The 70,396-nt window shown below is 47.1% G+C and overlaps 5 protein-coding genes and 1 long non-coding RNA gene across 10 annotated transcripts in view; 2 read left to right on the forward strand and 4 right to left on the reverse strand.

Moving 5' to 3' along the window:
• The first annotated feature begins 11,054 nt into the window (after positions 1 to 11,054).
• On the forward strand, positions 11,055 to 14,780 carry LOC123090614 (TLC domain-containing protein 4). 2 transcript variants are annotated; one of them, XM_044511932.1, is made up of 9 exons: positions 11,055 to 11,341; positions 11,908 to 12,039; positions 12,827 to 12,915; positions 13,020 to 13,155; positions 13,273 to 13,347; positions 13,546 to 13,667; positions 13,752 to 13,827; positions 14,091 to 14,150; positions 14,258 to 14,780. In XM_044511932.1, exons 2-9 carry the CDS (start codon positions 11,926 to 11,928, stop codon positions 14,384 to 14,386), a joined length of 801 nt encoding a protein of 266 aa, XP_044367867.1. In that variant the 5' UTR covers positions 11,055 to 11,341; positions 11,908 to 11,925; the 3' UTR covers positions 14,387 to 14,780. The 2 variants fall into 2 exon arrangements, with proteins under 2 accessions (XP_044367867.1, XP_044367868.1); XM_044511933.1 differs by having other exon boundaries at positions 11,060 to 11,457.
• A 304-nt stretch (positions 14,781 to 15,084) lies between these two features.
• Positions 15,085 to 21,590, reverse strand: LOC123090613 (ras-related protein Rab5A). 2 transcript variants are annotated; one of them, XM_044511930.1, is made up of 7 exons: positions 21,087 to 21,590; positions 18,990 to 19,067; positions 18,732 to 18,899; positions 17,656 to 17,704; positions 17,287 to 17,360; positions 15,611 to 15,704; positions 15,085 to 15,415 (listed from the first exon to the last, which is right to left on the reverse strand). In XM_044511930.1, the coding sequence occupies exons 1-7, from the start codon at positions 21,450 to 21,452 to the stop codon at positions 15,303 to 15,305; spliced, it is 942 nt and encodes a 313-aa protein (XP_044367865.1). In that variant the 5' UTR covers positions 21,453 to 21,590; the 3' UTR covers positions 15,085 to 15,302. The 2 variants fall into 2 exon arrangements, with proteins under 2 accessions (XP_044367865.1, XP_044367866.1); XM_044511931.1 differs by lacking the exon at positions 21,087 to 21,590 and adding an exon at positions 19,674 to 19,921.
• Positions 21,591 to 31,595: 10,005 nt separating this feature from the next.
• Positions 31,596 to 33,453, reverse strand: LOC123094219 (trihelix transcription factor ASR3). The gene is made up of 2 exons (XM_044516276.1): positions 32,662 to 33,453; positions 31,596 to 32,521 (listed from the first exon to the last, which is right to left on the reverse strand). The coding sequence occupies exons 1-2, from the start codon at positions 33,224 to 33,226 to the stop codon at positions 32,091 to 32,093; spliced, it is 996 nt and encodes a 331-aa protein (XP_044372211.1). The 5' UTR covers positions 33,227 to 33,453; the 3' UTR covers positions 31,596 to 32,090.
• Positions 33,454 to 35,941: 2,488 nt separating this feature from the next.
• Positions 35,942 to 39,014, reverse strand: LOC123094220 (fe(2+) transport protein 1). The gene is made up of 2 exons (XM_044516277.1): positions 38,261 to 39,014; positions 35,942 to 36,750 (listed from the first exon to the last, which is right to left on the reverse strand). The coding sequence occupies exons 1-2, from the start codon at positions 38,897 to 38,899 to the stop codon at positions 36,295 to 36,297; spliced, it is 1,095 nt and encodes a 364-aa protein (XP_044372212.1). The 5' UTR covers positions 38,900 to 39,014; the 3' UTR covers positions 35,942 to 36,294.
• Positions 39,015 to 50,072: 11,058 nt separating this feature from the next.
• LOC123090615 (protein WHAT'S THIS FACTOR 1 homolog, chloroplastic) lies at positions 50,073 to 52,541 on the forward strand. Its single transcript, XM_044511934.1, has 2 exons — positions 50,073 to 50,344; positions 50,932 to 52,541. The coding sequence occupies exon 2, from the start codon at positions 50,952 to 50,954 to the stop codon at positions 52,149 to 52,151; it is 1,200 nt and encodes a 399-aa protein (XP_044367869.1). The 5' UTR covers positions 50,073 to 50,344; positions 50,932 to 50,951; the 3' UTR covers positions 52,152 to 52,541.
• A 16,831-nt stretch (positions 52,542 to 69,372) lies between these two features.
• The window catches only part of LOC123090616 (uncharacterized), a 3,938-nt gene continuing 2,914 nt past the window's right edge, over positions 69,373 to 70,396 (reverse strand). The window contains exons 4-5 of one of the 3 annotated variants that reach the window (XR_006442498.1): positions 69,670 to 69,892; positions 69,373 to 69,531 (exon numbers count right to left, since the gene is read on the reverse strand). This is a non-coding gene — a long non-coding RNA (uncharacterized lncRNA). Of the gene's footprint in view, positions 69,562 to 69,629; positions 69,893 to 70,396 lie in introns of those variants that run through there. The other 2 variants (XR_006442497.1, XR_006442499.1) reach the window with 2 other exon arrangements.

Raw genomic sequence — 70,396 nt, forward strand, 5'->3', positions numbered from 1 at the left:
AAACAAACAACAAAAGTTTTCAAAACAATAAAACAAAAATGTTCGGGTTGTGGCAAATATTCCATACTAAATATTGCTGAAGGAACCACACTTCTGTAAAGTATTTAAGTGCACTATATTAATTAAAACAGTAGCAAAAACGAATATTTAAATACCTTTTATAGTTAATAAAATTTCAAACTAAGCTATTTGGGGACTAGACTTTTGTGACTATGGACTTAAGTTGAGATACTAATTTAGATGCTAAGTGTATATTTTACTAAAACTAAAATAAAATGTAACTAAGATAAAACAGGAACGAATAAATAAAAACAGAAATGGAATGAAACAAAAAAAAGGGCGAGGAGAGAAAAGGAGACCCCAGCTCCGCATGGGCCTCGGCCCATCCCACCTCAGCCGGCCAGCCCACCCCGACTGGCCCAGCCACGCCTGCTTAACCTCCCCCCCGTGGAACCCTAGGGCCCAACCGCACCTAACCCCCCACTCCTCCCGATCCCCTCGCTCCACTCCTCCCGCGATCCCGATCTGGATCTGGACCCTGCCTCCCCGACGCTGCAACGACGCTGCCCCATCGCCGACCCCCTCTCCCCCGCCTCTCGTCTGCTCGATCCTGTGTGGATCGGGAGGGGAGCGGCTCCGCCCCACCCGACGCCGGCGCCCCAACACCACCCGTCGCCGGCGCTGCCCTGACCTGGCGACGCCGTCACCCGTCGCCCCGTCGCCGGAAACGCTTCTTCGGCCCCTCCCCGAGCATACCTTTGCACATCTACAGGGCCGGTGAGCCCCTCCCGTCCGTCTCCCCTCGAACCCTCCTATGCTCGCCGCCGTGCTCGCGTGACCATGACCGGGCGCAGCGCCCTGGCCTGCCGCGACCGCGCCGTAGCCGCCCCGCCCCCGTCTCCGTTCGGCCGATGCTGCTGCTGCCCTTGCCGATACCGCTTCTTCCGGCCACCGCCGCGCCTGGCCCCGACCGGCCTCGCAGGCGCCGCTGTCGCCGTGCCACCGCCGCCTACCTCGCCGCCCTGTCCGGCCTGCCATAACCGCCACTGGCCGCGCCCGAGGCCAGCACTCGGGTTCGCCCTGGCGGGCGTTCGTGGTCGCGCCCGCGAGCCCGCCCGCCCGATAGGCCCCCATGGCCCAATGACGTGTGGGGCCCCAGCGCCCCAGAACGATTAAAAAAAAGATAATAATAAATATAATTAAATACTAAATAATCAATTAAGTAACTAAAAAATTAACTTAATTAATTCTGTTTAAATTAATTAATTAAATTAGTTAACCTAATTAATTGTAGTTAATAAACCTAATCATTTTAGTTAGACTAACTAAACCTGATTAGTTAGTCTTAGACAATGACAACCGGGACCCACGCGTCAGTTTGACCAAGTCAACTGGCTGTTGACTGCTGACATCCCCCTGATGTCATGCTGACGTCATAATTGCATTTTCTAAATAAATTAATTCTGTTAATTCTAAAAATATATTAAATCTTTAAAAATTAATATAAAATAATCCGTAGCTCGGATGAAAATACTTTGTACATGAAAGTTGCTCAGAACGACGAGATGAATCCGGATACGCAGTCCGTTCGTCCGCCACACACCCTAACCTATCAAACTCACAACTTTCCCCCTCCGGTTCATCTGTCCGAAAACGCGAAACACCGGGAATACTTTCCCGGATGTTGCCCCCCTTCGCCAGTATGACCTACCACTACGTTAGGTCACCCCTAGCATCGCATATTGCCGCGTCTTGCTTTGTGTTACATTTGATTGCTCTGTTATTTATTGTGTTCCCCCTCCGTTACTTCTTTCCGGTAGACTTTGAGACCGGTGCCGATGTTCGTGTGTTTGACTACGGAGTTGACGACCCCTCTCTCTTGCCAGAGCAACCAGGCAAGCCCCCTCCTTGATCACCAGATATCGCCTATTCTCCTCTATACTGCTTGCATTAGAGTAGTGTAGCATGTTACTGCTTTCGTTAATCCTATTCTGATGCATAGCCTGACATTGTCGCTACATCTGTTGATACCTTACCTGCAATCCTAAATGCTTAGTATAGGATGCTAGTTTATCATCATTGGCCCTACATTCTTGTCAGTCTGCCTTGCTATACTATCGGGCCGTGATCACTTGGGAGGTGATCACGGGTATATACTATACATACATACATACTATACAGATGGTGACTAAAGTCGGGTCAGCTCATTGAGTACCCGCAAGTGATTCTGACGAGGGGGCTGAAAGGACAGGTGGCTCCATCCCGGTAGAGGTGGGCCTGGGTTCCCGACGGCCCTCGACTGTTACTTTGTGGCAGAGCGACAGGGCAGGTTGAGACCACCTAGGAGACAGGTGGGCCTGGCCTTGTTCGGCATTCGCGGATACTTAACACGCTTAACGAGATCTTGGTATTTGATCTGAGTCTGGCTACGGCCTATACGCACTAACCATCTACGCGGGAGTAGTTATGGGTATCCCGACGTCGTGGTATCAGCCGAAGCACTTCAGACGTCAGCGACGGAGCGGCGCGCGCCGGATTGGAACGTAAGCCTGCTCTTGTATTAAGGGGGCTAGTTCTGCTTCCGGCCGCCCTCGCAACGTGCAGGTGTGCTATGGGCGATGGGCCCAGACCCCTGTGCGCTTAGGTTTAGACCGGCGTGCTGGCCTCTCTGATGTGCCTAGGTGGGGCTGCGACGTGTTAATCTTCCGCGGCCGGGCATGACCCAGGAAAGTGTGTCCGACCAAATGGGATCGAGCGTGTTGGGCTATGTGGTGCACCCCTGCAGGGAAGTTAATCTATTCGAATAGCCGTGATCTTCGGTAACAGGACGACTTGGAGTTGTACCTTGACCTTATGACAACTAGAACCGGATACTTAATAAAACACACCCTTCCAAGTTCCACAGACAACCCGGTGATCGCTTTTCTACAGGGCGACGAGGAGAGGATCGCCGGGTAGGTTTATGCTATGCGATGCTACTTGGAGATGCTACTTGGAGATGCTACTTGGAGGACGTCAATCTACTCTCTTCTACATGCTGCAAGACGGAGGCTGCCAGAAGCGTAGTCTTCGACAGGATTAGCTATCCCCCTTTTATTCTGGCATTCTGCAGTTCAGTCCACCGATATGGCCCTTTACACATATACCCATGCATATGTAGTGTAGCTCCTTGCTTGCGAGTACTTTGGATGAGTACTCACGGTTGCTTTTCTCCCTCTTTTCCCCTTTCCCTTCTACCTGGTTGTCGCAACCAGATGCTGGAGCCCTGGAGTCAGACGCACCGTCGACGATGACCCTACTACACTGGAGGTGCCTACTACTACGTGCAGCCCGCTGACGACGACCAGGAGTAGTTAGGAGGATCCCAGGCAGGAGGCCTGCGCCTCTTTCGATCTGTATCCCAGTTTGTGCTAGCCTTCTTAAGGCAAACTTGTTTAACTTATGTCTGTACTCAGATATTGTTGCTTCCGCTGACTCGTCTATGATCGAGCACTTGTATTCGAGCCCTCGAGGCCCCTGGCTTGTATTATGATGCTTGTATGACTTATTTTATTTGTAGAGTTGTGTTGTGATATCTTCCCGTGAGTCCCTGATCTTGATCGTACACATTTGCGTGCATGATTAGTGTACGATTGAATCAGGAGCGTCACACACCCGCACGTGACGCCATGGCCTATGGGCTACAGTACCAAGCAGCCGTCGGGTCCCATGGTCGACGGGGCCCGACAGCCGATGGACCCCACGGCTAACAGGACCCATAGTCGGCGGGCCCCACTGGAGGCCGGAGACGTTGGCAGTAGGGGCCAACCCCTCTTTCTCAGACATTTTGTAATCTGAGTGGCCCAAGTATAAGGCCTCCCAGGAGTACTCCTAGAGGATGGCCGATCATTCATTTCACCCACAAACACACACTCAAGGGAGAGAGCAGAGCCTAGAGCCCTCTTCTTCCTCCTGTGATATAGCTCCAGGAGAAACCTTCTACACGATGCGTTCATCATTGAGATCCTTGCATGAGTAGGGGTGTTACCTCGACATGAGGGCCCTGAACCTTGGTACATCGTTGTGTCCATCAGTGCTTGTGCCTAATCCCGCATCCGGACACCGTCGACGCTCATCGGTCCCTAACCATACGAGACAAGCCACCCCATGGCATATGTCATGCAAATACCACGACAAAGGTGGACACGGGGGCCAGTTCCGGATCTGCCGTCTCGCCTCCACCCTAGCACAGCAAGGACGTCGGTGTTGGCCCCTCCCGGCATGTGCGCAACTCCGCGACTCCTACGAAAGAACGCCAAGGTGCTCTAGCTTGCCATGGAGCAGTTCGAATGCGAGGCCAAGGAGAAAGCGATGGAAGTGGCTCGGCTGGCTCAAGTGGCAGCAGGATCAGGCCGTCCGGTGGCTCAAAGGGATCACCATCCTCTCCTCCTTCGACGATGATGACGACGACGATGACCATGACGCTTCGTGACGACTCAGATGGTCCTCCACTAGTCGCCGAAGCCTACAACTGCGTCGACGACCGGAAGGGAAAGTGCCGGCAAGGAAGTGGTGAAGATCCGCTTTCTTCACTTTAATTTCAAGTTTCTAGATCTAGTTTAAATATGTCCGTCGTTTATGTGCATTATGTGAACTTTGGCGGTCATTTGAAGATTCGTTGGTGATCTGTTGGTGAACGGATTATGCATTCGTATGTCCATTTGATGGTCTATGCAATTTTGTTGACGTTGCATAGTTTAGTATGGATATAGGGGATCGGATATGAGATACACAGATATGGACAACGCGATTTTGAGGAGTGACCGGTCAGTGTCCGCGGGCGTTTGAGGGGCCAGATTTTTCAAGTCGGGTGAATGCATTTTTTTACGTCTAGGTTGATGACTCAAGGATGACAACTTTTCTTTTTGGATGACGAGCTTCCGTTTTTTTGGGGTTTTTTCTCTTTTTTTTTGAAAAATTGTTCATTCAAATCACGAATCAGTACATTGTAGGTGACCCTTACAAGCACACTGAAACGCAAAAACAAAGGACCATGAACACCTAGAGTACCCTAAGACAACCATAACACAAGAAGATCTCCGGAGCCCTGTGTCATCATCCCTGAATCTTGAGAGAAGACCCCTGCAGCAGAAGAATCTGCAACCAGTCGCAAACAGGTCATCATCTTCGACCACGGTACAATTGCCGCCACGCTGCTTCCTCCTTTCTTGACACCAGCGCTGAGAGGGCATGGACATCAATCCAACACACCTGCAATAGTCGTCACCATCTTTGGCTTTGAGTACCGCGAAAAGTGTCCCTTCCGGAAGGAAGAGAACTCGAGTCATCCGACCGGTCCAGCACCGCGGCCGGGCCATCCGCCCGGGCAAAGCAGGATCTCCCTCCAGCATCAGCGCAGAGGAAGGAGAAAAACAGTAGCAACAAATCGTACCAACAAGGAAGAAGAAAGGTCTTCGTCTCCCTACCTCCATCGCCCATCTGAGGATCCAGACGGCCAGTGCCGATGGACCTCCAATCACCATAGCCCGCGACCTCGACGAGATCCGGGGATCCCCAACACCGCTGGCTCCTAGACGAAGGCAAAAGCCTCGCCTGACCGCGAACGGAGCCCAGAGAAACCTATTCCGACGCGACACCACCGCAACGGCCTCGGCAGCGTCTCCCTCAACCCTAACCCTACCACACACCCACCTAGTGAACAAACCTGAGGTTCCCTAGTCGCCTGACCGCGAACGGAGAGAGAAGGAACCGGCGGCGCGCAAGGGACCCCTAGTCGCCTCCTTGATCGCGTCGAGCGATCCAACTTTTCCGGGCGTGCGGTTGGCTTTTTTTTCTTCCGGATGGTAGTTTTAGTTGTAAAAGAGTCAGGGCCGGATTGGTGCGCGCCACACGTACACGTGTAACACTTGGCAGTTGGAAAAATATACGCGCATAAAAAAAATGAGCAGGAAGAACAAGTGAGGCGGAGGCACCGGCACCGACACCGACACCGACATTCACGCGAACACGACGGGTAGCAGGTGCGCCGGCACGCGCGAGGCGAGGCATACTATCATTTATTTCTTTGTCACTCAGGCGAGTTGAGCCGCGCACGTCTCGGCTCTGCTCAGGAGGGGCCCCGCGCCCCGGGGGTTTGCGGTGCAAGCGACGAGGGCCCGTGGTCGAGTCGAATCCAATCCACCGCCACCGGAGCGACCGGCTTTGCGTGGCTCGCGCGCCCAAGCCAAGCTAGCCACCCCATGTGATCCCGAGTCCTGATAGGAACGGGCCCCGCCCCTCATCCCCACGGGCGACCGGCGCCCACACGAGCAGAGCGGGAGGAGGGAGGGACGGGTTGGTTCGCATCACAGGCTCACAGCAGCGGTGGCGGTGCCCTCTCCTTTCCAACCAACGGCGGATGCGGGTCCAAACATGGGGCGCACGTTCGTTCGCTCCTTCCTCCGGCGCCCGGCACGGCGGCAGCGGCGGCATCAACGTGGGCGCGCGTCAGTTGATGAATAGATCAGAAGTTTTCGCGCAAAAATATACGGTGAATATAGATTTTTGAAAAAGTCAAACCTCACAGGCATTGATCAAATTTGCATGAAAAAACATTTACGTCAATGCCAAACATATATCATTAGATTCATCATAACATGTAGTATCATGTTGTTACGTACTACCTCCGTCTCATAATGTAAGACGTTTTTTCGTACTAGTGTAGTGTCAAAAAGCGTCTTACATTATGAGACGGAGGGAGTATTTGATATTGCATATATAAATAGTTTTGTAAGCTCGGTCAAAATTTGTAAAGTTCGATTTCTCTAAAACAGTTTTGTTAAGAGACTTCATTATGTCCCGGTTGATACTATCTTACTTCAATTTTGCATGGGGATTCATGCAATTTTTTTCTTTCAGTTTTTCTTTTTCTTCTCGTATACTGTATCATTCGACTGAGACTTGTCAAGTCTCGGTCCTAGCCACACCCTTTGTAAATATCTATACGCAATACGTTAGAGCAAAGCGAGACCGTGATGTGCGGCGCGTACGTCCGTTCCATCACGGCGGAGCGGACGGTTGGACGCGAGCGGGCGAGTCCGGCGAGGCGGGCTCGCCGAGTACTATATTCATCAAGTGCCATGTACTCTCTGTTCCCTTGAAGCGCGGTGCGCCGCACGTCCGCACCGGAGGACATGACCTGACCCTGCACACGGCTTCTCCAGTCTCCATCATGCCGGCATCACCCAGCCCCTAATGATACGGTAACAAGGCTATATATGAATGGCAAAATCAAACATGACCAACAAGGTGGTTATTAGTAGTACACAAAACCATCATAACTAAGCCAAAGGTTTTCTTAAAAACCGAAGACTTTTTCTCCCCAACCCCCGCCCCGAGGAGCTACGACGGCGGTGGCGATCCGCCTCCTCCTCCGAGAGATCACGTGTCCCCTCTTCCTCCATCGGTGACGCCCCCCCCCCCCCCCCGGTGTTTTTGGACGGCTGTTGGTAGGGTGAGGTTTTTAGTCTAGGTTTCGGTCCCATTTTGTCGGTGGTGAGCCGTCGACGGCGTCATCGACGTAGAACGAGTCCTTCCTCCCTCATCCTTTATCCGATGGTGTTTCACGGCATCTGGCCTTTCCGAGAGAGAAATAGAAGTTTCTTGAAAACCGTTGGTTTGACCATTTCCCCCAAAAGGAATTACCGGTGGTTCTTAAGCAATGCGTCATGGATGATAGCCCCATGAGCATGTGTTTCTTAAGGAAAAGTTAGTTTACACCCGATCGGGTCAGGGCGTAAGTGCCGACCCGACATTATATTCCCATGTCACCTGACTAAACCATGAAGGTCGTTAAAAGGCCCACGTGTCGGCGGTCTTCAGTCATCTCTCTCGAAATCGTGCCTGGTGACACAGATTACCGGTCAATGGATGAACAGGCGTGCGTTCGTGCGCGCGTGGGCCCTAAGTCCACCTCAACGGTGCAGTCGAACGACACGGGGGATTTGGCGCGAGGGCGACACCGACACTGATCCGCACCGATCGGCACGGGCCGCCTCAACTTGTATTCACCGGACAATCAACCAGCGGTTCATTGTGGTGCCCTCAATGCGAACATGAGAAAAACCCTGGTGGTCCTATGAAAATCTAGCTCCGGACGCGGGTGTTGAGCTGTCACGTTACGTTTGTACACTTGTAATGTATATCTGATCAGTGTTGTAACTAGCAGTCCTAGTCTCCACGAGGTTTCCTAGTCTAGCGCCTCCTCCTGTGATTGTGCCCTACATGTAGGGCTGCTTCCATGTATATGTAACCATCAGCCGATTGGCTTGCCAAGTCATTATTTCTCGCCATGTCACGTTCGACGAAACGGTTTTTCCCTTCTCAGCTCCCACCATATCTGCAGCCGCAGACAATCCCACTCCTGACATCGCTGCTGCCCCGTTCCGCCGCGTCCTGCACCTCCCACCCTTCCGGAACCCCACTCCCCCATCGCCAGCTGGCCACCCTGCCCCACTCCTCCGTCGCACCCGCTCCACGCCGCTCCAAACCCCAGCCATGCAAACCACCCACGCCCTGCGGGCTGTTCCGCTCCGGGGCCCGCCAGCCATGCAGCCACTCCCGAGCGTCCTAGCCATGTAGCCACTCCCGCGCGACCCCGCCATGCAGCCACTCCCGTCGCGCGCACTCCCGCTCCGGATCCCGCGCCCAGTCCGCCCAGCCTCGTCCCCCACGCCATATCTCCCTCTGGATCGCTCCTAGGTGGGTCACGTTCCCCACGAACGCCACCCCTTCCCAGTCCCGTCACGCCACGCCACCCGCTGTCCCCCCACAGCCCACCGTTGCCGAAACGCGCCGTTCCCATCCCGCCCGTCGCCAACCCTCATCCCATGCAGACTTGTGGCAAAACCGGCTACGCCATGCCTAAGGACATCTTTGATCTGCATGTCGACAACGCTCCTTCCCCCATTCCCTCCTCGTACCGTTCCGCTCTTCAGGACCCACACTGGCGTGCCGCGATGGTCGACGAGTATAACGCGCTAATTCGGAATGACACTTGGTCTTTGGTTTCTTGTCCTGCAGGTGTCAACGTGGTGACCGGCAAGTGGATTTTTCGCCACAAACTCCATCCCGACGGCTCTCTGGCGCCGTACAAGGCACGATGGGTGGTTCGCGGTTTCACGCAGCAGCCGGGCGTGGACGATGGGGAGACATTCAGCCCCGTGGTCAAGCCGGCCACTATTCGGGTGGTTCTTAGCATTGCGACAACACATTCTTGGCCCGTCCTCCAGATGGACGTCAAGAATGCTTTCCTCCACGGTGATCTTGCTGAGGTGGTCTACTGCCAGCAACCCTCCGGGTTCGCCGATCCCACGCATCCCACTCACGTCTGTCGCCTCAACAAATCCTTGTATGGGCTCAAGCAGGCGCCTCGCACTTGGTTCCTTCGGTTCACCAGCTTTCTTCACTCCCTCGGCTTTGTCTCTTCCAAGTGCGACACCTCGCTTTTCATCTTACGCCGTGGAGATTCTATCGCGTATCTACTCTTGTACGTCGATGATATCATCCTCACTGCTAGCACCACCACCCTGCTTCAGTCGCTCGTACACGCCCTCACCAGTGAGTTTTCCATGAGTGACCTCGGTGACCTTCACCACTTCCTCGGGATCAACATTCATTGCTCCACCACCGGCCTCTTCCTCTCTCAGGAGCAATATGCTCTTGAGATCCTTGATCGTGCCAATATGCTCAACTGTAAGCCCATCTCTACTCCCGTCGATACCTGCAGCAAGCTTTCTGGTGCCGATGGTGTCCCCTACAGTGATCCGACTCACTACCGTCGCCTCGCTGGTGCGCTACAGTATCTTACGCTCACCCGCCCTGACCTCTCCTATGCCGTACAACAGCTCTGTCTCGTCATGCACGCTCCGATGGAGGGCCACTTTCAGCTGCTCAAGCGTGTGCTGCGCTATCTCCGCAGCACCACTCATTACGGGCTCCAGCTCTACCGCTCCTCTTCGCATGATCTTCTTGCTTACAGTGATGCAGATTGGGCCGGCTGCCCCGACACCCGTCGCTCCACCTCGGGGTTTTGTGTGTTCCTTGGCTCTAACCTTGTCTCTTGGTCCTCCAAGCGGCAACACACCGTGTCTCGGTCCAGCGCCGAGGCCGAGTACCGCGCAGTTGCTAGCTGTGTGGCCGAGTCATGTTGGCTCCGCCAACTTCTTACGGAGCTTCATCGCCCTCCTCGCCGGGCCACTCTTGTGTACAGTGATAATGTGAGTGCAGTGTACCTCTCGTCCAATCCTGTTCAACATCAGCGCACCAAGCATGTGGAGATCGATTTGCACTTTGTCCGCGACCGTGTGGCTCTCGGTGAGGTCAAGGTGCTGCATGTTCCGACAGGGTCCCAGTTCGCTGATGTCTTCACCAAGGGCTTGCCGTCGGCTCTCTTTCGTGATTTTCGCTCCAGTCTGAACGTCTTCCCTGGCGCCGTTCGGACTGCCGGGGGGTGTTGAGCTGTCACGTTACGTTTGTACACTTGTAATGTATATCTGATCAGTGTTGTAACTAGAAGTCCTAGTCTCCAGGAGGTTTCCTAGTCTAGCGCCTCCTCCTGTGATCGTGCCCTGCATGTAGGGCTGCTTCCATGTATATGTAACCATCAGCCGATTGGCTTGGCAACAGGAGATCCACATTCCAGTTGCGGGGATTCTGTGTTATGCGGACGTGTAACCATTTTACGGGGGAAATGTGGCCACGGCGATTTTTACGAAAACCTAGCCCCAAGTGCGGCGGTGATTCCGTTGCGCGTAAAGTGACCCTTTTTGCCCTCCCCCCTCGGAGCCGGATCCCCTGACGTACGGCCACCTCCCACCGCCAAAGCTTTTCGGCAAGTGCGAGGGCACACGCAATGATTAGCACGAGCCCTCGGCAATCAGTCTCCTCCCTCCCTCCCCACACAACCACAGGAAGCCAGCTTGATCTCACTTGCTAAACTGCGGAAATCCTACTCGCCGTCACGATGGTTTATCGCACCAAATCAGTATTCAATGCGGTGGTTACAAATGTGGCAAAAGGGGCCGCTGGATGGGTGGTGGCGCCGAGCTTTTCCTTCTTCAAGCAACAGACATATTTTTCCTCCCCTTCCCTGTCCGCTTCGCTCGCCAGCCAGCCGCTCTGCTCCCCCCCTCTCCCTCTCCCCCACCTTCGTCGTGCTCGCCGCCAGCCCGGGACAGCGCCGCCCCAGCTCGCCGGGAGGACAGCAAGCAATGGAGCCGGGCCTCCTCCCCGTCCCCGTCCCCGCGGCGCGCGTGTAGGGTTCGCGGCTCCTCCTTGCTCCTCCGGCCCTCCCCTGCAAGAGGTGCGGATCGTTTCTTGGCTTGTTGACCGGCCCTTCCCGCCCGGATCTCGCGCTTCCGAGGCCCCTCCTGCGGCTCGGCTGGCTCCCGCCGCCCGCTGCTGCCGCTGCTTTCGGGGGTGGGTGGGGTTTCTTGCTCTTGCTCTTGCTCTTGTTCTTGTGGCCGGGTCTCCTCGGTGGAGCTTCTGTTTGCTTTTTCCCCCTTTGATTGATGGTGCGGCGCGCCTTCTTTTGGCCGTTTGGTGGCGCGCGGCTGCATTACCTCCGCGCGTGGCGCCCCCGCGAATGGAGATCCGCCCGCCCCGCCGATTCATCCCGGCGAGCACCGAGCTCGTCAATGCGTTCGCTCACAGAGTCACAGCCACGGAGGCCCTGCGCCATGCTTCGATCACCGTCGATTTGCCAGGAGCACGTCTGACTCTGATCATCACAGCAGGCCGTGTAGTAGTAGTAGTAGTAGTGCGTGCGAGATCCGCCCGAGGTGTTCCGTGGGATGTTGTTCTCTGAACGAACGAAAGAGGAATGCAGGCTCATCTTCTCAGCGTACGCTCTGTGCAATGATGATGCAGGTGTCTTGATCCGCGAGGATGGCGATGACGGCCTACAGCAACCAGGCGCAGGCGATGATGAGGGACTACCTGCTGGCCGACCCGCTCGTCCCCTACACCTCCGTGCTCATCGGCGTCTTCCTCTGCAAGATGGTACTAATTTCATCCATCCCTGTGGTTTCCAAGTTAGAGTTGATGATGATTGTAACCCCTGTGCTACTTATTTCTGCCTTGTTGATTTTTTTCATGAGATGATGAGAACATCTGTTGGTTATATCGAAGAGCTTGGTTACACCATGTGCATTTTACACCACACCCCTAGGAAAATAACACTAGGGCGCCCAGTATTTATGGCAGGCTAGTTGCCACAAATAGGACTAGGTAGATATTTGGTCTGTTATAACAGGACTAATGGTCTTAACTGTGCACACAAAAATTAATTCTTAGTACTGTACTTCCTTTTTACAGAGGTCCAGTTAAAGTGCTGTTGAACATAGTACAGGAGTACTAATTTTCCACTTCACTACACATATTCTGGACATCGTTGCAATTTTAACTTTGTGCAAGTTTTAACAAGTGGCTCTTTAAATAAGTTTGCCAAAGTTTTAACACCATTAAAACCAAAGAATAGTATCTCTCTCAAGTTGAGTCAATTTGTGTCCCTTCTGTTCATTTAAGGACATAGAACAAGACAAAAAACTTGGGGTTGTGAGTTGTGACTCAACCTCCAACCATATTTCTCCATCTTCGTCAACGACAAAACAATTTTCTCAGAACTTCTAAATGCGACACAATTTACTTTCATCAGCATCCGCTGGCTGCTGTCTATATCAATTTACACCAGCGTCAACCGCTTTTGACGCCACAAAACCAGTTGCTAACCATCCATTTGCATATTACTAGTTTCTTCCTGTGACAAAGGTTATGTTTTATCCTGTAGGCTTACGATCTCACACGGATACTGAGCTCATTCTACTTCAAGGGCTATTCTTCTTTGACAAAAATACAGCGTGTTGAATGGAACAACAGGTCGGTCTTACAGCTAGCTAGTACATATATGTTGCTCCAGTCATGATATTTTCTTTTCACAGATTTCATAGCGGCAAACTGACAACCGATTATACCTGTTTCAGGGGTATGTCCAGTGCACATGCGATCTTCATCGCAGCAGTATCAGTATATCTTGTTGCATCTACGGATCTTTTCTCAGATCAACTTAATGGGCCTATTACATTCCGCAGTTCGATCATCTCCACCTCTGCATTAGGGGTACTGGCTAACCCTCTTAACATGTATTATGATTGGTCACTAAAGTTTATACTTTTCATGCTGGACTTTTGTTTCATTGCTCAATTCACATGTGTGTCCTGGCTGCGTGCTTTACAGGTTTCTGTGGGTTACTTCATCACTGATCTTGCAATGATCTTCTGGTTGTTTCCTTCCCTTGGTGGAATGGAATATGTAGGTGACCAAATCTTACATATATGCAATTTGCTAGTGAACTAGATTTAACTTCAATCTAATTATACTTGAAATAAGTCAATATGCTATAATTTGGCAATGATTCGGTTCAAAATAATTATTATTTGTCAACAGTCTCGAAATTTGACAACTTGTGTGTGACTTGCAACTGCTTATGGTTGTGTGTTTCCATTTCAGGTACTCCATCATACTCTTTCTCTGGTTGCAATAGCTTACACAATGTTGTCAGGGGAGGGGCAGTTTTACACATACATGATTCTTATTTCAGAAACAACCACCCCTGAAATCAACATGAGATGGTAAACAAGTGAATGAATTTCAACTTTTCTCTGAAATATTTTCCCCTGTAGTGTTGATTGTAATGCATTGTTCTTTATTTTAAGGTTCCTTGACACCGCTGGACTGAAGAAGTCGAGCGCCTACCTGATTAATGGTATTTTGATATTTGTTGTATGGCTGGTGAGTATTTCTTTGAACTGTCTTGAATGTTCTGTAAACAAAGAAAATCATGAAATTCAGTAAAACAGTATAATAAAGGGATCAGATCAGTAGAAATTGAAGAACTGCTTTACGTTCATAATTTGTGAGTAACCTCATGCAGTCGTATAGTTTTTTCGACAAAGTAACTTTGCCGCTTGGTTGTTATACTAGTAGGGTTCTTGCACTAGTATTTGGTGGTGGGATCTTTTCTTTTGATCATAGCATTGGTCTACTTCTTTCAGGTGGCAAGGATATTTTTGTTCCTGTATGTATTTTACCACATCTATTTGCACTACAGCCAGGTACTGGAGATCTTCATTGGAATTCGCTAATTCAGTTTTCCTTAGCACACAACATCCATATGCCATCTGACACATTTTTACCTACTTTTCAATTGATTTCACAACAGATAATGAAGATGCACGCATTTGGTTATTACCTGACACTGACCGTGCCGTCGGTGCTCTTTGTCATGAACGCAATGTGGTTTACGAAGATTTTGAAAGGGGTAATGAAAACACTGTCGAAATGGTCGTAAATCGGATTAGGCTCTGCGGACCAGAAGTACAACGTAACTGGGTGTTCCTGCCGTGCTGCACTGCGTGTGACCTGAATGTGTAAAGTTATGAATATATGAATTAGGCTTTGCGGACCGGAAGTACAACGCCAACTTGCTTGGTGTTCCTGCACTGCTGCTTGAGACCTTGATGTGCAAAGTTATGAACATATCAGCGTAACTAGGGAAAGTGAATATGTATAATACTAGCAAACAAGTTAGATTAGGCTAAATCGCTCTATTTTCCGGTGAGCTGGGATTTCCTGGCCAGTTTGGCATGTACTGAAGTTCCTCTTCCAATCCTGCAATCTGTGTATACCAGGCCAGGAGATAATTCCATTGCATCTCTTATTCATACTAAATTTTGATGATCTAATTTGAGATATTATATATGAGCTGTTGTTATTCCTGGGATGTGTAAAATTGGGTAGATTTGTGTCCATGGTTGTTGCATTCCCCTGCACATTACCTGTTGTTTCCTGGTCAAATTTTGTTATATTCGCTCTTTGCGCCAAAATTTGGTTGAAATTTTCTGCAAACCATCTCCAAACTGATCCCATCGAACTAGTATGAAATTCCTACACACGCGACGCAGCTGTGTTCTTTGTTGAATAACCCGTTGCATACTCTCTGAACATCAAACTTAGGAGCAACAATTTCTGGGGGGCACAATCAACCACTTTGGAGGTAACTCTCACTTAAGATATCTGCAGCGGCATTCAAGTATGGGTATTTACATGACAAACGCATGAACGAAAAAGAAAAGACAGGCGGACACGGTAGCGCATAGAGTATATCAGATAAGGCACAGGATCAAGAGGCGCTTTCACGATAGTTTGTCGAGATTCCTCTCCCAAAATTTCTCACAGACGACGAATGTGACCAAATTTATGATGCTTCAGGAGGAGCAGCACGAAGCCGCGCTGACCACTCTCTCATTGGGTCTCTGGGAGAGAACCATCCCCGCCGTCTGTGGGTTCTGCGCCGCCTGCCCCTGAAGCAATCTCTTCGCTGCAATAGGAATCGATGAAACATTAGCATCTAATCATATAACATCAATGCATGAGGCAAATCTTGTCTCCTCCCTTAATTAATGAATGAGGCAAATCTTTTGCCTCCGCGTTCAAAAAAATAAAATACAAACAAGTAAAAAAAAGAAGACAAAAGTCTATATTAAGGGGCAAAAGGTGGAGCAAGTGGACTCACCAATCTCATAAAATATGTCATTCACATTGGTTGCAGTTTTAGCAGACGTTTCCATGAAGAAGAGGCCATTCTCCTGCGCATATGTCTTGGCTTCCTGCAGTAAATGAACCTCATGTCACACATAAATATAGAACAGCTACCTCAGCTGATAAAAAACACCCACATCAAGTAAACCGAATGCTGCAAGCAACATGAAGTAGCACATTCTCTTGTCATAACTTCATATTTCTTGCTTCCATACTCCCTCCGTCGCAAATTGTAAGACCACGAGTAAGCATAAAAATTAAGGGTGCGTTCAGAACTTAGGATAAAGTAGTTATAGCCTTGCTCGGCAAGGAGGAGACATTTGGTAGGGAGATGAACACTCTTGCTTTCCTTGGTATGGGTGCTCTTAACTGCCAATAAATTCTTGACAGCGCAGAGAGCCAAATCAGCTCTCTTGCGTGGGCAAGCAAGCTGGTGCTACATGAGAAATAACCAACTGTGTGTCGAGCGTGAGGCTTTGATACCAAACTAAACACGGAGTTCTGCTTTGTCCAATAACAGCTCAGCCTGGATAGTTTAATCTCTTCCAGGTTGGGCAAAATGAGTTGTACAAATCATGAAAAGACGGATGTGAAAATGACCAAGCTATCCTTGTCATGACTTCATAATCCCTGCTAGTCAGTGAGAGCATATAGCTTACAAATGCACGAGAAGTGATAAATGGAAAAGACGAGTTGGAAAAAATCATACCCCCTTCCGTTAGATTTCTTTCCAATCTTGCCCCTAATTAATCGCTGGGCCGTACTTAATTTTCCTAGTTGGATTCGAGGACGTTGGGCTGTTAGTGCACCAGGTAATTAAGCCAGCACACGATTAGAGGAGGAAAGGGCTGTGGACTCGGGAGCATTTTCACCAAAACTAGTGCTAATTTCTCTCTGCGCCTTGTTTTCTGAATCACAGCAGAAAACATTCATGCCCTTCAGTATGCAATTTAGGGAGTGTATCTTATCATTTGAAATGGTTGGTAGGAGTACCACCAAATTTACTACTACCAAAACAATTTCCACAAGATTACACAAAAACAGATAGCATGAACGTGCTGATAGTAGTAAATAATAGTATCCTTGCCGTCTTTTATTTCTTAAACCATGTTTAGATGCTGCAGGAAACATAAATACATTACTTTTGATGGTCTCGGCAAATGTGTAAAATTCCCTGTAACTAAAGCAAGCAAGGCACAAAAGACTAAATGATGGTAATGCTGTCTTCAAGAAAGAAAGCAGATATGTGCATCAGGATGTTCCACAGTAGGAAGTTGTGAAAACTAAAAACAATGTGAACGTGCAATATCAAGTATTTTCCTCCAAATTATAAGGTTCTGTGTAAATGTTACAACAAAACAGATTAAAATACAAGGTGGACTTAATGTGCTCACAGAGAGATTTTCTGTGTACAACTGTTGAACCCCAAATTAACAGAAGTAAGAATGAGATATGATGTGATGCTGATAGTGCATATTATAGTATGAAAGGCAGATTGTTTGAATTACTAGTTGACAACACCATATATATTTTCAATGGCAGCAAATTAAACCTCGGTGAAGTAGAACAGTGAAACATAGACAAAGTAATGCATGTACAATACTAGACTTGGAAGGTTCCAAGCAACCAGGAAGAAAATGAACTACATACCTCTATTTGAACCTCCCTCGCCTCGAGCAAATCAGCTTTGTTGCCAGCAAGAGCCACTACTGTATTCTGGTTTCCTGCACCAAAGAAAAGGCTAAATTAATATGTCTGTATTAATAAGCAACAAAACCTTTCACATGGCCCGATTCTGTTAACTATTAGTATTTATATTACCATTAATCAGATCCAAAAGCACAAATATTTTCAGAAAAGATCCAAATTCACAAACGTGAATGAGCAAAGAAGTCAAATGTGAAATGGATTTCGTACAAGCTAACTATTTCAGGAGCTGGTTAGCCATACAATTTACAGGCTGAGCGGACATGATCAAACATCAGGGATGACATGTCTTCAAATGATAAAGTGGAGTACCTTGAGCTTGAAGTTCTTGAACCCATTTCTTTGCTCGGGTGAAGGATGCCTGAAGGTAAAAATAATAAAGTTACAAGAAACCTTAATGGGATCATCCCTGCACTTAGTGGTAGCTATACTGCTTCTAGATTAAGTTAATCCTTTTTCGAGCACAGAATAGAATTACAACATATACAAGCAGCAAACACAAAGTGCATATGTGGTATGAACATGCTAAAACAGATGAGGTCCCGTGATAACTAGAAACTCGTTGAAACAGCACCACAGCAAACATACATCCATAGTCAAGAACTATTTTGAGGAATACCGTGTATTAGTCGTTGACTAAGTATTATCAATGCCCATCATTGCCCGTTAACTATGGATTGTTGACCTCATGTGCAACAAAGGAATATAAGGTATTCCATATGGATCAACAACCAGTAGCTAGTACTTAAGTCTGTTAAAAGCTCAAAACTTTCAGAGAATGCATGGAAGCGAAACTAGATATTTCTATCATGTTCTCACCAAGACCCACTCATTGCTGGCAAGTAAACAACAAACTTAACCATCACCAAATTTTGCTAACTGCATTTATGGTGTCATGCATACGAAATCGTAGCCCCTGCCACATTGTTACCGTTATGACGTACGGCACCCTGCAGTTCTTCACAGGCATCCACTCTTTTGCAATACAAGGTAAGCAGGTGCAGGTCTACTTGAATAATGTTTTCTCTTCTCCATAGTTTCACTATCTCTCTTTCTCTTGGAACAGATTAGTGACTGAAGAAACCAAGTTGTCAGATTTTACCCAAGTGCCCAACTGCCCATTGCTTCCCTCCACAAATTTTTAAAAGGTGTTCTGAGAACTAAATCACGCCATATGGAAACTACCTTGCCTGACTTACTGTCTCCGCTACAATTATTCTTGGTTCCCTTTTAATTCCCCAATTGAACTCACAACTCAAACATACTACTGTAAGGAGTCATAACCATTGTTCATCGGCCAAAGCAGCTAATATGTAAATAACGGGAAACTGTCATCGAGGCCTATTATTTTATAACTGGCACAGGTAAACCAATTCCATTTTACTAACCTGGTTCGAGATGTCATAGACAACTATGGCTGCGGCAGCACCCCTATAGTACATGGGGGCCAAGCTGTGATACCTCTCCTGCCCAGCTGTATCCCAGATTTCAAACTTAACAGTCTCGTCATTAACGGCCAATGTTTGAGAGAAGAAAGCCGCTCCAATTGTCGATTCCTGAAGACAAATAGACCAATACAATGATCATTTTCAGAAAAAACCTACAGATATATTATGTTTAACAGAATGAGTGAATCGACGACTTGCCTGGAACTCAACAAATTGTCCTTTTACGAACCGAAGCACCAGGCTGGATTTCCCAGCACCCACATCGCCAAGAAGAACCTGAAAAAGCGAGCACAGTAAAACATCGGCATTTCATAGCCCATGAGATTCTAAAAGCGCAAAATCAATATGTTTCACACTAAAAAAATGCTCGGGACATAATTTAGCGATTCGCCGTAAAACTGACCATCAAAATGGAATTCAGATATGAACTGGGAAACATTTATGAGCCCAAAATCACCATGCTTGTGAGACATTTAAGTCAAGAAAAAAGAAATTAATGACCACATCTTCTCATGCATTTTACACCCCCGAAGACAAGAGTTAGTAACAGTATCTAAGAACAAGCTCCGCGCCCCTGACTGAAAAAGAAAGTGTGGCTACTGGCGCAGAACAACATCTGCTGGAGAATTCCGCAGCAAACATAATCTTACTACTACATGATATTATCAGCCGTCCTAACAGCAGCGACACCACCATCAATTGTGCACTCGACCCATCAAAAAGATTCAAGAGAAACATGCGATCGGGAGCACTCCCACGAGACAATCACACCAGAACTAGCCAGACACTCCTACTAAGTAACTCCAAGTAGCGATCAAGATCCAGTCCGGGCGATCCGGCGGTCAATGGCTGCGGCCGGCTACTCGAGATTAGAATTCGCACCAGTTTGGCGTTGCGGATCTTGCTGCCGGCGCTGGCCGCCATCGGATTCGACGCCGGATTAGGGCGGAACCTTGAGCCGGATCAAACCGCACGCGAGGAGGCGAATTGGGGAATTGGTTGTTGGCTCTCCGCCGTGTGAAATGCGCTTCTCTTTATTTTTTTGGCTTAAGAAAAATATTTTTCGGTAGAGCCCTTGTAGAGCTGTATAATTAGACTTCCCTACGTCAACACTCAAACACAAACCTTCGCTGCTCGTATGCGCACCGCATTTCCCATTTCAAAGAGATTACTCCTCCGATCCAAAATACTTCCTCCATCCCAAGTTGTACTAAGTCGGCGACACTTGTTTTGGGACGGGGGAGTGTACGGTAAGTATTATTCTTTTCGTTCTAAATTATCGAAAAAGACTTTTGCCCCGCTTTATATATAAATCACCGATCTACAAGCATCACGATACAAACTCACGTCACCACCACACATGACACACACACCCAAAGCAAGATACATGGGTGCTGAGCACCGTCACACCACCCAACGACTGCCAAGCTACTACAAATGCGCGAGGATGATCCGCTTGGAGCCAAGCAGACCTCCAGTCCTCCGAGGAGAGGTGAGATGTAAAACGACGTAACAAGGACTCCAAGATGGTGCCTCCTAGAAGGGAACGATAGCCGCCACCATCCGATCCCAAAGATCGAGTTTTCACCCGGAGCAACTCAAAGGAGTAAGGGCACCGCGACTGAGCCTTCATGAAGGATACAGTGTCCACAGACGCTGCCGCCGTCGGCCAATTCAAGATTGGGCAAGTGATGTACCCCGGCACGCCCACCCCTCCGATGAATCCTAGCTTCGGCAACCACCAACGACCATCCACCTGCGTGGCCATCACCGCTTGCCCGCACCCGAGGCGCAAGTTCCGCCCACGAACCCCGGGCCTCCCGCTGCCAGGGCCGCCGCCCTGCATCCAGACACCCCCAAGACCGACCAAAGTGACCGGCTTTGGGCCAAAGGGCACACCCGACCGAAGAGACCGCAACATACGTCCCGCCTCGAACAACGCCAGAGCCGTGTCAACCCACACACGACCGGAGAACGGGGGAGGAGGGGAGCAGACACATCCGGGACGGCACACCCCTGTGCCAGCGATGAGTGTCCCGAGATCGTCGGTGCCTCCCATCCCTCCATCCCGCCTCCCCACCGGACACCTCCTGTCGCCCCACCTCGGCGACGAACGCAGCTCCACGCGAGGCCACAAATGTACACCCATCCACCGACAAGGAGAGACCCAAAGGACCGCCGCCAATCGCAAAGGAAGCCCAACTACGCTGCCTGCCATCGTCCAACCGCTATAGCCTCCGGATTCCGGTCACCCCGCCCATCGGCCAGCCGGTGCTGCGGCGCACCACCACCTGCCGTGGCCTTGGCAGGGGCGGAGACCAGCATCCCGCGCTGCCCGACCCCAGAACTGGCCTCGACCTCGCCAATCCCGGCGACCAAGGCGCACCTCCACCACCGTGCCGCCCGACGCACCACCGCTGCGCCGCCGCCGTCGACCAGCCCCGGCGCGCCCTCGTGCTGCTGCGCCCGGCGCCTAGCGCAGCACCCAACCCGGGTGAGTCGCCCCGCGCCTCGCCACCCATGCGAGGGGAAGAGAAGCACCCCGCTGTCGCTGGCGCCGGCCGGGCTTCGCCAGGCGCGCCCCCTGGCGGTGGCGAGGGAGGGGAGGAGGGATGCCCCGCTGGCGGCTAGGGTTGGCCTCCCGTGCGCCTGCGGGGGCATCGCGGGAGGAGGAAGAGGGGTTTGGCCAAGAGACAAGGTGTTTTTCTGCCAAGATCTGTTTCAGGAATGGCAACTATCCTCGTTCTAAATTTGCGAACTCTAATCAAGTACTCTATGCCATGACCATCATAAATACTCTATATCTTTATGTTAAAAACGACCATCATTACTGCGTCACTAACCAAATGATGCTAGCTAGAAGGATAAAATGTGTAGCTATGACCATGGGTCGCGAGGGCTTTTGCAAGAGTGTTTGCAATGGAATCGACTATTCCTTGGCATTTAAGTGAGGATACATATTTAGACTACATTGCACGAACCTTACACCACAAAAAGAGGATCCGAGAACTATTATTCTATTGTCCAATTCCTATTTGAGTTCTTCGTGTCTCGCTCCCTCGACCCCGTTTTCTCTCTATTCCATTTCGCTTTTCAAAACTATGTTAGGTCCATGACAAATCTTAGTATGAAAGCCACCCATCGATCCATGCTTACGCTAATGAGACTCAATCCATTTGAGACCATCACAACGTAGACCATGGGAGGAGTGGTGGCAGGGAGCACCATGACCACTGCGATATCGAAGCAACTCCATGATTCCTCACATGTGTGCATCCGTAGCTCTCGGAGCTGACAACACAAGTCACCGATACCAGCACAACTTTTCAGTACAATCAAGCACACACTAAGGCACTGGAGATGTGTATCGAGAAGATTGCACAACACTCTACAAATTGCGTCGGTTGGCCTCACGTCGGCTCATCCCTGCTACCATTGCCAACACAATTGCGGATTCCGGGGGGGGGGGGGGGATCTACCTCCGCCCCGCCATCTCTGATGTTGTGTAGGCGAGGATCTGAGGGTGTTGACCACTACGACATCATGCTACACTAGGGTGACACTGCATGAGTCATTGGAATCCTGTTGTCATCCTAGAGAACATGTATTCGACCATTGCACCCGATCTCTACATGGGTGTTCATCATAAGGTATTACATGGAGGTATTGTGGGGAGATAGTGCATGGGATAGTTGTTTCATTGTGTTGATGGTTAAGAACCTTCACCGAATTCCCCTCCGTTTGATGCTAGGAAAATATTGGCACTAAAAAATAAGGGAACAAAGGTAAGAGGAATGACATTCACAACCCTATATGTGGAACCGAGCAAAATGGCACAAAGTATTGGGGGGGGGGGGATCCACAAACATTACCATGAACACAAGCACTATGTGGAGCCGGTGACAAGAGTCCGTGAATGCCAAAGAGGATTATCTTGAATGATTCTTGTTTGCTATATTGGGTTGATCGCCACTTTGTACCAACAAGTTAAGAAAAAACCATTTATGTGTCATTGTTGGTTGAAATTGAATGAGAAACCAAAGTGACAAACCATCTATGATGAGCTCAGAAACCAGACCAAGAAGATTAAGAATTACGATGAGCTCAGGAACCCCACTAAGGAGATAAACAACGATGGCTCAAGCTCACACCAATCAATTGGATTGGATGACAACGATGAGCCTAGTGGAGGGGCGGACGAACAAGGGACCATGTCAAAGAGGATCCGAGAGGTGATGGGAAAAAGTGGGAGAAGGAGAGGGTCGCGCATGACAACTCGGCAAGAGAAATGTCCGCCACATGGACAAACATTTTTTCTATCAAGGAGAGGTACAAGCTCTTTTTGTATGTGCAAAGGGGAGATGATATTATTCATCTAGGAGAGGTTGACAATTGAGAGGGAGAAGATCGACATGGAGAAGCAAGAGAAATGAGAAAAATAGGAGCTTGTAAATCTGAAGATGTTGGAGACAATTGAGCTTGAGAAAGAGAAGTTGAGACTTCGAGGAATACAAAGGAGTCGCGGATCATGTTGCATGACATAGCCTCTTGGATGAGGAAGGCAAGAAGTTGTTCAACAACAACAAGAAAAATCAGCAAGCACAATAAGAGAGTTGATTGATTCATTCGTGTATCACTTATGTATGAATTGTTAAATTTTATTCTGAGAGTGAAATGCCTTAGTAGTCAATTAACTCAAACTGAATGAGCCCTTTAGGCCAACAACTTGGAAAATGATCGATTTAGGGCATAAACTCGTTAATTTGATCAAATAAGGGTTTAGCAAACCATTGGAACACCAACCGATTTGCCCCCACCCTATATATTAGAATTGATGCCTTTGAAATTAACCTTTGTAAGATTATGTACAACCTTCTCGCTAGACAGAACGATTTCTTCTGGTTTTTGCTTGTGCAATCCTATATTTGTTATGTAACCCGTTAGAAATACAAAACACTTTGCATTCTAGCGGTCATAGTTTGCACATTACCTTAGGGTGTCGGTTCAAACCCTCATATGAGGCACTATGTTCTTATACCTTTTTTTCTCAAAAAGTTCTTTCAAAATAATCTTTACTTATAAAGGGGAATCCACGATCGTGATGGTTGGTTTGGTGTTTGCACGTTTGTCCGTCATTCTTACTCCCAAAACTATGTCATGCATTAACTCAATCAAATCAAAAACCATCAAAACCTCAACTAAATCAATATTGTCCTTGCCTTCCCCTACCTATACCCAAATCAATTCAAATCAAATCTTACCAAATCTCAACAAAACCAATACATTTTTTTGCCTTCTATCCATACTCAAGTCATATCAAATGTTAACAAAAATCTAGAATATGATGGGTGTAAGGTATATGTTAGACGCAATTAGTGTTGAACCACTAGAATATGCATGAGCGGTTGCACACGCGGGCAATTAGCAGTTAATTTCAAAAGGAAGTAAACTAGCTCGCAAGACTCGATACGATTGCCAACAGAAGGAAATTGAACGAAGAAAATCAATCTGCCGAGGGGAGTAGAATGTGCATAATCTAACAAAGCTTAATTTTAAAAGCATCAATTATAATATACAGGTGGCTTCATGAAAGAACACAAACTGGTTAGTGTTTCGGTGGTTTGCTAGACTCTTGCCAACAATCAAGGGCTTGGGTTTGAGTCCTAGACAAGACAATATCTTTCCAATTATTTTTCCTCCATACGCCCTTACCTTGGTTTGTAAGAAAAAACCAATAAGTTTGCAAATAGATCCCTATAAAAATAGTAAGTTCATGGGCGGTCTAGGGAACACTGATGTGGCAGCAGCGAGCCATTTTTCTCTCTCTTTCGGATGAGTTTTGGCCTTATTTGATCGAATTAATGAGTTTATGGCATGAATCGATCATTTTTCAAGTTGTTGGCCTGAACGTGCAATCAATTTAAGTTAATAGACTACCGGCACATTCCGTGTGTTAAACTGGTGAATTAGTTGTGTGTTATACGATCTACTACGTGCTTGTGTTTGCATGAAAATGGACGGTGTGGTTGTTTGGACGGACAAATGAGGGGCGGTCCGACGCTGTCCGCAGATGCGTCCAAACATGCTCTAGCCCTCCAACTTTAGTGTTTGGTTTTTTTAATGCTATTAACTTTTCTCTAGCCCTATACTTTTTCTTGATATGTTGCTCGAGTTCTCTCTTGAAATTTTATGAAATGAGATGGCAGATGCATGTTTTGTGAATGCTTTTAGGCCAATTCAAACATTTCCATGGCTTTTTGAGTACTGAACTGGTGGCACAGTGCAGTGGCTACATTGCCCATCCCCTGAACTCACGACAGCTCTGCTAGACTGCCACTGCTGCGCAGTTCCGTACTAGTAATAGTGCAACCGATTATTATCCCAGATGAAAGTCCCGTCAAATGCTAATCAGCTATGCGCGGCTACACTACACGGGCAACGTTAAACTGCTAAAAAGAACACAACGATGGGTAACCAGCCGGGAAGTTAGACGACTTGAAATGAGTGCTCCACACTTGAGCAATGATGAAGGGTGATTAGAGATTAAATCATCAAATAATTCAGAAATTTGAAAATCAGAAAAAAAAATCGTTTTTTTCAAAACAAATCAAAGAAAAGTTCAAAAGGAAACCTTTAGTCCCGGTTGGTGTTTTGAACCGGGACTAAAAGTCCCCACCCTTTAGTGCCGGTTACAGAACCGAGACTAAAGGTCCTTACGAACCAGAACTAAAAGTCGTTTTTCTACTAGTGCGTGGCAGTCATCGTGTCGTTTCTCTCTCTCTTCCGGACGGGTTTTGGCCATATTTGATCGAATTAATGAGTTTATGGCCTAAATCAATCATTTTCCAAGTTATTCGCCTAAAGTGTGTAATCAATTTGAGTTAACAGACTACTCACGCATTTCGTGTGTTAAATTAATGAATTAGTTGTGTACTATATGATCTACGTGCTTGTGTTTGCATGAAAATGAAGGGTGTGGCTGTCTAGACAATCAAATAAGGGGCGGGTGGACGTTGTCCACGGATGCATTCAAACATGCTCTAGCCCTTCAACCATTGGTTGGTTCTTAATGTGTGAGTCTATCTCCAACTCCTGGAATCATGCAGCCAATCGTGCTATTGGGATGGGTTAGGCCAACTTTAACCGACCCCCTAAAAATTAAAGAAGGATCCGGCCGAGTAAAGTTAGAGGAGGAAAAATTTGCTTCTCTATAGGTGGTCGCACCTAGCCCATCCCCTAAACTTTAGTGGAGTAAAAAAAACTGTATATATTTTTTGTTCTAGCCGCATGAACTTCAAACACTTCACAATACATATTATAAAACAATGAAATTAAAACATGCATAACATAACCATCATAACACAAATGCATCACTTAAAACACAAAGTTTGACCCAAAATCACCACAAACATAACATGTGTATGTTGTGGATCGAGCCAACCTATGGCATGCACAAACTCAAACGAGGTGATCTCTTTGGAGTGGTCTGCGAAACTCTTTGGATCCACTTCTCGTTCTTGCATAACACTTTGTAGCAATGATGCAACGTGAAGGGCTTGTGGCCGAACTTGTTGTTTCCATGCTTGAGTAGTTCTTGGATGTAGGGGGCCATACTCCGCCACTTGCACACCGCTCGTTGGTGCATGATTCATTTGATTGATGCAACCGGACCATCGGTTGCATTGATCATGAATGGTGCTCCAACAATACTAAAGAGAAACTTGCGTATGGCTTGATTGCACCTCCACGGAGTTGTTGTAGTGGTTCACAACATCTTCAACTTGATTGTAGTTGGCAGTGCGTGACCTTGACGACTGCATGCTTGCTTCGGTCACCTTCACAATCTCCTCCTCATTGACCACCTCCTATCCTTTGGCCGCCCCATCGTTGTCGAGGACTCCAAAGACGCTAAGAATTCGGCCGTGTCCATCTTCGCACGATGACAACAAAACAAATAAACTACATCACCATCGGCCACCAACAATCACCTTCGGCCAAAATATGAAAGATGTTTTTCGTTACCTTGTCGGCATTTCATTGAGCACTTGGCAGCCGCAACCCTTGTTGCCGGTTGCGGCTGCCGGACGCCCCAGAGCAGTGGGCGTAGGGGTCGCCGGAGATGCTGCACGAGGCCCCGACCGTGGACGATGCGCCGTTGTAGCGTTCTTCTTCTTCTTCTTCGCGGCCTCCTCGGTCAGGGCCGTCCCCGGGGAGGCGGTTGCCACCCTAGCGACCATTACCGCGGTTAGAGCCGGAGCTTGAACCCGGTGTACCTTTTTCATCCCCAAAGTTTTCTTCGGCGTGGGGTGGTTTCCGGCGGCGGTTGCCGGCGGGGTGGCGGAAGGGTCCGGGCTATCCATTCCGGCGGGAGGGCAGTCATCGGTGGTGGTAGGGGGGTGCGGCAGGAGTGAAGCCGGCGCGAAGGCGGGGTGTTTTCCTCAGCCGCATGAGGGGCGAGGATATTTAGAGAGATTGGAGGGGGTGTTTCGGCGGTGGAGTAAATTTTTTACTCCACTAACCGGTTTAGAGGATCGACTGGTTGCGGCGTAAGGGAGGAAAACTGAATTTATCCTCTCTTACGGCCCGACACGGGGTCAGTTAGAGTTGGCCTTGCATGGGTATGTGCTTGCGCTGACGAATTCCGGCAGCTACACGGTCGAGAATGTGAGTTAATTATATATACAAATATATATTATTGCGTGTTTTTTTAATGATAATTATTTTTATAGCGCTATACTTTTCTTCATATGTTGCTTGAGCTTTCTCTTGCAATCTTATGAAATGAGACGGCGGATGCATGCTTTGTGAATTTCTCGGACAAACTCGAACTTTTCCATGGCTTTTCGAGTATTGAACCGGAGGCACAGTGCAGTGGCTCCGTTGCCCATCCCCTGAACTCATGACTGCTCCGCCACTGCTGCCGCAGTTCCGTACTGGTAGTATAGTGCGACCGATTATTATCCCAGATGAAAGTTCCCGTCGAATAATGCTAATCAGCTATGCGCGGCTACACTACGCGGGCAACGTTGAACAGCAGAAAAGAACCCAAAGATTCCAGCCGCTGTCACGGGGTGGCTGGCGGCCATGCCCGTCACCGGCGCGCGGCCCGCCGGCCACCGCTGGGGGAGTCCGGCATGCATGAAGCTGCCGCCGACGTCAAGCCAGGACCGGGCCGGCTCGATCGCCGCCGAACATGTTTGAAATTTCTCGACGAGAGAGCGAGAGAGACAGAGACTCTGACGACGACGACGTACACCGCTTTGGCCGCGAGCGCGCCCAGCACAGCACGGCCACAGCGCCAGCCTTTGACGTACCACGAGCTCCAGCTCGCCCTGCCTGACCTTGACGTGCCATTTGCCATTGCTGAGCCGCAGCAGCTGCAGCGAGCCAGAGAGCTGGCGGGCGAGCTAGCCGCTAGGCGCGGTGAGATTCCTTTGACCGCTCTCCAGTCCTCATCTGCCTGGCCTGGCTCTCTGCCCATGGCGGCCTGCCATTGCCCAAGTACTCCCCTGTCCTCTTGCACCATCGTCATCAACAGCTCACCACCTACCTAGCATCTCCCTCTCTCTCCCATGATCTGCCTCTGGTTCCCCGGCATGGATGCCAGCGGCGCCACATTGTGCAGCATGTGTGTGTGTGTGCGCGCGGTAACTTTTCACATTTCCATGATGTCACTGGCTGGAGTCCTGGCTTCTGCAGTTGTCACTGGCTGGTAACAATTTTGTCCGGCTTCATTCTGACCAACGAACTTGGACGGGAAAACGTTGCTAGTGCTCCTGCCCTGACGCCCCCTGATGCCTCTCGTCAGCTACTGTTGCAGGTTGCAACCCCATGTAAATTGCCCGTCTCCTTGGTATCTTCCCCTTGGACGTTATGCTTGGCCAAGATCGACCGAGCGGAACGTTCCATCCTCAAGCCCCAAGTTTTTTCACTCTTCTTGACTAAAATAAGCACTTTTGTTTCCCTCATGAATCTGGCCACCTTTCTTTTGGATAAACTGGCCACCTTAATTTGCTTATGGTTCCTAAACTCTTTCCGATGATGTGGAATAGAGAGGGAATTGGTTGATTTGTATTTGTTTTTTTCTTCCTTTTTTTTCTCTTGTTGTACGCATGTTTTATTATTGATGATGGAAATACCATAGAACGATAATCTACGGTTCTTTCATATAAAAAAATGCCGGCAGGAGGTAAATAGTGAAAATTACTCCAATAAAAGAACATTTGATAGCGATCAATGTTTCATCGCATGCGCATTTGTATTTTGCAACAGATCTCACATGGGAACATGATGTGGGTGTCAGACATATGTGCAGTGCGTCGATCTTTGCTTCGAATTAATTTACACGCGGTCTCCCCGTGGTAAATTTTCTATCTGCTCTTTACAGCTTTGCTTCAGCACAGTACGTACATGTGCATGCATGCATGCAAGCGGTGAAGCGGTTCTTTGTTGCCATATGAACTCTGTTTAATTTATATTCGTTGGTTTAGAACATCCTACGAGGGTCATCGTATCCGCCGTAGCCATGAGTGTGTTTGGTAGAGTGCATAGAGGGTGCATGAGCTCAACAGTTCTCTCTTTGATTCACTTTTGGGTGTTTGGTAGCTCACACGGGGCCTTCTCAGCATACACGAACTCAGTCCAAATACCCCTTTAGCATGCACGAAGAGAGAACACCCTTACAATCGTTCGCTGGTCAGCATGCATGAGCGAAGCAAGTGACAATTTCAAAAAATGTTTAGAATTTCTAAAAATAATTTAATTTCCAGGAAATGTCTAGAATACGAAAACATGTTCAGATCTCCAAAATTTGTTCAAATTTAAAAAGAATGTCCAGATTTTCAACTTTTTATAAAAAAATTCAAATAATATCGAGATTTTCAAATTTTGTAAATTTTTTTGAAAAATATTCAGGATTCCAAATTTAGTTTAAAATTTCCAAAAAATCAGATTTAAAAAAAATGTTTTTTAAGAAATGTTGGGATTATTTTAACATTTATTTATATTTGAAAAAAGATCAAACTTTCAAATTTTGTTTGAATTAAAAAAAACTTTAGAATTTCGAAAAAGGTTTAAATTTTCAAAAATGTTATTTTTCCCATGTTTGGAAAGTTAGTTAACGTTTTTTAAATGTTTTGATCACTTCTTTGAAAATACCGATTGCTACATTACTGACTGACATGTCTAAACAGATGCAAGCTACCAAACAGAGTCTCCGTTTTTTTTAGAATGCATGTACATTCACCGCTACCAAACAACAGCAAATGCATGTACTCATCATGTCTATCCTCAGCATGTATCATGCGAGAGACTACAAAGGTTGTTAGATGATGAAAAGCAGGTGGCATTAAACGAAAATTTCAGTGACCATAAGTTTTTGGATGAGCTTCAAGCCTCCATGTACGAAGTTGTTGCCAAGCTTACGAAGAAGCTTCAAGTTTGTAGGGTCAAGTCCAATTCCAAGAGAGAAAAAAAACTATGTGTGGAGGTGCAAAACATTGCCAAGAGGAACAACTAGCTCATGTTCATATTCGAAATCTTTTCCGTTCTCGTGCTTGTGGCATTCTATATGTATATATAGTTTGATGTACCTATGTATATTTAGTTGGCTACCCTAAAAGTAACATATATAAGTGTAGAAATGGCTTTATTAACAAGCATTACTAAGCATTAATTTGCAAATGTTAGTCTTTGTAACAACACATATGGGTTTAATGGTAGCCCAGTTCAGGGTCATCGTTGCAGTCCTGGACAAAGTGTCCATCGTCGATCATCCTCTACACGAGGCGTCGGCTCCTCTGCTCGGGCAGGCTTGTGACAACTAGGGTATCCTCTCACATCGTCACAAGATCCAAGAGTGTCGCGTTGCCCACAAATTGGGCTCCTCCCTCAATCATAGATTGCCCGATGAACCTCCTCTTATGCTAGAAAACATGCTCCGTTGCCATGCTCTCCTCCTCTCCCCTACGGACAGGATTAGATGCCGCACAAGTAGGAGATGAAGGCGCAGCGACACCGCGGAGGAGGAGGAGGCGACGGTGGCCACACGACAACTGGATCAATGTGACGAGGGGGGGGGGGGGGGGGTATGTCTCGTTCTGGTCGGGAGAGTGCGTGAGATGTGAGATGGTTTAAGGGTTACTGAGGAGTGATGGACGTATATAATACCCAACTACAATGTGCACCATCAAAATGCTCAGACCATGTGCAATGAGCCACGGTTCACTAACAAAGGGTAAGAAAATCCCGTTTGCAATGTGAGATCCTCCCCCCCCCCCTCCCCGATCGTGTGGCATGTGCTTTACCGAGCACGGTAGACTTTTGGGCCTCCCTTTTGCTAATCCTAATCTTTATTGGCGGGGAAAGATAAGGCACATATCTAGTTCATTTAGAGGCATGAACCCTAAAGCCTTCTAGTGATCTTCATTATCGTTAGGCCAATCCGCAACAGATTATAAACTAGGTTGTAAACCATTTGACCATATGTTGAGAACCTAGTTTATATTCTGAAAGTTAGGAGGATAGCGGCTAAGATTCCATTAAGAAGAAGAAGCTGGCGGCTTGACACACTACATGGCTCAAAATGACCGAAAAGAAAGGACGCCCCCACCCCCATGTATACGCTTGCGGATCCGCATGGATAAGTGTTCCACGGAATATAATCTTGAAGAAAAAGACGGTTCTCGCGACTGTTTCGGCCAAGCAAATACTCCCTCCGTCCAAAAATACATGTCTTTTTATTCTTTTTGATGACAAGTATTTTCGGACGGAAGGAATACTTTTTGGATGCTGGTACAAGCTATATATAAACACAAACATGCTTGCAAAAAAGATTTTTGAATGCACTTTACATTGACAGCACGAAAGACATTTCCAGATGCTAAACCCTCATGCAGCTAGCATGCCATTACTCGATCACGCACACCACCGTCGAATCATGAATGGCAATATGGCATGCATGCATGCATGCATAAACCCCAACAAACAAGCACATGAACAAAAGTACGTACACTGATTAAGGTCCATGTACGTACGTACGTGCCATGGATGGATCCCTACTCCCTAGCAACCGCTTTGGAGTAGTAGTAGCTACATGTCAATCACATGCAAGGCTCAGGCGTCCCGGGCTCGCCGATCGTAGCGCGCACCGGTCTCGAGCTCCGTGCGCGCGAGATGTGCATGCATGCATGCCGCTGCGCACTCGATCACTGCACGCGCGCGGCGCGGGGCGGCATCATCGTGCAGCACACAGAGAGATCCCGTTGGATTATTGGTCTGGCCGGGGCTTGTTCGTTTGTCTCACTTGGGCGCGGCGGGGCCCTCGTGCTTGGCGGCGAGCGCGAGCATGGAGCCGGCGAGCTGGCCCACGGCGGCCGCCAGCCCGGCCATGCACTGCTCGCCGGCCTCGCGCCGCGCCTGCCGGGCCACGCTGCGCCGCTCCTCCACCGCCATCACCTCCCTGTGCCGCCGCTCCTCCGCAGCCTCCCGGCTCTCCAGCGCGCCCGACAGGATGGCCGCGCACTGCCCGATCGCCCCGCTCAGCTCGTCCTGCTCCTCGGCGTCCTCGGAGCTGACCTCCCTGTCGTCGCCCTGGGGCTCTTGGTGCCGATCGTTGTGCCCTGCGTCTGACGCTGGCGTGCTGCGGCTGCTCCCGGGCTGGCCGTCCAGCGATAGCCGCAGCCTCTTCCTCTCCGGCGACGACTCCGAGCTGCAACGCGTTTCTTCTTGGTCTTGATTATTGGCCATGAAAGAAACCAAGCAACCAACCATGCATGTGTCCATCAGTACTAAGAACTCGTGACGGTGACCCAAAATCTCGTGATCAGAACGCAACGGCCAAAGAGACGGAGAATGCATGCATGAGGCGTACCTAAAGGTCGGGGCTGGACTTGCGCGAGCGGCGAGGCCTGCATAGGGACGCCGACGAGGCCGGTGCTGGCCATCGGCGGCGGCGGCGCGCCCAAGAACGGGCCGCCGGCGCCGGAGAAGCCCGTCCGCCGCTCGACGATCTCGGCCATGGCCTCGTAAATCTCGCGCAGGAGGTTGGAGGGGAGGTACCTGGCCTTCCTCTCCGCCCTCGCCATCTCCCAGTAGCTCGGCCTCGGCGCCTCCGCTCCGGCTCCGGCGTGCTCGCCGTACGCGCGCACCTTCTTGTAGTCCCGCATCAGGTTGTCCCACCGGTCGTTGCACTGGTTCTGGCTGCGCCGGCACCCGGCGCGCCAGCAGTAGTCCTCCACCCACCGCCAGCGCCCCAGGCCCAGGTCCGCCGGGTGCCGCTCCGAGTGCACCCGCTTCTTGGCCTCGATCAGCAGCATTGTCTCCGGCAGCGTCCAGTTCCCCCGCCGGTACTCCCTCGCCACCGTCATGGCGCCGGCCATGACGTTCCCGGTCTCCTCTCCTTCTCTATGCGCGCCGCCGGATCCCTTCGCATCCATGGCTCAACAAGAGTCAAGGCGTACTGCTTGAGGTGAGCTGAGCACTGGTCACTTTGGTCAGGGCTCGGGAGGCATTATTTGACGGTGATGGCCACGGCCGGTGAGATCACAAAGGAGAGTGAGTGGAGTGGAGCTAGCTACATACTATCAGTCAGCTAGCTAGCTGAGCGATGCGTTTGGAGTGGGATCCATGGAGGCAAGTACTCCCTCCCTCCCTCCCTAGTAACTAGAACTACCTCATGCATGCATGTAGATGTAGATGTAGGGCTGGCCGGCATCAAGAAGATATGAGCAGAAAAAAGTGTCATAAGCTCACATCCGTTTGGCTCTTTTTGCATGCATGCCTTTTCATCACCTCACACTCACTCACTCACTCACTCACTCACTGGCGCCCCTCTTTTGTGGGCTTTTTTGACTTGGTTTGTGGGGGGTCTATTAGCGTTTGACTATCTTGCTCCATGTCCCTAATAGATGCATGTGAATATTGTCCGTGCATTATCGACCTCCACCTCCATTCTCAACAGAGCTTGTTAATAGCTTCGTTAGTAAAGCTTTTAAAAGAAAGATCACCACTTTTTTGTGGGAATGGGCGACGGCAGTGGAGTGGTTTCATGTGGTATTATGAGCATGCAAGGCCCCCATGCTCTCATGTTAACACATAGTACTCAGTAATAAGTGGAGGTGGCATCTCTTTGGTAATGTGGTACGTTGGTGGGTGTGTAGATGGGTCTTGGTCTTGGGGAGAGCGAGCGAATGTACAACGGGCTGATCAGAGGCATCACATGGAGGCAGTGGTTGTGGTGTAGTGTGGTGGCAGAAAAAGGCTGAGCCAGAAAGAATCAATGAGCGGCTTGGGTGCAGGGCGCAGCCAGCCAGCCAGCTAGCTAGCTACTCCTAGCTCATGTGTGGATTTAGGTGCATGTGATCATATAGTAACTAGAGAATACTCAATTGCACTTTTCAGTGATTTGATTGTATGAAACACGCATAGTTGAATTAATACTATCTGTACTAGAACTAAAATATTACATTTAATTGTTGTGTAATCGAAGAATATTTTGAATATAAGTGGCATAATATAATGAAAAACTTTTTTCATACATAGTTTACATAGTTCTCGAACCACTATGTAGCTTTGTCGCGGCGGGGTTGTGGACGAGGACGACGGTGGGTGGTCGGCGACGGTTGGTTGGGTGGAGGTGTAGGCAGCGGCGGGTCTGCACGCCGCCTTGCCGGATCGAGGTCGCGAAGTGGAGAGGGTGGGGGCGGCACGGTGGACGCCGGCGCTGATGGCCGGGGTGCGGGGGAGGAGGTCGGCGGCGGCGCACGGCGGTGTTGCGGGAGAGGGGATCGGGAGAGACAGCGGCGGCGGGGTTGGGTGGGGGAACTCGTCTGGGCTCTTTGGGACTGCGCTCGGCTTGGTTTGATTGGTTGGGTAGGATTTTTTTTCATTTTCATTTTCATTTCGACTCTGTGAGCTTGAGCGCGCGTCCTCGGGAAAGACCCCGGAACTTTGGGAACATGATATTTCACGCATGGGTAGTCGAGCGCGTGGACTTAACGAAGCGAATTCATTAATCCCTTCGTTTCTATTGGTCAATTCGGTCCTCCCACGGATTGCCCTCATGTAGCCGATCCCAGCCGCCCATCCTTTCTTGATCCGACGGCACAGACCGCATGTCACGCGGATCACCGCCCGGTAAACGCCGTCAATTATTTCGCCTTCCCCCATCACCCTGGTCTAAGTATCTGGATGGATCATTATAAAAACTGATTAAAAAAATCTAGTAAGCAAGTTTAATGTTATTGTTGAAACTAAAAAAGGTTAAAAATTATTCCTTTTTTTTAAAAGCAACTTGTAGAATTTTTTTTTCACGTGGGACAATCCATCGGTGTCTCATATTATCATCCTCCAATATGTTCTTGAAGCTTTCGGTCCAATTGCCGCGCGAACAAAGGGTCGTCGGTTTTCGCGGCAGTCACATCGACATCACAGTGTCAAGTAAGCTAGTAAGAAGCATGTGTCGTCTCTTTGTATTGTAATTTCTCCTTTTTAGTGCTAACTATTTGTTGTTATTTGCTAATTTGGAATTTCAAGTAGTAAGCATATAATGGAGCGTTTTCTGAATTTCAAATGATCCTGATCATGATGATGGTCCATATATTATTGTGGACATGCTAGATAATACGAGTTACACACTTTTTAGCCATATATTATTGCTAATTTGCTTTTGAAGGAATACACTAATGGTACTTGTTTGTGTTGACACCGATGACCTTTTTTCTTAGGTGTGGTGGAGCGAACGCTTTCACGCTGACTTGGAACAAGTCATGCATGCAGATCGAACGGCAAACAGTCGTTTGTTCTGAATCGTCAAAAAATTGGCATCAGATTTTTATGATTTGAGTTCAATAAAGAGAGAAAGAATTGACACGAAAGCCCGCAAACATGACCAGAAAAACCATGACATTTTACACATCTACTATAGAAAGGTTGCTGCGCTACCCGGCATTCTGATACTTCCCGTGCGCTATGCTAGTTGGGCCGCTCAATTCTTTCCTTGTAGCTTAGTTTTGGAACAATTCCTGCATTGAGATACGTGCATGCAAATCGAATGGCAAACAACCCTAAGACTAGTTCTCTTGATTCAACCACATCCAAAGCGTTCACTCAGATTTTTAGTCACTCCGTAAATATAATTATGTGAAACTTAGGAGTAGAGGCCAGGTGTAAATCGAACGGCAAAAAATCGAACAATAAAAGACGCTTCCTTTTCAACAAGGAAAAAAAAAGAACATAATTTGACACGACAGCAACATAGTACAACAGTACTTGGTGTCCGGTGGGCATCAACATAGGATTGCTAACGTACTACGTGAGATGCTAGCTGAGAGTGATCGATCAAGCAAGCTTAATTACTGCTCTAGAGACTAGAGAGCAATGCACACACACACACACACACACACACACATTGCAACATACACGTATATACGCATCATAAAGTAAAGTTGGGGTGCGCGATGGACACGCCTGGACGATCGAGTACGTGCGCTCCGCGCGCGCTAGCTCACGCCCATTTGGCCATGACGGACATGCCGCCGGCGCCGAGGAGGACGGCGGTGAGACAGATGAGCTGGAGCCTGACGCTGCCCTGCAGCTTGGGCCCCATGAAGTCGGCGGCGAGGAGCTCGACGAGCGCCATGTAGTGCAGCAACCCCGCGGAGGCGGCGTTGAGCAGGCCGACGACGATGAGCGCGGTGGGGCTGTTGTCCTGGTACACCTTGGTGAGCGCGAGGCCGAGCGCGATACCGAAGGGCGTGGTGGTGGAGAAGAAGAAGACGAGGCCGGCCTTCATCTTGGTGCCGTATTCCGCCTGGAGGATGCAGCCGCCGAGGCCCATCCCCTCGAACATCTGGTGGAAGCACATGGCGGCCACCAGCGGCCGGATGGTGCACACGCTCTGCGACGCGCCCATGCCCAGCCCGATCACCACCGAGTGCACCACGATGCCCATCTCCAGAACCTGTACATATATGCACAACATTAATCAAGCATCCATGCATGCGCCAAAAACTTGATTGTAGAACTGTACGACACTAGCCAGTTCACCCAAAAGCTCAAGCTGATGGGGAAAGGTGGGCTATGCATTTATACGTCAGCCGGGTCTTGAACTCAAGACCTCTTGGCTCCAATACCATGTATAACTGCACACACCAGCCAGTTCATTCAAAAGTTCAACCTGATGGGGAATGTTGAGCTATGCATTTATATGTCAACATTGAATAACAAGAACTAGACGTACCAAGAGGATACAATTTAAACTTTTTTTTTTTGGAAACAGATACAGTGGCAATTTCTGCTCTGTGCATGATTTTGCTTCGGAAAGAAAGCTTAAAGTGCATATTGTACTTTCAAGATTATGTTAATAGAAAGCTCGTGTAATCACTTCATAATAAAAATTGTAACTTCTATACTACTCCCTCTTTAAAGAAATATAAGAGCGTTTAGATCACTACTTAATGATCTAAATACTCTTATATTTGTTTACAGAGGGAGTAGTTGTCTTCACATTACAGTAGAGTACATGCCGAGTCTGAGAAAAGGATTCCCATGCATACTCAGAAAGTCACAATTCACAATAATTTTAGAGAAACCAGGACTAAGTCATTGTATTTGCTTAATAACTAATTTAAGGTAGCTACATGAAGCCGCAATTAGTAGCCGTTCGGTAAGTAGAAGGTCAGATTTGAGTGGTCATGCTTGGTAAGCTTGGTTTATTTTGGCGAACTAAAGTCAAACATGATGCATGTAACTTAGTTGAGCTAATTAAACTTATCTTGATGTTCACATCTTACATAAACTATCAGGTGGCTAGACAAATGGAGCATCAGGCCACTATGTTTGATTCAGTCGGTTGCCGATCTCTAGCCGCGACAACCAACAAGTACGGCATTGAGACGAATTGGTATTTCTTAAGTAGTGCTGATGAAATCACAGAGATGCTCTGCACATCTACCACAAAGTCAACGAGGCGCGTAGGTCTGCCCATTTGGAGTCGATCGGCCGGCATCTATGGCGTAAAAACTAAGGCTGGTCATAGTGGGAGTAACATAGGTAGTAACATAGATGCCACATAAGCAAAAATGATGATGTGGCAAGTAGTTAATGAGGAGAGAGGCAAATAGAGTAACATAATATGTTACCATCACATAGCGGTTTCCAATGCACAATGAGTCTACAACGTAATAAATGAAGGCAACTATGTTACCACACCTATGACACTACCCACTATGAAGGTAGTAACATAGACTAGTAACATATGTATGTTACTAGTCTAAGTTACTCCCCACTATGACCAGCCTAAGAAAAGTACAGCACGGGCGTACGGAGCCCGTCCTTGAGAATGAGAGATTTGATTGGCTGCCATGGATCCATGGTTGAGTTGGAAACCGTGTTACTGTGTTAGCATGCAGCCCCAGCAAGTGGGAATTGATTGTGCAACTGCAAGTGTGCAACACAAGATGATTATATACCTGAACGACGACGCGGTTCCGGCGGAGCTGCATCTGGCCGGCCTCGGCGTCGTCGGGCTTGGCCAACGCCGTCCCGTGGCCGTGCCAGTGCGCTTCCGGCTCCGGGCTCTCGATATTGGCGACGGCGGCGCTGCTGGGAGCCCCGGCGTCTTGGGGAGCGCCACCCTTCTTCTTGCGGTTGTAGAAGGTGAGCATGAGGGAGTCGACCATGAGGGTGAAGACGGCGGCGAGCATGGCGACAAAGGTGGTGAAGGGGAACTGCCGCCACGGCTTCTCGGGGAGGCACGGCGAGTTGAGGTTGTTGAACGAGTCCGGGAGCACGTGCATGTAGCCGGTGGAGAGGATGACCCCCGACGCGAAGGCCTTGACGACGTAGAAGAGGTTGCGGTCGGGCTGGAGCGCCGGCACCGACTTGGCGAAGAGCGGCAGGCAGACGCCGATGACGCTGGCCACGAGGATGGTCGGGATGCCGATCAGCTTCAGGCGGAGCGCCTTGGGGACGTTGTGGCAGGCGTCGTCCGTGGCCAGGCTGGCGCAGACGTCGTCGGCCGCCGGCGTCTGTGCATGGGCGAGGAGGGGGGAGCTGCAGCAGACCAGGAGGGCGAGCGAGACGAGCGCTAGGGCTTGCGACGACGGCATTGCTCCACCTCGATCTCCTCTTGACTCTCGGTGTGGAGCTAGTTGTACTACTTGTTGTACGGCCAGCTGCTTTACCAGTATTGATTGATTAGTAATGGTGAGTAGTGTGGTTTCAGCATCTGTAGCTCGCGGGTTTATATAGAGTTTGGTGTTGATGGAAGCTGGAGATCAGACCGGAGTGAGCCTTGCAACTAGCGGGCGCGGTGTACGTGGGATACCTAGGAGCATCTACAACTACGGGTCTCAAACCCGCTTCATATGTTCGGGCGGACTGCCCGGTCACTTACCGGTCACGATTTTTCGATTCAGACGGACGCCTCAAATAGCCCTCAAACGCCCGGGCTGACCGGCACCCCTCATATCCAGCCCAAATATGGCGCGAATATGGGGCATCTGGCCGCGTCCGCCACGTCAGACCCGTCCCACACTGGCCCACCCGACCCCACATATATTCCTTTCCATTCGCTCGTCGGCAGCCGGAAAATGAAAACCTCTGCTTCCCCATCCACCGGTCGGGCAGACTATGAGTCCCACCGGGAACGAGCAGCCGGGAGGAAAGGATAAGGGCCGCCGAGGAGGAAGCCATCCGCACCCGCATTGTGAAGAAATGATGGTGGAGGAACACGCGCGCCCTCGCGCGAGAGCATAATCGAGTGGTCCGTGCCATGGCCGGACTGCCATCGAAAGAGGAGAAGGAGAACAACGACGAGGAGGAAAGCTCCGGCGACGAGCAGATCCGACTCGATCCCTACTGCGTCTTCGACCGGTACTTCTGTGAGAAGGACGGCAAGGGCGCCGGGAAGGGCAAGGGCAGTCGTGGATGATCTCCACCATAGCCAAACATGCCAAATTTGATAGTACGATAGCATGTTTAGTGTAGTGTGATGAAGTAGCGGACGATGTGCGTACATTGACGGAGTTGCATGAGTTTGTATGGATTTAAGATATGATAATAACTATGGTGTTCGGATGTGGATTGTATTATTTGAGACGTGACCGGTCAATGTCCACGGATACGTCCGGACACATCCGGGACGTTTGAGGGGCTGGATTTGCAAAGTCCAGCTGTAGAGGCTCTAAAAGCATCTACAGACATGTACATCCACAGCCCCCGTCCCTATATATATTCGCGATGCACGCTTGTAACCAGCGGGTGAGGTGTGCGTGGGTTGTCGAAGAGCGTCTACAACCACGTACAGCCGCAACTCTCAGCGACATATGTCCGTTGACGTGTTCGGACGCATCCGGGGATAGGAACCGGTCACCCCTCATTTCATCAACTTTGCAAAAGCACAATTCTCAAATGCAACCCCTATTTCCATACTACACCATATAAGGTGGAATTCATCTACGCACACTAGATCAAACGAAGTAGATCCTTCCTAAACGTGGTCATTGGCGGCGGGCGCATCTCCGGCTTCTCTTCCTCATCATCGTCCTAGAGGTCCGTGAACAGTTGCTCCCGCCTCACATCCGCGAGGTAGATACGGCGGCGGCTAACTGGATCAAGTCGAGGATGGTGGCTACGACCTCTGTGGTTTGTGTGTTTTCAAACTCCGCCTTCGCTTCCGCCATGCCAAAATCGCAGGGGACCTCCATGCCCGGGGTCTCATCTGTTTCTCCTCCATGGAAGCATCCTCCTCCTGACACTTGCCTCCTCCTCTGGCACCTCCTCATTTGGCACTTCCTCTTCTGGCACCCGCTCCTCCTCCTCCACCGCTGCAAGCTCGGCGGCATGCCGTGCCTCCTCCGCGACACGCATCTCGACTTGGATCTCCGCCCGGTGCTCAAGCGTGAGCATCTTATAATATGTAATCTTGTGTCGGACCATGGCAGGCGACGAGATTGGATTGGAAGTGGAAGAGGGAGAGGAGGGAGCAGCGGTGGCGTGGACGGGAGGGAGAGGAGGGAAATGGCAGTGGGGCTAGGGTTGCCTCGCCGTACGACTTAAATAGCAGGATTCCGCGCGCCATCATGAATGCGTCCTCACCGAATCGGAGGAGGTGCCTGTCAGACTGATGAGTTTTGGCGCAAGCCCCGTTCGTAAGTCCGACATGACGGACGCGTCCGGGCACCCCCATATTTGCCCCACATATGAGCTGGGTTTTGGGGTACCGGACAACCCGAACGTATAGGGCTGGTTTGAAGGGTTCGGTTGGGTGGCAAATTCGTGACCGAGCCATCTGTTCAGGCACATAAGAAGGATTTGAGGGGCCCGGATGTAGATGCTCTAATAAGCTGTATTTGTTTTTGTTAGCTACAGTGGGCTTGGCAAGCCTGTTAAAAAACTAGTGTGAATCATCTTCTTCAAGGCAGACTCGATGAGTGTGCATCAGATAGTACTCCCTCCGTTCCAAATTACTCGTTGTGGTTTTAGTTCAAGTTTGAACTAAAACCACAACGAGTAATTTGGAACGGAGGGAGTACTACCTATTGCAGCGTCTCAGGACAACGGACAAGTCATCCATATTTTTATTCTAATATAACATAGTATAATTCTTGTACATATACACCAAGGACCCTTGTTCTTCATAGCTGCAGAAATAGGCCCCATTTTCTATTTACGAAAACAGTAGGAGTTGCTTCCTACCATGGTGAAAGGCCTCCAGTCTTAGGGTATCTTTGATTCATAGGATTCTAAAAACGTAGGAGAAGAAAAAACATGAGATTGGAATGTCATACTCATCTCAATTCTATAGGTTTTTTGGTTGTTTGATTGCATCACATAAAAGACAAAGATCTTTTCTTTTTCAAAGAGGCTTGAGTGGATGCTAGAAATTCTATGGGAAGTAATACAAAGAAATCATTAGAAAAAAATCCTATAGAATTCAATCATATCAATCAAACAACAGAAAATTTCTAAGGATTCTAATCCTCCAAAATTCTCAGGTTAGCACCACGAGTTGGTGTGCTAAACAACACAAGTTTGTGCTTCTTCACCTCCTATTTAATTTGAGAATAGCTTCTTCTATGCCCAACTCATCTTATTTTATTTGCTTCCTACTATGTACTTTTACAAAATTTGGCTAAAGGAAACAATCCCATTTAACAAACCTATATTTTTCTCTTGGTTTTCACATTTTCTTGAAGAAATATTTGGACCAGTATAAGTCTAAACATTTGGCCTCTCCTATTAGAACTTGAAGAAGGGAAGCAGGAACATGTTGGCACTAGAGAATCGAGTTAGTCACCCTCTCATGAAAATTCCGATCCATATTAATTGTCGCTGCTTTAAGTATACTAAAGTTGTACTTAAAGCAGCAAGAATTAATATGGATCAGGGGGAGGCTTAGACTAGCCACAATGGAGAGTAGCATACACTAGTAACATACATATATCTCTAGACTATATTACTACCTTCATACTGGGTAGTGTGGTGCCATGCGAAACTTCATTTATTAGGTTATAGACTTATATTGCATTGAGACATGTGATGTTGTAGTAACTAGCTAAGTTACTCAAACTACCTCTCTCCTCATGAACTCATTGCTACATAAGCAAATTTGCTGAGTTAGATTCAATGTTACTGTTGAAGTTATTTTCACTGTGGCTAGTCTTAGAGCAAAGCGGGCTATAAGAATTTAAATATTATATTTTTGCTTAGTTGGAAGAGGGAGAAGGTGAAAGATCAGAGAAGCGGGCTGTAGATTACAACCGGGTGTAGATTTATAGCTGGCTACAACACGGGCTCCAAGAAGCTTTTTGAGAGTAGAAGATGGGTCATACGTTAATAAAGTGATACTTTCTTGTAGCTAACTGTTATACATGTTGGCAATTACATTGGCTAGACAATATACTATAGCCATAGCTGGCAATATGATTCAACATGAAAGCATCTTCTACATGAGCTCGGGAGCAACAACAATGGCATTTTACACACATAGAACTAAGACCAGGCTCCTTTGGATCGTTACAATCATCTGGCAAACGGGAGCACATCTCCCTTTTTTTACCTGCATGCCAGCAGCCGATGATGGTTTCATGCTCGTACAAACTCCAGGGTTTACAATGCTCGCTACCTACCTCCAAGCGTGGAACGTGAAAGCAACTTTTGAAGTACACCCTGAGTACAATTGAAGTACACTGCCAGTAGAGTACACCCGGCCCACCCTAACCATGCTGCTTCCGAGTGACGTGGGTAACTAACTGCCCTTGATGGCTCGATCGAATCTTAACAGCTGACTTTGTAGTTTGTACTAGTATTGATTGATTTATTTACTATATTTTTCTCCGTGGTCTCTAGGGCCTTTGCGGCACAAATCAACGTCAGGCACATCTCCATGCTATAAAAATGAGGAAAAATGAAGCATCTCCGTATAGTTTGGGTACGACCATATGCTCAAGGAATTTGTGAGACGATTAAGCTAATCTAGGTATAATTATAATAGTGGTTAATGGTAGTACTACTCCTACTAACCCTGTTTTGACTTTGTGCTATAAGTATATGCATGCTAGGATAGTGTCAGCTCCGTCTTAGCTCAAAATGACGCCGTGATTGCGCTATGCAAACGACAAGTTCTGTCTTATTAGTTCTGCAGTTGCTTTAGACCCTCCATCTCTAACAAAATTTGGACGATGGATGACAGCATAATGAGAAATATAAGCGGATGATACACAGATAAGCTATTTGGACTTGTGTATATGTTTGAACTGTTCGTGGTAGCGCTATAGTAAGCTTGTGCGACTTGTGGCAAAATAATAAATAACCCTGTTTCCTGAGAATATAATGGAGTAGACTTTTTATTTTGTCACGCGGATATAGATGGGTGTTCATAGATAGATGCTTCTGTTCCGTGCGTTTATATGCCACCGTGGTTGGTCAACTCTGTTTCGTTGCTCGTCTATTCAGAGACGCCACGGGCACGCACGCCTACCCGAAAAAATACATGGCATGATTGCATATAATCATTATACTTTAATTATATCCATAGACTGTTATTCAATTGTATCTACAGCTAATATTCCACCCGAAATCGTTATCTAGCGTGCATATGTAAGTATTAAGTACAAACAGAGCATTACATTAAAGCAAAGCAACGTAGTATATTCTCTTTATCTTAAGTTCGTCATCGAGATAACTAGTCAATTACCTTTTTTATTCTTAGTGGCAATAACACAATACAAGTCAGATTGCTTGCAAGATAAAATCCAAATAACATACACAACCTCCTCTTGTAGATAATTCATCTAACCAATTGAAAAACTAATAGATCGAAGAACATATATGTATGTAAATCTTGAAGCAAAGAACCAAAGCAAACCAAAAGAAAGATCCATGTATGATCAGATCATAAAGTGGCAATTTATCACACCACAACAAACACATTAGGAATTACATCCGATTGATCACAATCATGTAGGGTAGGGTAGCTCATGTGATTTTTGCATTGAAGAACAAAAACTACTGTTATGGACCCATAGTGAAGGAGGACTACTCACACATGGTCATCGGTGCAACGAGACTGGTGAAGATAGCTCCAGCGACTAATTTCCCCTTAAGTAAAGTACTAAAAATGTCTCTAGATTGGATCACCTCGAAATGTCTGCTAGCCGCGGGATATTTTTTCTTGATAAATCTTTGTGTTATTTTCAATAATATATAAACATGTTGCGACCGAGAAGGTCGCCTCTATATAATATTTTCTGCAGTCACTTTGGACCCTCGATCTCTAACAAAATTTTGGTCGAATGGATGACAACATAATGAGAAATATAAGCAGCCGATACATAGATAAGCTATTTGGACTTGTGTATATGTTTCAACTGTTCTTGATAGTGCTACAGTAAGCTTCTGTGACTTATGACAAAATAATAAACAACCCTGTTTTCTGAGAAAATAATGGAGCAGACTTTTTACTTCGTCACACGGATATGGATGGGTGTTGATAGATAGATGCTTCTGTTTCTTGCGTTTATATGCCATCGCGATTGGTCAAGTCTATGTTGTTGCTCATCTGTCAAAGGCGCCTATGCCTGCCTAGAAAAATAAATGGCATGGTTGCATATATTCATTATATTTTTATTATATCCATAGACCGTTATTCAATTGTATCTACACCTAATACTCTACCCGAGATCGTTATCTAGCGTGCATATGTAAGTATTAAGTACAAACAGAGCATTACATTAAAGCAAAGCAACATAGTAAATTCTCTTTATCTTAAGTTCATCATCGAGATAACTAGTCAATTATTCAACTCAAAATTGAACCTCCCCACACTAGTAGAAAACAGGGCATTAGTCCCGGTTCGTAAGGGCCTTTAGTCCCGGTTATACAACCGGGACTAAGGAATCAGGAGTAAAGGCCCCACTTTTAGTCCCGGTTGTGTTACGAAGCGGGACTAAAGGGAGCGGATCCTTTGGTACATAAACAATATATATGAATGAAACTCAACACAATTGATGGTAATAAAATAAAATTGTGAATATTGTTTACGTACATCAAGTTGTTCTAAAATTCCGCCCTTCTCATACGTCGTCTAGCGAATGAACTCGCAAACGTAGTATCCACATAAATTATTCCGTCTTCCTGCCTCAAGCACTTTACGAGAATAGATTTCAACTAAAAATAATAATCAAGCATGATAATGGTATTGAAACTAGAACACAAAGAGAGATACGCGTAACTAGATAGTACTACTTACATTGGGGTGTCGAAATCGCAGCTTCTTTTTCCATTCACCCCTAGCCTGATTGGTGAACTCTTTCTAAACTCTGCCCGACAAAGAAAATGAATAAAGAAGTTATTAATTATTTGATATCAGGAAATGAACGAAAGTTACCGATATAGTACGATAATGATTGAACTTATTTCTGGAGCATTTCACTAATGTCCGCCCACGTCTTAGGGTCTTTAAGTTTCGAGTCCATGACAATTACTACTCCTGCAGCAAGCTGAATGACTAGCAGAATAAAGTGGAACATGCGCACACATAACTCATCAATTACACTTAACCTCAAGTAAGCAAAACAGAATGTGCACAAGACAGTAACACTCACTTGAAGTTTTAAGGAAATACTATTTCCCTACTGGTTTGTTGTCCAATTAACGCCTTTAGCAAAAAATTTGCTATATCCTTGGCGTTGTTTGCTACCGTAAATTCATGTACGGTATTTGGGTTAATGAATACAATGTCATAGATTTTTCCTCTTTTGCATTCGAGAATCTTAAATCTGCACAATATAGTGAGGATAATTATACATGCAATGAACAAGCTGAGCTAGAGACTTAATTACAAAAATAATTCTTACAGACAATAGCAACTGATGATAGTTTTGTCGAGGGCGTCTTGATTGTATAACTGAAATAATTCATCAAATTCAACATACATCTCCTCGACTCCATTGAAGAAATGCTCATCTTTAATTCCCACAAAGATCATGTTGCTCCCTTCCTTTGAGGCTTTCAAGTACCAGTCATGCAATCTTCACATTTGTGTTGGTAGATGCGGGAGCTCCTCAAGTCTGACGAGAGGTTTCCCGTGCTCGTATCTAAAGGCTAAATCAACCATGGGAAACTCTCCATGCTCACCTAAGTATTGACCAAGAGTGAAAGCAACCTCCGGATCAATAACGATATCGGAAGACACCTTGAGCGGGGGGCACGATTGTTTTTTCTGTTCTCCGAGCTAGGGAATTGTTTCCCCCCTTGCACTACTACTACTTCCCGACCGCTGTTGTTCTTTATGTGACTTGATAATAGAGTGGTCATAGTTTGATAGCAGCGGAGGCGGCAACGGTCGCGTGAGGTTTTCCAGACAGCGCTTCGCTTTTGCCGGATCTATTTTCTCCTTTCGCTCGGGCCGTGTCGGTGCAAGATGGCGTTTCACTTCGCCATCCACGACCTTCTTGAGTTCCTCGTCACTTAGTTGGTATGGTAACTTGGCAGGAGCCTCCTTGACGCTTATTGTACCTGCTCTGGATTTCTTCATAGTTGTACTACTATCCATCGGAGCGGCGGTGCTCTTCCGCCGGGCCTGAGGCAGTGGAGGAGGCGGAGTCTAATGATGCGTGGAGTCCACTGAGGGACCTCCTCCGGCGGAGTCCGCTGACGCGGCGGAGACAGCTGACGAGGTGGAGTCTATTGAAGCGGCTGAGGCAGTGGAGTCTGCTGACGCAACAGAGACGAATGAGGCAGCAGAGTTAGAGATGGATTGGTACTGTGAGGAATCTGCGGAGGGGCCCCCTCTGGCGGAGTCTGCTGACGCATCGTCCAATGTGGAAGCATGATGTGTTCCTTTCTCCATAGAATGATACTCCTTCTGGCATCTCCCAGTTCAGTATCTCCTTCACCTGTAACAATTAAACAAGGTTCATGAGTTTTTAAAAGATATGTTCATGAAACTTTTAAAAAATCTTCAGGTATTATTTTTAAAATTGTGTAGTACCAGTCAAAAATGTTCGTCACATTTTAAACAAAGTTCATGTGTTTCAAAAATATATTGTGACATTTTTGAAATAAAAATAGTATACAATGTAAAAAAACGTGGAACTTTACAATATGTTTTGTATCATTAAAAAATATTCAGTGTGTATTTCCAAATGATTAACATTTGTTTGAAAAATGTTGAAACATGTGTTTGAAAAATAATTATACAGGGTAAAAAATGTTCACGTTATTTAAAACAATGTTTCATACCATTCAAAAAAATGTTCAATGTGTATTAGATGTTTTAACGTGCATTCAAATAACGATCAAAAAATTATATTCTAAAAATATTATCATGTATGTTAAAAAATTGTCTTGTATCAAATAAAAGTTCAACATGTTCACGGAAAATGTACAGTGTGAATTGGAAAAAGTAGTTATGTATTCAGGAATTAAAAGAGAAAGGAAAAAAAACTGCGAAAATACGAAGAAAACCAACAAGGAAATGGTGAAAACAGAAAGAAGAGAAAGGCATGAATGGTTATAAACTGGTCCATACTGGTCTGTAGAACATTCTCCAAACCAATTTAATTTTTTTATAGTCTCCCAAACCAATTTAATGAGCCGCACACTAGGACGTGAGCGCCCCAATGCCGATGAGGCCAGGCTGGACGCACTTTTTCTTTATTTTATTTATTTATTACTTTTACTTATATTTTTGAAATGGAAAATATTTTACATAATTTTATTAATGTTCACTGCACATTAGAAACATGTTAATGTAATGTAAAAATTTGTGCACTCAACTTTTAGTAAAATGTTGATAGCATTCGTAAAAATATTCATGGTATTTTTTATAAATGTTTATACAGGGTAAAAATATGTTTGTGTAATTTAAGAAATAATTGGTACCATTCAAAGAATGTACATGACATTATTGTTTTTCCACGCGTTGCCAAATTTATGTTTTTGAAATTTAGAAAATGTCTATATAATGTTTGTCCATCTGTAATGGAGATTACATTAGTAGGAATATAGGCGGAAACGTCTCCAGATTGGGTCTCAACTATTGGTAAAGCGGTCCATAGCTACAGCTCTAACTCGATTATTTCCTAATAATTGTTGTACTGTTAAATAATAAGGCTTCTATTATCTATATTCTAGTTAATATGTGTGCTTGGGAGTCCTTGCAATTTGAATAAACCTAGATCTTACCATGACTGCAATTTTAGAGAGACGCGAAAGTACAAGCCTGTGGGGTCGCTTCTGCAACGATTCAAATGAAAAATCTTTCTCAACAATTCCTATTCTACTAGCAAGAGTAGACATGCAAAATTTATTTGTTACTGAAGAGAAAACCGTTCCAGCTGTTCCTGAATAGCTTCCTTCAAAAGGATTTCCGCTTGCTCGGTGAATGTCTTGCTAGAAGATATAATTTCTTGGAATTGAGGTTTAGTCATTTCAATTATTTGTGAAAGGATATCAATTGCTAGAACCCTCGATAAAAGAAAGAGATGCTGTGTATGAATCACTCACCTATTCTTCCGAATTATATGTATCTCACAATAAAACTAAAAAATGAGCGACCCTAATCACGATGGCCAAATTCTCCTTATTTTTAGCGATTTTTATTATAAAAAATCTTCTACGCACAATAATATGTTGAACTACTTCAACAGTAATTCACTTTTCTTAACAATAGGACCTGGGGATTTCTTGGTTCATCATGCTATTGCTCTAGGTTTGCCCCATTGTATGGGAAATACTTGAAGAAGTTATGCGGGGACATCCAGTACTGTTAAATAGAGCACCTACCCTGCATAGATTAGGCATGCAGGCCTTTCAACCCACTTTAGTAGAGGGGCGTACTATTTCTTTACACCCATTAGTGTGTAAGGGTGATCCGATAAAGAATCAAACTTGTTTAAATGTTCCAGCTATTCTCTATTTCCTTGAAATTATTTTGCATACTTTAAAAACTATTTCATACCATTCAAAAAATAAATACAATGTGTATTTTAAAATGTTTAAAATTATCCAAAATATGGTTATCATGTATTTAAAAATGTTAATCGTGTATTCAAAATGTTTTGCTCGTGTGTACAAAAAATATACAACATATATTAATCAAAATCGAAGAAAACTGAAAAAGTCCCTAAAAAAATCATAAAAACTGATAATAAAATCACAACAAAAAACACAAAGTTTTTCTAAAAAAGGATCGAACCATATATAGAAGTTTCCCAAAACCATAACTGTGGACACAATACATTTCCGGCTCACTAACGTGGTTTTTCTTTCAAGGATTTTTTCTTTCTTGCAATTCTGCGAACTTTGAATGCATCATTTCCTTCATTTCTCGGAACTTATCACGGAATCTAGGCCCACTAGGACTCGGCGGGATTTCTGGTAAATCAAGCTCTCTCTTATTTTTATGTAAAGGATCTTGTAGGTCAGGTAGCTTCTGCTATCTTTTTTTCCATTTGGATTTTTTTTGCTCCTAATGTTTTGGGGCTTTCGTCTTTCAGCGTCAGTGTCGTCCCAGCAGAATGCTTTCGCCGTTGGTGTTCTTTCCGATCTCAATGCATTTCACCGCTCCACCGGAATTTCCGACAGAGGCGAAACAAAAGGATCTCTCGGTTTGGGCGAGATATAGCCCTGCCGTATTAGCTGTACTGTGCACATGGTTGGAGTTTGCGGCGGCCCACTCAGACCGGGCACCGGGCTGGCTGATCCAGCCCATCACCGGTGCTGTCGCCTTGTTCGGCTGTGCCATCGAGATGGAGCCATCGAATGAACCAAACGCCGCCGCCTCCACAACTGACCTGGCCGCCCCGGCGAGTCGGCGACCCGCCTCCACGACTGCCCCGGCCCCCGCCTCCCCTTGCTCCCCAGTACCCATCACCCGTAAAGCCATCCCCACTCTCGCACGGCCGCGGCCCGTGGCGCCGCCTGACTCCGAGCTCGGCGACCTCCGAGCACGAGCAGTCTTGCCCACTGCCGCCGGTGACGTCCTGAGGACCTGAGCGCGACCTCTGAGCTCCTTCAGGGCATCGAGCTCGACTCGGTTGCTCGAGGTAACTAGTGCGATTGTGGATATTAGAAGTACTACCTCAGTTTCAGTCTTCAGAGCTAGCTGGTACTGGAGTATTTTCTTTCTGCAATGGGTCTAGTGATTAGTGAAGCCTGCCTGGTGACAATTATTGAGTGAGATGATGCTTTTGTGGCAATGCTAAAGCGTAAAGTAGTTTGATGTTGCAGATTTCTACTCATGTTATCTTTTATTCTTCTTGCAAGGCCATTTCATCTCACCAACTAGTTGTGTTGTGATATTTGCGCAAAAAATTAGGGCATAATATTTGCAAATTTTAAACATGTTTAGGGAACTCTAATGCTGCGAGACTTGATTAAGCTATTTGTAGCGCTCTTCTGGTCAATTTCATAGTATACGTGTGATGTCTGTAAATTTTCTGTTGGAGGTGGTACACCCTATAAAGTGTTATTCCTACTGCCACTGCTGCTATGAGTTGCTCTTCTGAAATGGGAATTGTTGAGAGTTAAGAGTTGAGATACAGGCTTTTGGTATTATTAATTTTATTCCTTAGTTGTAAGGCTTATGTTGTTTGAAACGGCCTGAATATTCTGTCCCCCTTTTTTTTTGTAGAATTTGAAGTACACTCCTGAATGCTCAGGGCCTGTGGTGCCTACACAGACTTGCATTTAAGAGTAAATCTGATGAGAAGATTGGCAGAACAGTTATCTTACATTCCCAGATCGCGTTCCTTGGTACAATTCAAGGAAATGTCCTCGTTCTCTGCTGGTCATGGACGCCGTCCGAAGAAGAAGCTTTATCACCGTGAGCCTGGTCTCGACAAGGCCATGGACCTCCAAAAGAAGCCCGCCCTCCTCCTCCGTCTCCGTGAGCTCATCCTGGCCCAAAAGACAGGTTCACTACTTGTACGTGACCTGGAAAAGGAGGTTGGCTTTGTCCAAAAATGGAACTTTGTTGCACTGATTGAGCGCCACCCCAATATCTTCCGTGTCTCTGGTGGAAGTACATCGCGTGAACCCATTGCTGTCACGCTTACTGAGAAGGCCAGAAATATTTCTGGTGAGGAGATCCAAGCACAGGAGCTGATGGAACCTATCTTGGTAAGAAATCTGAGGAAGCTGTTAATGATGTCCATGGACTGCCAGATCCCTTTAGAGAAGATTGAGCTCATCCAACCTGAATTGGGTTTACCAAAGAACTTCAAGGACAAGTTGATTCCAAGTTACCCTGATTTTTTTTCAATCCGTGATGTGAGAGGATTGGACCATCTGTGTTTGGAGAGTTGGGATTCTTCACTGGCAGTCACAGCACGAGAAGAAAAATTGAACTTCGATGGTTTCCAAATGGAGTACAGAGGGGTTCCTAAAGATGGAAATTTACTGGGTCCTTTTGCGTTCAAGTTAAAGTATCCAGCAGGATTTAGGCCCAACCGGAAGTACCTTGAGGAGGTAGTCAGGTGGCAGAAGATGGCATTTCCTTCACCTTATTTGAATGCTAGGCGAGTGGAGCCTGCAACTCCACAGGCTCGGAAGCGGTCTGTTGCTGTTCTACATGAGGTCTTAAGCTTGACAATGCAGAAACGACTGACATCCGACAAGCTAGAAGTCTTCCATAACGAGTACAGGCTGCCATGCAAGCTACTCCTTTGTTTGATAAAAAATCATGGGATCTTCTACATTACTAACAAGGGAGCAAGAAGTACCGTCTTTCTCAAGGAGGCCTACGATGATACTAATCTCATTGAGAAGTGTCCTCTGCTGAAATTCCATGATCAGTTTTCCTCTTTAATTGGACGGCCATGCTCCAACTTGAATATTCCACTGGCAGTATAGCTCGAGTATTGATTTACATGAGAAGCAAAACCATGGTGTGTCTGGCCGGTGCACCTTCTTAGTTGATTTCTTGATGCTCACATGAGCCCATTTGCACACAACAAACTATGTAAGTCCTCTGTACAATGGATGTTTCTTGCACCTTGGCTGTTAAAGATAGAACTGTAAACACCAACGTCACATCATCAAATATGAAGCCCTTCCAGGAATCAAGTTGCGGCTCAGCTGATAAGAGGCACAGGTTAAGTTGAAATGTAGGGATTAGGTTGAGGGATTTGAGAGGATTAACTCCAGTAGCTTCTAATTCCAAAAAAAAATTACAGCATCAGTTCTGCTTTGTATTAATATATGTAATGTTGAGTTTGCTTCTCCTACTTGGATGGCTTTCTACGTTTGGCTCATAAACAATAATCTGACACTTATTTATCTGAAACTCTTTTATTCACCCAGTCTCATGTGGTTCTGCTTGCAGAAGGATATTTGTTAGTTGTTACTGTTCTGCTACTTCATTTTAGAGAGTTCTGCAGCATAAACTGTGTCACACTCACACAGTCATACCACTAGATGCTCTTGGTTGGTTGGATGTTTTTAATTCATTAGCAGCATTATCATTCCTTGCATGAACTGACCATCGGTAAAGGTTAGCGCATGAACAAGCTGGCATCTCAATCAGTTCCTATTTTGTTGTTTTCGCATCCATTAACAGGCAGAAAACACCTGTAAAATGCTCCAGATGCCGTCTATAATTGAATTTTCCTTCAGTCTAGCACATTGATTGGTCTGCTAATTTCTGAATTTGTTGGCAATGATTATCTACGTTCATTGTATGCAATTGAATCTTGATGCTCGTGCCGCTGGTTGACTTATCTGCATTGGACTTCGACGGTATCATTCCTTTATCGGTCTATTTATTTACTACCCCTGTAAATAAATGTAAGACGTTTTAAGACTTCTAAGAATGAGAAATGACTTCAGATGTAATTGCACATCTTACTAGATATAATTGATTGGTTGTGAATTGAGCCAAATATTTTTGTAGGCATCTGGATTCATAGACTTGCTGCTGGTAGATACTGTCCTTAATTTTGATGTCTTCCTATACTATTAGTTTTATCAGTATCAACTTCATTAACATAATGTGTTCCGTATGATTAAGATGTGGCCCTGATTAGTTTTTTCCCTTAACATCTTATTTATTTGAAGTATTTCAGATGTCAGATTGCTTGTTTACATGGATTAAAATGCTGCGAATAACATAAATCTGTGCTTTGTTATGGACCTGTTGTTTTTGTGAAGCAACTAGTAAGAATATCCCTTGTGGTGCATGCAAAATTTGATTTAATTGGTGAGCATGTTGAAACGTGTGCTGAACGCCTGAACCATGTCTTTGCATTGTTATTAGAAGTTTATTTGTTTTGGATAGTGGATCTTCTCCAAGGTTATTTGATAGCTCTCTTATTTTTTTTATCTCAGAATGTGAAATACTGCAATGTTTAACTCACATGCTGATTATGTTTTCAAACAACTACGAGTCGTCTTAGATAGCTGTAACATGTATATGCAACTTTCGGTTCCACATTCAACTACTCATTTTGCATTACCACATTCATCATGTGCCCTTTGGGATACTTACGAGAAGAAGGAAGATGAGGCCTACTTCCTTGCTTCAGAAGAAAATAGAAGTCCTGATAAGGTTTGTACTGTGATAGCTCATGATTACACCACTACAGTCTGCGTTTTGACAGTCACGACACCTTTTTGCTGCAGATTGCCCCATTTCTGTTAAGCCAGACCAACGCGCATGGGATTATCATCCTCACTCAACGCATCTTTGTAATGTACTCCCTCCGTCCTGTAATGTAAGACGTTTTTGTAGGTCAAATTGAACTGCAAAAACGTCTTATATTATGGGACAGAGGTAGTACAATATTGCAATCTTCAATAACAGTCAGTCTTTGTGTGTTGTCAGATTATTCTGTAGCGAGTCTCTGTACTGATATTGTTTCTGTGTGATGTAGCTTTGTGTCAAAATCAATAGGCTGTGCGCCAGTCAAAGCACAGGGACAATGCAATGGAGTGCTTTGATGGATTGAGTGATGGCTGAACAATGGCATCCGCCAAAAGGCTGTAGGCTAGGTGCTTGTTTAGCCCTACCAGCGAAATCATGGAATCACCGCTAAACCGTTGATCTCGGATCGGATTCTAAGCACGCAGAGCTTTGCCGGCTTGCTACGCCAATCAATATAACCCGCAACAGGCTATTCATGGGCAGGTTTGGATCCCTTTCAGGCTAATCTTGAGTACCTTGTGATATATTCCTGCATTGAAGTGGTTGTCAACATAGAATGATGCCTTGGTGGGGGATGCATATATACTTAACTCCAACACCAAGCACAGCTCTCAGTGGGATCGAATCAGACGGAACATGTGCCAAGTAACGAAGGACCAAAGCATCGGAGTGGACGCATGGAGGCGAGATGGGGGGAGGCCAACTGGCCGCTGCTCAATTATATAACCCCTGAAAGTGAAGAGCATGAACAGGAGCGGTGATTGGGGCCAGATTCTGCAGACACCAAGGGGAGCACCCACCTATGATGGTGGTCAGATGCACTGAAAGCTAGATTTGGATGGGTGCTAGTGGCTTACCCAGAAAAAAGTCAAGCAAATACTACAACGGATGGAGACCGGAGGCCCCCCGCCCTTTGCTGATCCTGTTTGTTTTCATTCTCCTGGTAAGCATTCCCAAACCATGTTATTTCCACAACTTGCACTCTGAACCTCTCTTCATAATTTTTTTGGGGGTCTATTATTGGCCACCAACAGCACATGATTTACTTGCCCTTGGGTCACTTTCAGCCTCTATTGACCCATCTGGATTTCCAATTAATGCATTTTTCTTGTACACCAGTCTTTGCTTGCCTGTCCCTGTCCCTGAGTAGCGTGGCCCGCTCATAAACAACTTGTGTGTGTGGCCATAGGCTAGGGCCTGCCTTTTTTAAGTTGGCAACTTCCACAAAATCCATGAGTTATCACTGCTTCAGGAACTGGATTTGGTCGCTTGCATGCTTTTGCTGTCTCTTTCTCCGGGCCCTGCCTTGACTTTAGGATCTACCACCATCTTTACTTGTCTTGCACTTTGATCCCCATAGTTAACACTAGACTTCGGCCTAAAATCTTATTTTATTTGCTGAATTAGGTAGAGCTCCAGTTCTCAGCTCTTACGGTGGGTGCATCTTCCCTTTTCTGCTCCTGGGTATAGTAGGTTTTTGAACGATCTTTGATGAGCTTGGCTTTGAGAAGCTTCTCTGAATCGCGCCGTTCAACGGCGTCCCTTTGCTGGTCGAACATCGCAATTAGCGTGGCCAGTCAATACCACCCCACGTTTCCATCATCATCTGCCTGGTGTCTATCCATTGGGAGTCCGACAAAGAAGCACCCGATCTACGTTGTGAAACAATCTCTTTTGATTGCTTGAATGAACGCTCGACCATCTCCATCGCCCTGGACAAACATTTGGACCGTCTAGCTATCAGCATCATGCTGGAGCCCCGTTTCTTCCCACTCGGTGCATAGCCAATCCACTGACTCTAGCAGCAGGCCATTTTATACTTGTCTCGTCTGAAGAAAGTAATGTGTGTGCGCGTTGATGTATACGTGGAGGCGTACCCAAGCCATGTGTGATTTGGTCGGTTCAGATTTCACAATCTGAGCATGTATTTCAGGGTGCATCCAATCCAATCCAATCTCTTTGTTTGCATGTCTCGTCTCCCTGATCTTTCTTTATCAGTATCACGTCACCAGGTAGTAAAAACGTATCGAGGGGAGATTATTCTAGCCCAATACCCAAGAAACGATTTCATTCCATGTCGACGAGACTCAGTACGAGCATCTGGAGAGGGAAATGAATCATTCCGCGTTTAGCTCATCGCCAAACCACACGCCGGCCGGGTCGACAATCAATTTGGGCCGGCATTTGATTTGAGATAGCTTCTGGCCACGTTACGCGTACGTTGTTACATCGCGTACTATGTACGTTGTAAAGAAGCAGTCTGACATCTTATGCATTTCAGATGTCAGATTGCTTGTTCACATGGATAAAACGCTGCGAAGAACATAAATCTGTGCTTTATTATGGACCTGATGTTTCTGTGAAGCAACTAGTAAGAGTATCCCTTGTGGTGCATGCAAAATTTGATTATTTGTGCTCAATTGGTGAGAATGTTGAAACATGTGCTGAAGGCCTGAACCATGTTTTGCACTGTTATTTTAAGTTTACTTGTTTTGGATAATGGATTTTCTCCATGGTTATTGGATAGCTCTCTTAATTTTTATCTCAGAAATGTGAAATACTGCAGTTTTTAACTCACATGCTGATTATGCTTTCAAACAACTACTTGTCGTCTTAGATAGCTGTAACATGTATACGCAACTTTTGTTTCCACATTCAACTACTCATTTTGCATTACCACATTCATCATGTGCCCTTTGGGAGACTTATGAGAAGGAAGATCAGACTATTTCCTTGCTTCTGAAGAAAATACAAATCCTGCCAAGGTTTATACTGTTATAGCTCATAATTACACAACCAGAGTCTGTGCATTTTGACAGTCATAACACTTTTTTGCTGCAGATTACCCCATTTTTGTTAAGAGAGACCAACACTCATGGGATTATAACCCTCACTCAACGCATCTTTGTAATGTTCACTGGAAATTGTTCAGCGGTTGGAACTCACAGATGGCCAACTATAACCGAAGATGACCTACAAGTTACTGTATGATCTTTATCCAGCAGGAACAGTTATGCTGCAAGCTGTCATGAAAACCTTTCTTCTCTTGTTAATATCTCAGTACAAATATAGCAATCCAGCAATCAGGGTCAGTCTTTGTAGCATGGGTTTGATGTTGCTAGATTATTCTGCAGCAGAGTCTCTGGTACTGGTACTGTTTCTGTGTAATTCAGCTTTGTGTCAAAATCAATACGCTGTGCACCAGTCAAAGTACAGAGACTATACAATGGAGTGCTTTGATGGATCGAGCGATGGCTGAACAATGGCATCCTCCAAAAGGCTGTAGGTCAGTTGCTTGTTTAGCCCTATCAGGGAAACCGGGGAAACACTGCTTACTGTTGATCTCGGACCAGATTCGGAGCACGCAAAGCTTTACCGGTTTGCTATGCCAATCGATACCCACGACGGGCTATTCATGGGCCGGTTTGAATCCCTTTTAGACTGTCTTGAGTATGTTCTGATATTCCTGCATTGAAGTGGTTGTCAAGTTCAACATAGAATGATATTCTTGGTGGGAGATGCATATATACTTAACTCCAACGCCAAACATGGCTCTCAGTGGGATCCAATCAGATGAGCATCTGCTAAGTAAAGAAGGGCCGACAAAATTGTGCATTGGTGTGGAAATCAATACGCTGTGCACCAGTCAAAGTACAGAGACAATACAATGGAGGGCTTTGATGGATTGAGCAAGGGCTGAACAATGCCATCCTCTGAAAGCCTGTAGGTTAGGTGCTTGTTTAGCCCTGAATAATGACCGACAAAATTGGGGAAACACTGCTTACCGTTGATCTCGAATCGGATGCTAAGGACGCAAAGCTTTACCAGTTTGTTACGCCAATCAATATATGCCCGCAACAGGCTATTCATGGGCAGGTTTGGATCCCTTTCAGGCTAATATCGAGTACCTTGTGATATATTCCTGCATTGAAGTGGTTGTCAACATAGAATGATGCCTTGGCGGGGTATATGCATATATACTTAACTCCAACTCCAACGGCAAACACAGCCCTTAGTGGGATCAAATCAGATGAGCATGTAGTACTAAGTAAAGAAGGACCGACAAAATTATGCACGGTGCGGACACATGGAGGCCCAATTATAGCCCCTGAAAGTGAAGAGCATACACAGGAGCAGTGATTGGGACCAGATTCTGCAGACACCAAGGGGAGCACCCACCTATGATGGTGGCCATGAGCCAGGTCAGATGCACTGAAAGCTAGATTTTGGTTGGCAACTTTTTCCTGATCATGTTTCTTCTTCTTCTTCTCCTTCTCCTGGTAAGCATTGTTTCTCTCTCCCTCTGCACTCTGAACCTCTCTTAATACTTTTTTGGGTCCATTATTGGCCACCAAGAGCACAGTTATGTCCATCTGATCTGATCCTGCACATGCTTTCTTTGCCCTCGAGTCGCCTTCAGCCTCTGTTGAGTGTTGACCCATCTGGGTTTCCAGTTGATGCGCCTTTCTTGTACACCGGTCTTTGCTTGCCCGTCCCTGTCCCTCGGTAGCATTAGCATTGTGCGCTCCATAAACAACTTTTGTGTGCGCCCTTTTTAAGTCGGCGACTTGCACAAAATCCATGACTTGTCACTGCTTCAGGAACTTGGCTTTGCTTGCTGCATGGCTTTGCTGTCCCTTTCTTTCTCCGGACCCTGCCTTGACTTTAGGAAGCTACCATTATCTTTACTACTACTTGTATTTCACTTTGATTCTCATGCATAGTTACCGCTAGATTTCGACCGTAGATCTTATTTTATTTGCCGAATTAGGCAGGGTTCTAGGTTCTTGCAGCCTACTGGTCCAGTAACATCATCATTGGCCCCTTCATTTCTGATGAATGTCTCCATTGGTTTCTTGGCTTTCACGGTGGGCACGCCTTCCCTCTTATACTCTCGGGTATGGTAGGTTTTCAAACTTCAGTAAACTCGGCATTGAGTAGGTTCTCTGGATTTTCCTTTGCTGGTCGGACGTCGCGATTAGCGTGGCCAGTCAATCGCACCACCACCCCATGTTTCCATCATCGTCGATCTGCCCGGTGTCTATCCTGTCAGCGCGAGTGAGCTGCCAGGCGATTAACTGCAGCAGACCCGATTGGCTACAGTACACGGCATGCTTCAGGTAGGCTATAGTGTGCGTGTGGGCAGAGTGTGAGTATGTTGGGTTGACCGCTACGGCCCAGGCCCATGTAAGCGAGCGATCATATAAGCTGCGTCTCTCCTCTGTACTGGGTATCGATTAAGAATAGAAACAATTGCTTCTCCTACCTTCCTGCTTCTTCTCCAAGTTGCTCCCCTTTCTCCGGATCCCCAATTCTCCATCGCTACCCTAGGGCTTGGGTATTACAATTGGTATCAGAGCTTCGTCGGTCCGATCCGCGCTTCACACACTCGAGGTTCGCCGGTAACATCGACTGATTGGTAGGTTGACTGCTTCGTGCGGTCGACTGTAAATCCGAGACCAGCGTTCGGTCGAACTCAGAGGAAGCGGCGACGGCTCCGTTCAAGCCGAGCGCACAGACAAGGTACCTGGCTGAATCCATGGGGTCGTTCGAGGAACGGGTGATGAAGGAATTCGAGGCGCTGCGGCTGCTTCAGTCCAAGGTGGAAGGGATCGAGGCGATCCAGGCGCGCCTCGACGGGCTGGATGCGAAGTTTGAAGAGCAAGTCTCGCGGCTGGATCAGGTACAGGCCAAGGTAAATCTGTCTGTGAGTTCAATCGGAGAGATCCACCAAGAGCAAGTTCAGGTGGCGCGAGTGCTGAAGGAATCCACCAGCGTCAGAAATGCACAGTTGGACCGGATCGCGGCAGAGGGCTGTCTGGGAGCGTCGCCGCAGGCGGGAGAAAATTTTGGGGCACCGGCTACATCACGGGCACAGCCGCCACCACAACCACCACCTCCGCCTTTGCGACCTCGCCCATCAGCACCTCCGCAGGTACCTTCCGCATCGCCGGGTCTGGATGAGCAGAGTAGCAAGCGACCCTGGATGCCTAAGATGGAGTTCCCTAAGTTTGACGGCGAGAATGTACGCATATGGTTGGACAATTGTGAAGCTTATTTCCTGCTATATCAGATTCCTGAATCCTTCAAGCTAATGTCCGCATCGCTGCACTTGCAAGGCAATGCCGCTCACTGGTTTCAGTCATATAAACTGACAGAATACTGCAGTACTTGGGAAAATTTTTGTACATCAATTACGCAGGAGTTTGAGGTCAATGTACACAGAACTTGCATGAGAGACTTGCTGATGTTGCGTCAGCACGGCACGGTTCAGGAATACCGTACTGCATTCCATCAGATTGTGTACCAAGTTCGCATGTATGAGGGCAATCTCAGTGAAACAATGTTGGTTACACAGTTTGTGCTGGGACTGAAGGAGGAACTGAGAGCTGCGGTCGAAATGCAATTGCCCAGTACCGTGACTAGTGCTTGTGAATATGCTCTGGTGCAGGAGGCTTTGCTCGATCGGGCCAAACAAGGGAACAACAAGCTGGCTCGGTCTGCAGTGTACACTAAACAACAACCACGCCTAGAGCAGACTCAACGACCTCAGCTAGCTGCCGGAGATATGTGGAAGGAACGCCAGCTGAAGGACTACCGGCGACAGAATGGACTCTGTTACAGTTGTGGCGACAAGTTCGCACCAGGTCATGTGTGTGCTAGCAAACAGGTGGCCCAGATCAAGGCCCTGAACATGGCTGAAGAGGCCGCTCAGTTGACTGACGCAGTCTTGGACGCAATAGCTACAGAGGAGGCGATTGAGGAAGCTGCTGCATATCTTTCAGTCAATGCCCTAGCAGGAACCACAAACACTAAAACCATTCAGATTAGAGCTCTGGTAGGAAATCAGGTGATGCTACTGTTAGTTGACTCAGGCAGCTCTCATACTTTTCTGGATCAACAGTTGGCAGACAAATTGAAATGTCCAACAGTACCCTTACCTCAGCCTATGACTGTGAAAGTTGCAAATGGGGAGAAATTGCAGTGCACCCACATGGTGCAGGGACTGAGTTGGTGGACACAGGGGCATACCTTCTCCACAGATATGAGAGTTCTGTCATTGGGGGGCTATGATGCCATACTTGGGATGGATTGGCTCTCACAATGGAGTCCAATGACATGCCACTGGGAGGAACAATGGATCCAGTTCCAAGACAAAGCTACTACAGTCACACTGCAAGGTCTGAAGATACAACCAGTAACTCAACTGCAAGAGTTGACACTGGATCAAGTGGTGAAGTGTCACAAAGGGAATGATATTTGGGCCACTGCAGTGCTATCTGCCCAAACAATGCCATCCGTATCTCCAACTCCAGACTGTATTCAGGACACCATAAACTCTTTTGCTGATATATTCCAGGAGCCCAAAGGATTACCACCCCATAGAGAATTTGACCATGCTATTTCTCTGCTGCCCAACACTACGCCGGTGAATGTTAGGCCTTACAGGTACTCTCCCCTTCAGAAGGATGAGATAGAAAGACAAGTCTCTGAAATGCTAGCAGCAGGAATTATCTCTCCCAGCATGTCCCCATTTGCTTCCCTAGTTCTGTTAGTGAAAAAGAAGGATGGAAGTTGGCGATTCTGTGTGGATTATAGAAGGTTAAATGCAGTGACGGTTAAGAACAAGTTTCCTATGCCAGTTGTGGATGAGCTGTTGGATGAGCTTGCGGGTACCAAATGGTTCACCAAACTAGACCTCAAGGCAGGATATCATCAAATCAGAATGGTAGAGGCTGATGAGCATAAGACTGCTTTCAAGACCCATTTTGGACAGTTTCAATTTAGGGTCATGCCATTTGGTCTATCAGAAGCACCGGCAACTTTTCAGTGCATTATGAATTTCATATTTGGTGGATTAACAAGGAAATTTGTGTTGGTTTTCATGGATGACATATTGGTCTTCAGTAGAAATTTGGAAGATCATAAGAAACATTTACAACAGGTTTTTCAAATTTTGAGAGAACATCAACTCTATGTCAAACTCAGTAAATGTTCTTTTGCCCAGCAGCGGTTAGAGTATTTAGGCCATATTATTTCTGACAAAGGTGTGGCCACTGATCCAAGCAAGACAACTGCTATGGTCAACTGGCCAGTTCCTACTACAGTCACTGAGCTCAGAGGATTTCTTGGACTCACTGGTTACTATAGGAAGTTTGTGCAACATTATGGGATTATTGCCAAACCACTACCAACTTACTGAAGAAGAAGGCCTTTCAATGGACGGCTGAAGCACAAACTGCCTTTGACCTTCTCAAGCAGGCTATGACTTCTACTCCAGTCTTGGTATTACCTGATTTCAACAAACCTTTCTGTATAGAAACAGATGCTTGTGACTCCGGTATTGGAGCAGTTCTTACACAGGAAGGACACCCTGTGGCTTACTACAGCAAGTCTCTAGGGCCAACCAATCAGAAATTGAGCATTTATGAGAAAGAATTTCTAGCTATTATCATGGCCATTGAGAGGTGGAGATGCTACGTTTGCAGGGGGCCGTTCGTGATCAAAACCGACCACAAGAGCTTATGTCACTTGGAAAACCAAGCCCTTACTTCAGAGCTACAGAAAAAGGCTATGACAAAACTAATCGGGCTCCAATTCCAGTTCCAGTACAAAAAAGGCGAGGACAACAAGGCCGCTGATGCTCTATCTAGAGTGGGCCATGTGTTTGCCTTACCTGCAGTCTCCTCAGGACAGCCTGTCTGGATCCAGGAAATACTTAACTCTTATGAGATTGATTGCAAGGCTCAACACCTCCTACAGAAACTGGTGGTCAACCCTGATGAAGAACCTGAGTTTTCTTTGGAAAAGGGTCTGCTCAAACACCAGGGCAGAATTTGGGTTGGGGCCAATGCAGGTTTGCAAACAAAAATCATTGAAGCACTCCACTCTTCTCCTGTGGGAGGCCACTCTGGCAGTCAGGCCACTTATGAGAGAGTGAAGAAATTATTCCACTGGTATGGCTTAAAGGAAGCAGTGGCAAATTTTGTGCAACAGTGCCAGGTTTGCCAACAAGCCAAACATGAACATTGCAAGTATCCTGGTTTGCTTTGTCCATTGCCTATTCCCAAAGGACCCTGGGAAGATATATCCATGGACTTCATCGAAGGATTACCCAAATCATCTGGATATTCAGTGATCCTGGTAGTTGTGGACAGGTATACAAAATATAGCCATTTCATTGCTCTCAAACACCCCTTCACTGCTGCTCAGATAGCACAAATTTCTGCTCCACATTGTTAAGTTGCATGGCATGCCCTATACAATTACTTCTGACAGAGACAAAATATTTACAAGTCACTTCTGGAAAGAGCTGTTCAGGTTGTGGGGCACCAAACTACAAATGTCCACTGCCTACCACCCCCAAACTGATGGGCAAACCGAGAGGGTTAACCAGTGTTTAGAGATGTATTTGAGATGTGCTGTTTCTGAACACCCAAAGCAATGGTCTCAGTGGCTCCCCCTTGCCGAATTCTGGTACAATTCATCTTACCACTCGTCTCTGGGCTGCACTCCTTTCAAGGCTGTTTATGGCCATGAACCAAATTTGGGGCAGTTACCTCAACCCTTGCAAGCCACACATCCTGATCTGCACGGTTGGCTGCAAGAGAGACATCACTATTCTGAGTTCCTCCATCAACACTTGAACAGAGCCCAAACAAAAATGAAGTCTGACGCGGATAAGAAGAGGTCTCCCAGGGAATTTACAGTAGGAGAAAAAGTATTTCTGAAGCTGCAACCATACGCTCAAGCATCCGTGGTCAATCGACCTTATCCAAAACTAGCAATGAAGTTCTTCGGGCCTTTTGAAATACTGGAAAAGATTGGACCCGCTGCTTATAAACTGCTCCTCCCTTCAGGCAGCCTAGTGCATCCAGTGTTCCACACATCTCAACTGAAACCTCATGTGCCAGACCATACTCCAGTGTACAGTACTCTTCCTGAACCACCACTACTTGATCGAGCCGATTTGGTGACTGAAGAAATTCTGGACAGGCGTTTGGTTAAGAAAGGTAATGCTTCTCTAGCTCAGGTACTCATTCGTTGGACTGGTCTTCCCGCTTCTTCGGCCACTTGGGAGGACTATGACACAGTGAGGCAGCGATTTCCACTGGCTCCAGCTTGGGGACAAGCTGTTTCTTCAGGCGGGGGTACTGTCAGCGCGAGTGAGCTGCCAGGCGATTAACTGCAGCAGACCCGATTGGCTACAGTACACGGCATGCTTCAGGTAGGCTATAGTGTGCGTGTGGGCAGAGTGTGAGTATGTTGGGCTGACCGCTACGGCCCAGGCCCATGTAAGCGAGCGATCATATAAGCTGCGTCTCTCCTCTGTACTGGGTATCGGTTAAGAATAGAAACAATTGCTTCTCCTACCTTCCTGCTTCTTCTCCAAGTTGCTCCCCTTTCTCCGGATCCCCAATTCTCCATCGCTACCCTAGGGCTTGGGTATTACATATCCATTAGGGGTCCGACAAAGCACCCCATTTGCGTCACGAAACAACCTCTTTTGATCGCTTGAATGAACAAATTGGCGCTTAGCGAGCATAGAATCCTGATTTGAACCCCAGGACCCGCTCCATCGGCCATCTCCATCGCCCCGGGCAAACATTTGGACCGTCTATCCGTCCATCAGCATCGTGCTGGAGTGTCGTCTCTTCCTACTCAAGCTCATAATATATGGCCTCTACTGACCCTAGTAGCAGGTCATTTTTATGCTTGTCTCGTCCGAAGAAAGCAATGCGTGCGTGTAGGCGTGCACTGACTGATGTGTGCCGTGGAGGCGTAGGGGTCCATCCACCATTTTCATGGTGGCGTAGCCTAGCCATGTGTGATTTGGTTGGTTCAGATTTCGCAATCTTGGCATCGTATTGAGGGGGGGCCTGTCCCTCGATCTGCATCCGGTTTCTTTGTTTGTTTGCATGTCTCCACGATCTTTCTTTATCTGTAGCATGTCACCGGGTTAAGACGACGTATCCAAGGGAGATTGATTATTCTAGCTAGCCTAGCCCGATACCGGAGAAACGATTTTATTCCATGTGGATCCAATGAGACTGAGCACGAGCATCATTCCACGTTTGGCTCATCACAAGCCGGCCGGGTCAGTCAATCAGTTTAGTTCGGCATTTAGATAGCTTCTGGGTGGTCACTCTGTGGCCACGTTATAATCATACTCCCTATATCCGAAAATACTTGTCATCAAAAATGGATAAAAAGACATGTATCTAAAACTAAAATACATCTAGTTTTTTTTTTTGAACATCAGTACAAACACAAGCGTTCATATACATGCGCATACATACATCCTCTTTTATCCATTTTGATGACAAGTATTTCCGGACGGAGGGAGTACATTCATACGCCTACCTTGTTGATTGGGCTCAGTGTCAGTGCCTCCAGGGCATATGTTCTTTATTTTTGTACGCCTATTTGTCAACCCATCCATGTATTGTACGTACGTGGCGTGTTTGGTTGTCGTAGTCTACAGTAGTTGCATTGCATAGCCTTCTCAACTCAGTCTGCCTATGCAAATGCAGCCTCAGATGCACCATCTGCAAGTTGTTTGGTTGTTTGCATGCCCTCTTGCCTGCATGTGCTGAACCACAATGTCTGGTGTTTGGTTGCCTGCATGTTAATGGACAAACCCAATGCATGGTGTTTGGTTGTATGCAACGCCTGGTGTGTGGTAACCTTTTTGGCTAGTTGATGACGTTACCAGCACACTTCGGCACAACTATGTAGCACACATCATAAGCAGAGCAGAGTATAAACAGAGGATCAACTACTTAACAACATATTTCAGATAAGCAATACCACACTTCATAACAGTTCAACGCATAAACCATAAACAGTTCAAAGCAGACTCGATAGTACTTAGGAAGGAGGTGCCCCGGCCCTAGTCCTTGGCGGCGAAGGCTTCGTCGTGCTTCCCGCACTTGTTGACGACCTCAATGCCATCGTCGTCGAAGATGATGACCTTGAGGGTGTCAGGAGTGAAGAGCTTGAACGTCACCATGTAGCCGATCTTGATCTGATGAACGGCTGCGTAGGTGGCCCAACCCTGATCCAAGGTAACCCTGTCGTTCATCAGCTTCATCGTCACCTTCCAGGAGCAGCCGGTGTTGTTCATGAGCTTGAACTCCGTCGGCACCGCGACGAAGTGCTTGGTGAAGTCCACGGGCATGGGGATGCACTCAAGCTTCGGTGCAAGGATGACCTTGCAGAAGTGAGTTGGGCCATCCTCCTCATGATAGTGGTCGTAGTTGCGGCGCTTGTTGCTGGGGGCTCCTCCATGCGCTCGTCGCCACCAACCTCGGGCGTCTTCGGTTATTCCTCGGCGGTGGGCGGCAACACAACCTCCTCGGGCATTGGATGAAGGGGCTGCTTGCCCTGCTTGTTGTCAACGGCCGGGAGCACCTCGGTGCCCATCTCATTGCTCTCCTTGATCTACACACAATTCATCGAGTCAGGCACAACACAAAGTTCATGGCTTATTGAAGAGCATGTAGTTAAAACGGCATGACTGTCACTCATCCTCCTCTTCATCGCGCCTATATTTACTCACCCTGCCCACCACTACTTACCAACCTCGATCCTCTCTTCTCTCACTATCAACCTTCCTCCTCTCCATCGCCATGAGCTCCAGCTCCAACACCAATCCCTTCCCTTGGGGTATTGGCTGGAGGGCCTTCTTCCTCGGGTGGTTGGCTAGTGGCCGCATCAAGTTCGAGAACACCATGGAGGTGTGCTCGAACTTTGGCTCCATGCGTGAGATACAGAATGAATCTGATGCCGTGCTCATGAGGGCCACTTCACAAGAGTTAAAGACGGTGATTCCTGACCCAGCGAAGGGCGCGATGGCAGTCGACATCATTCTTTGGGCCATGAATCAGGCCGTCTCCGGCGATGCTAAACAGAGGAAGAAGTGGTCCAAGTACAAGAACTGTTGGGCTCCTAATGACCGTCGGTGTACTGGAAGAGGGCAATCGTACCGCCGGCGGTCATCGGTGGGGAGCCCAAGAAGGAGGAAGAACCGGTGCAGATGCCAATGAGGGCGCCGGAGCGAGGCCGTCGTAGGAGTAGCCTCTACTGACCCTAGTAGCAGGTCATTTTTATGCTCGTCTCATCCGAAGAAAGCAATGTGTGCGTGTAGGCGTGCACTGATGTGTGCGTGGAAGCTTAGGGCCGGGGTTCATCCCTTAATTTCCATGGTGGCGTAGCGTGGCCTAAGGCCATGTGTGAGTTGGTTGGTTGAGATTTCGCAATCTTGGCATCGTACTGAGGGGGGCCTGTCCCTCGATCTGCATCCAGTTTCTTTGTTTGTTTGCATGTCTCCATGTCCTTTGTTTATTTATCTGTACCATGTCACCGGGTAAAGACGACGTTTCCAAGGGAGATTGATTGTTCTAGTTTTATTCCATGTGGATCAATGGGACTGAGAGCACGAGCATCTGGAGAGGGGAATGAATCATTCCACGCTTAGCTCATCATCACAAGCCGGAGCCGGGCCAGTCAATCAGTTTAGGTCGGCATTTAGATAGCTCCTGGGTGGGCTGTGGCCACGTTACAATCATACATACATTCATACGCCTATCTTATTGGTTGGGCTCAGTGGCTCCTTTCTTCAACTCTACAAGGCATGTATTTCTTCTTCTTCTTCTTCTTTCTAATATCAACTAGCATACATGTTGTGCCATCCAGCAATGGATCGATGATGGGAGTCGATGTGAGAGGCTAGCTAAACAAAGCTCTACCTTTTCAGCATGCTTTGTTTTCTTAAAAAAGAAAAGAAAAAAACAAATGTATGGCTCTCGGAGCTACTCTACGTGTTTGCAGTTTGTTGCCTGCCTGCCATGCCTTTGGTCCCTCACATTCTTTCTGCCTCGCATTCTTTTCATGCGCTCCTGTTTTATTTCTCCTCTTCGATGTCTGTTCTGTGTTGTGCAAGCAAAATTACTGGGCATCGGGATTGTCGATCGACCAGAGGTGGCATCCGTTCATCTCCGGGTCAATTTTGTGGCGCGGGGCACAAAACGGGAAACGGAAGTAGTTGGGTCAACGCTGTGCTGACTCGCGGCATCGGCATGCGCACATCTGCCCATCTACTCTACTCCACTACTGCTATTAGTAGACTGCCCGTGCGTTGCTACGGGCTCTTGAAATAGTTTGCAAGAGTTACATGTTAACTTTCTAAGGCTTCGCCCCGCCGTAGATCCAGACCCCCGCCACTAATTCCACCCCTCCTAGGCCGCCGCTTGCCGCCGCGCTGCCCCATGGCGTTCGCCTCCGCTCCGGCCACCCCGACCCCGCCCGCCTCCGCCTCCGGTCCATCCTCCGCCCGGCCCCGCTCCGTCCGCCTCCTCTCCGGCCCTGCTCCGTCCGCTTGTCTCTCCGGTCCGCCCGCCGTCCCGCTCCGTCCGCTTCCGCCCCGCGCCGCACGCCACCGCCCCGCTCCGTCCGCCTCCACCCCGCGCCGCACGTCTCCGCCCCGCTCCCTGCTCGGCCGCCGCCCGCTCCCCGATGGCGCCGAAGAAGACGCCGAAGGGAAAGTCCGGTTTCTTCGGCATGAGGGCGAAGCCCTCCGGGAACTTCGGACTGGAGTTCTTCGACGCCGGGCAGCGTTGGTGGCGCGGCACGTATCCCACCGCCGATGAGACTGCTCGTTCCTATGGTGGCGGTGTGGCGTGCCGGACGGCCGAAGACGGACCTAAACTTCCCGGAGGTCGAGTCCCAGCCGGTGGCGGAGTGGCTCGTGCCGCAGGGCATCCGGATGGAGGAGGTGCCGGCTAAGAATGCGAAGAAGAGACAGGCGGTGTCGCTTCCAACGAGAGCGACGAGGCGGCGATGGCTTGGTTTGCGCGATTTGCAATTTGCTGCAAAGCCATCTCTAATGAAATGTTATTTGCTACATTTTTAAATAGGAAAATTATTCCGATTAGCCAGCCGTAACTCGACAGACCAATCTATAATGAAATGCTATTTGCTATATTTTTTAAATAGAAAAATTATTCCGATCAGCCAGCCATAACTCAACAGACCAATCTGAACCCACATTTTCTAAAGTAAAGAAATTATTTCCCTTGATAGATCAAGATGCCAAAGTGTCATTTGCCCGACTGCTATGTTCCTACGCACGCAGAGCAAATTATTTTTCAAATCAAGGAATTAAGAAAAGGAAGAATATCATGATGTTCGTGGCACTTGCCAGGTCTGCCATGCTACCATGGCATCGTCTTTTTAGTCTCTACCCACATGCCGAGTTGAGAAATAATCTTCAGATATACCCACTGCTAACACACTCACGTACATAATGGCCCTTGGCTGATATTTGGCTGGCTGTTAACCCAAGCACACAACATACAAAATCAGTTTATGGCCACATGTATGCATTGTTTACTTTATTCCAATTGTAATGCAATCGTGACACCTACTCGCCCCGTCCGCTCGCCCATCACGGTAATTGCCTACTCGCCGCTGGTGCCAACCGCTCGACCTCGCCACCGCCGCTCGCCACTCAATCTCCACCGGCTGCCCATTGCCTCTTGCGCCACCCGCGCGCTCGCTCGGCCCAATGTTGTTGATTGGAATGTGGGACTGAAGGTAATCCATGGACAGGTTTTAGTTCTGCTTGCATCAAAACTTTGGTACTTGTCAATCCATCTAACGCACAAAAAAATCGACTCTCAGACAGAAAAGTGATCTAACTCTATTGATGAGCACAACAGTACATACCATCCCATCATGATGTTGCCATCTCTCACACTTGATGATTACATCTTGTTATTTCTAACATGTACACCATCGGGCGATTGCTTTATTAGAAATATATTTACACAATATGATCAGAGCAACATCAAGGAGTCGGACGCTGGTGCACAGATTCTCCTCAGATTCCACATGCAACCCTTGTAGAGAAGAACGACATATTTTTCTTAGGTGATTTTTGACCGAGCTCCTACAGAAAAATTCAAAGAAATCATGAGGAGCATGGAGCCAAGCAAACTAATCAGAGTAAATCATGAAAGGAGAAGCCTCTCAACCTACTACAGGGAATCAAGTCAACAATAATTCGTGTAAGAATTAAACCGTAATGTAGATCAACAACCCAGTAGTTGATAAAATAACCCTGACACAACCCATTAATACAATATATGGTCACAGGAAGTAGATTGAGATTGTGCAGATATCATGATCTACGAATATTGATTGCAAAGTCACAAACAGAACCTCCTCACATCACAAAACAAATGTTTCATCAACAGAAACTCTAGTGAATGCCAATTGGATTATATAAGTAAGATAGAGACGTCGAAAAAAAGGATAATTCAAAGAGTATATATTCTATTTTCTTACTTGACATCACAGAGAATGCAAGTCAAAGATATTGTGATACATCTTACCCTTCTATAAATTGACTGCAAGGCACAATTCCCTGCACAATATACAGAATGAATTGCTC

The sequence above is a fragment of the Triticum aestivum genome, chromosome 4B, assembly GCF_018294505.1.
Source record: "Triticum aestivum cultivar Chinese Spring chromosome 4B, IWGSC CS RefSeq v2.1, whole genome shotgun sequence".
NCBI lineage: Eukaryota > Viridiplantae > Streptophyta > Magnoliopsida > Poales > Poaceae > Triticum > Triticum aestivum.

Bases quoted from the DNA above. Each gene is read 5' to 3' on its own strand.
- LOC123090614 (XM_044511932.1), top strand. From the start codon at position 11,926: ATGGCGATGACGGCCTACAGCAACCAGGCGCAGGCGATGATGAGGGAC. The intron at 12,916-13,019 runs GTCGGTCTTACA...TACCTGTTTCAG, and splicing joins CGTGTTGAATGGAACAACAG to GGGTATGTCCAGTGCACATG. The intron at 14,151-14,257 runs GTACTGGAGATC...ATTTCACAACAG, and splicing joins TCTATTTGCACTACAGCCAG to ATAATGAAGATGCACGCATT.
- LOC123090613 (XM_044511930.1), bottom strand. From the start codon at position 21,452: ATGCCCCCGCAGGCGCACGGGAGGCCAACCCTAGCCGCCAGCGGGGCA. The intron at 17,705-18,731 runs GTTAGTAAAATG...TTTTACCTTCAG, and splicing joins TCTATGACATCTCGAACCAG to GCATCCTTCACCCGAGCAAA. The intron at 17,361-17,655 runs GTACTCCACTTT...TCTTTGGTGCAG, and splicing joins TCAAGAACTTCAAGCTCAAG to GAAACCAGAATACAGTAGTG.
- LOC123094219 (XM_044516276.1), bottom strand. From the start codon at position 33,226: ATGGATGCGAAGGGATCCGGCGGCGCGCATAGAGAAGGAGAGGAGACC. The intron at 32,522-32,661 runs GTACGCCTCATG...CCAATAATCAAG, and splicing joins AGTCCAGCCCCGACCTTTAG to ACCAAGAAGAAACGCGTTGC.
- LOC123094220 (XM_044516277.1), bottom strand. From the start codon at position 38,899: ATGCCGTCGTCGCAAGCCCTAGCGCTCGTCTCGCTCGCCCTCCTGGTC. The intron at 36,751-38,260 runs GTATATAATCAT...ATATATGTACAG, and splicing joins GGAACCGCGTCGTCGTTCAG to GTTCTGGAGATGGGCATCGT.
- LOC123090615 (XM_044511934.1), top strand. From the start codon at position 50,952: ATGCTCAGGGCCTGTGGTGCCTACACAGACTTGCATTTAAGAGTAAAT.